Source organism: Mytilus edulis, chromosome 5 (genome assembly GCF_963676685.1).
Source record: "Mytilus edulis chromosome 5, xbMytEdul2.2, whole genome shotgun sequence".
NCBI lineage: Eukaryota > Metazoa > Mollusca > Bivalvia > Mytilida > Mytilidae > Mytilus > Mytilus edulis.
Genome location: NC_092348.1, coordinates 41,774,136 through 41,835,083, shown reverse-complemented (window position 1 = coordinate 41,835,083; position 60,948 = coordinate 41,774,136). Strand labels below are relative to the sequence as shown.

The following is a 60,948-nucleotide window of genomic DNA, read 5'->3' as shown; positions in this document are numbered from 1 at the left end:
TGAAGCAAAAATGTTTTCAACAGCTTGGTAATGTGCTGAATAAATAGGCTAAATTATTTTTTAATCCCATGAGGTTTCAACAACTTTTCCATTTTGAGTCTTGCTCATACAAAGAAGCAATTCATTAAACTTATTCAAATCATGATATATATCTTAAAATATGTATTTTTTGTTAAATAAAGTTATGAAGTGTAAAAAATTAGTACTGTATCAAGAGTGTTTAATTGTGAGCTTTTGAAAATATTGTACTTTTTTTTAATTTAAAAGATCATATTTTAAAGTCAACAATTATTAAATAAGTTTGGAGTTTATATAAATTTAACAAATAAAAAACTAAAATTCTTTGTTTTTTGTTTTTGTTTGAGACTAATATAGTTGTTTTTATGTCTTGTCTGCAACTATGTGAGACACAGGGATTATAAATCAGCAACGTTCTAAACTGTTTATCTTAATTGACTAGGATTGTCAGTTTTTCTTCCAAAGGTCAGTGGTTTACTCGAGCTACTAGGGCTTCCTTCATCATTAAAACCTGACATGCACAAAATAGGGCAATAGTGTTGAAAGTGTAGTCGAACGGAAAAAAAATTATCTAACAAAGTTTCTGTCTGTCATATGTTCATTGTCCTTGACCTCATTTTCATGATTCATGACTGCTTGAGGGAAAAAAATTATGAGTGACAAGATAACCTCATTTCATAGATCAGTAAATAATTTTTAGTTTTCGTGGTCATGTACTTATCACAGATTCTGTAATCGATTGTGCAACTATATTTGTTGTACTGTATGGAATGATTTTAATAAGTGATTGTATCTGACTGGCAGTTTTCTTCTGACCTTTACCTTTTTTACCTTTATTTCATTGTTCATTGGAAAATGTTAATTTTTGTTTATTTCTTAAATACTTATATAGCAATAGAGAAACAATATTTGGTGTCTGGTATTATGTAAGGTATGTATGTCTGGTAGGTTTCATTAGACCTTGACCTTATTTTCATGTATCAACATTGTGTGTCATGTTTTTTGTCAAGCCTATGACTTTTGTCACAGAAATCTCAACATAGGGATATGGATCAAGCTGGGGGCAGCGTTAGCTAAGTTCTCAAAAGCTTTATATTATAGAAGGAAGACCTGGATGCTTCATACTTTGTATATAGATGCCTCATGTTACGAAGTTTCTGTTAGTTAAATGTCCACTGTCCTTGACCTCATTTTCATGGTTCAGTGACTACTTAAAAAAAAAGTTTTTGTATTGTTGAATTCTCCCTTATTATAAGTAAGAGGATAACTATATTTGGTAAACCCGTAAATGTGTACCTTGCAAGGTTCTTATGCCTGTCAGACAGTTTTTGGAAAGATTAGAACTTGTTCTAAATCTTTACTTAGGCACCGGCCTCCCTAACAACAGGACAGGTTAGCTACTGTTGCTAAATGTATTCACACTGAAATATAGTTCCCTATGGTTCTCATGTGTGTGCATTTACTACACATATAAACTGAAAAAAACTGGGTATATTATTGGAGCAGTTCATTCAAAAATGTATGTCATTAAGGTGTGTTGATGTGCAGGCTTTTAAAAAACATTTTGATTAGGTAACTGGGTATTGATTCAACTAGTATGATTGACAACTGTCATTATCAGTAAACAATCAGAGACAAGGTGGACCTTAAATTACAATGCCCCACCTCCTAAACTGCCAATCAAATTGACCACATTACCTATCAACCTCAGTCTTACATAATTATACAGAACACTCAATATACATATAATTCTTAATACACAAGTATTTGACCTCATAATTGAATACACAAATGTGTATATTAGATGTTTGGTATTTATAAGGATGCTAGATTTATTTATTGCCAATTACTTTTGATCTATATTACATAAAGTGATTCTGTAAATTATATCTGAAAGATAAATGATAAATGGATTAACAAGATCTTAAAAAAAATGAAATATGAATATAAATATGAGTAAATGAAAGGTATTTAAGTAAGGCCTAATATAATTTACTTGATAAATTTCCAATAATCACCTGTAATTAATCAACAATTAAATTAGTACAATTTTTTTTATCAGGAATTGGCTTGAAACAGTTTAAAAATTTTTAAACTTTTAATTATAACAAACCCTTGTTTATTAGTTTATTTTCCATCAATCATTAAGTCTATTTTAGAAGTGAATATATATTTTTCCAATCAAGAAAGAATCCACATTTCAATAAGATAAGTTTTTCAAAGCCCTTGTTGAAAAATACTTTAAAAATTGATCAGTAGGCACTCTAAAACTTTTAATCTTCAATGCCATATAACCTCTGTTTCAACTTACAAAATACCCCAAAACAAAATTTTTCAATTTTATTTTGTTGACACTTTAAAGTTTTAAGCTGCTGGTCCAGATTTATGTCTTACAAGGATAGTTGGTAACATTTACTAGAAGAATTTTTGCATTTTTTTGTTTTTTGAAACATCTTCAGAACCGGCAACATAATTTCGATAAGATATAAACTGCAGTTTAAATAAAATAGTGCAAATTAAGAGACCCATAGTATTTAATTTGAGCTCATTTTATCCTCATACTGGAAAAGCAGGTTTCCTTCTAAAGACCTGGTGTAAATGCAATTTTCAGCAATAGTACTTTATAAATGTTCATTTTTCCCCACCATACCTTAATATGAAATAATTCAAACTACTCTTCTAATCTTTCCATGAGTGATATCCATCACTTTGATTTTAATTGACCTCGACCTCATTTCATGGATCGTTGAACAAGGTTATGTTTTGGTGGTCAAGTCCATATCTCGGATACTATAGGCAATAGGTCTAGTATATTCCTTGTATGGAAGGACTGTAAGGTGTACTACATGTCCAACTGGCAGGTGTCATCTGACCTTGATCTCATTTTCATGGTTAAGTGGTTATAGTTATGTTTTTGTGTTTTGGTCTGTTTTTCTTATACTGTATCAAATAGGTCTTCTACGGTATATTTGGTTTATGGAATGATTGAAAGGTGTACATGTCTAGCTGGCAGGTTTCTTCTGACCTTGACCTCATTTTCATGGTTCACTGGTCAAAGTTAAGTTTTTGAGCTTTGGTCTTCTTTTCTAATACTACAATATATATGCAATAGGTCAACTATATTTGATGTATGGAAGATTATTGTTAGCTGTACATGTCTGCCTGGCATGGTTCATCTGACTGACCTTATTTCTCGTGGTTCATTGGTCAATTTTCAGTTTTCTTGGTTAATGATAAGTTTATGTGAAAGTTGCAATAAAGCTTTATATTTAGGACTATCAACATGATATCAATGATTAGTAAAGGTGAGACATTTCAGTGTGTGTACTCGTTGTCTTAGTTAATGTTAATTTTATGTGACCATTGTAATAAAGTTTTATATTTAGGACTATCAACATAATATCAATGATTAGTAAAGGAGGCGAGACATTTCAGCGTATGCACTCTTGTTATTTTTTTGTAGGATTACTGTATCATGAAGTATTCCCAAGCCTTTTATTCATATGCAATGCTAAAATAATAATTTTGGTATTTACTGAAAATAAATTATACGAGGTTTTACGAAGCATTCACTATGGATAAGATTGTAAGAAATACAGATATGAATTTTTATAGTATTTTTTTAAGGATAAACTGGCACCGGCCTTCCAAACCAAACCAAAGTAGCACATATTTATATATCTTTTAAATGATTGACAACTGCCATTACATGTATCACCGGTGCTTCACTTTTGTGCCAATTGGCATTTCATTTGCTGGGACGAAATTAAAAAATAAATATGCAGGATTAGCAATTTTGCAAAAACAATAATGCAGAATGACAATTTATATAGAAAAAGTCGGGATAAACTAATAAAGAAATACAGGACAGAGATTACAAATAAATAAAAATGCAGGACAACATTTCATCCAAGTACCCCCTCATAAAAATCAAATGGTATAGCTCCCTATAGCAATACATTCATATGCAACTTTTAATAATACCTTTAAAACATTTTAATGCATGATAAAACAAATTCATCCGAAATAAGTCATAAACATGATGAAAGCGTTATACATTGACTGAGACTACTATAACAATAGTAGTCTTAGACATTGATTAGTTCTGAAGAAAATGACTTTTCATAACAATGTTTCAATTCAGTTCTGTTACAAATTAACAGATTAACCTAAAAAGCAAGCATGATGTACTAATTAGATAACCTGTAAGTGGTCTTAAAACAAATACAGACGTATTTCCATTAAATAAAAATAAGGAGAGTCAGTATGATTGCTAATGTGACTATCCACTAAAGTACATGGGATGTAAGCAATTAGAGTCAACCGTACGACATTCAACAATGAGAAAATAGAATTAAGAAGATATGGCATGAGACAATGTAAGCAATTAGAGTCAACCGTACGACATTCAACAATGAGAAAATAGAATTAAGAAGATATGGCATAAGACAACTCTCCAACCAAGACACAATTTGTAAAAAGTAAACCATTATAGGTTAAAGTATGGCCTTCAACATGAAGCCTTGGCTCACACCGAACAGCAAGCTATACATTACCAGACATGAAAAATATGATGCAATTCAATGAGAAAATGGCATGTTTTTCTTAGATTTGACAATGTCCATCTTGACAACTGGACCACCAAACAAAAATTAACATTTTAACGCTATTTATAATTTTAAACTTAAGTGACTTAGTTTTAGTTTTATATTCGAAATGAATGAACTCACTTAATCACCCTTGAAAAAAGGGGAGTACTTAAAAAAGAATAGGACGTATTATGGTATACAATTAAGCAAATTTCCAGTGTCTCTGGAGTCCACATGTCACACCATAACTTGAGAACCACATACCCACATGTCATGAAACTTAAGATAGTTGTTTCTTATGATGATCAAACGATCTGTATATTTTTTGGTGAAAATGAGATTTAAACTTTTTGAGTTATGGGACTATATAACTAAAACAGAGTGGAGTTTTTTTACATGTCGCGCTGTATCTCAAAAATGATTAATGAGTATTGCTTAAAACTTTACACACAGTTATATTAATCTTAAGATCTGTATACTTTTTGGTGATTACTCAAAATTTTATTTTTTGAGTTATTGAGATTTTTGTAAAAGAAAAAGGGGGTGTTCACATGCCGCACCGTATCTCAAAAACCATTGATGAGTATTGCTTAAAACTTTACAAACTTCTTAGTAATATTAATCTAAAGATCTGTATATTTTTTGGTGATGATTCATAATTTTATTTTTGAAAATGGTGAAAATGAGATTATTGAGTTTTTTGTAAAAAAGGGGGGTTTTCACATGTCACGCCGTATCTCAGAAACTTTTTATGATCATGATTGTGTGTACATAAAACTTCACACACAGAAGAAGAGCGTATAATGCGCTCATGGCACAGCTGTTTATTATTTTTAGGCGCAAATGAAAGGTTGGATTTTGTAAAAAAAAAAATAGCGTAAATGTAATCACCAAACAATCCGAGACAAGGTGGGATGAATTCAAATGCCACACCTCCTTAAATCAAATTCCGAATCAATTTCAGTCTTATAAAGTTAAAGAGATCTTTCAAATATTCTACGTAAATACGTCACCAAAGTTCTTAATTATTTATAAAAAGATATATTCAATGTATTAGCATTACAAATATTAAAACCCTACATTATTGCATAATTATACTTATTTCACTCCTATCGTGTTTAGCTTGACCCTCCCCTTTTCAAAATCCTGGATCCGCATCTGTGAAATGATTGACAGAAAACAGAATATCTGGGCTTTTTCTCGGCGAAAATATCTTAAAAGATCTTAATAACCGAAACGAGGATTGGGTTAAAAAGTTGGGAAATCTTTGAGAAAATAAATTGGATATACCTTTTACACCTTAACATAGCTGTTTGTAATAGTGTTAAATAATAGCAAATGCTTTCAAGAATTGTATTTCTCAAAATCCCACTCTCACGAACCCATGGTGAGAAGGGAACAGCCACGGTCCGGTGAACGGAATGGGTAGAAAAAAAAACCGAGATAATTTTATGGAAAGTTATTATAACACATCGGAAATTCATATACTAGTATTTTAAAATATAAATATTTTTCACGTTATTTACCTGAATTTGGAAAGATTATCCCACATGTCGACTTTAAAGTGTAGCTTAAAATGTGTTTTGCCATTTCCCAAAACGAAAGAGAGGCAAAATATACCCCTCAAAAAAGTCAATTCAAACTCATAAGTCGAAAACAAACTGACAATGCCATGGTAATAACGAGAAGAAAAAGAAAAAAACGACGAAAAGACAACAGCACACTAAACCAACATAGAAACAAATAAAGACGGAGCCGGAGTGATCTCATGTGCTCCAGTGAACAGATCCTGCTTCACATGTGGCACCCGTCTTGCTGCTCATGAAGTGACAAACCCGATGAATACTATAATTCGGTAGGTCATATTCGAGGAAAACAATTGCTTCTAAAGCCTAAACGTGCACTAATTGAATGTGAATATTAGTCCCTGTCTGTAGATCATAACTGTTATTCAATGTATTTATCGCAAATAGTGTGATCGCTGCCTTTCTTTGAAATATATTCCCGGTTCGTTACTTTCACAGTTCGGAGCTTATACATGTAATATAATAATATATTTTTCTTAATTTTTTTTAATTTCGGCTTATTTAATTTAAACAATGAAGTGAGATATTTGAATCCTGTCTTAATCAACACCATGGCCAACTATAGCTGTATTTCAAATCCTTTAATACAGAACTAAAAAGTTATAAACAGCCCTTTGCTTAACTTCCTGCCAATACTATGTCTTATATTTTGACAAGAGCTGTGTATAAAAAAAATACACTTAATCCGTTCGACTGTTTAAATAAGAAGAAGTGGTTATGGTTGCCAATGAGACAAATCTCCACAAGACCAAATGACACAAAAATTAAATGTTGGTCACCGTACAGCCGTCAACAATGAGCAAACCCATTATGAATCACCATAGTCATCTAAACTGGCCCTAAATGACAAATGTAAAACAATTCAAACGAGAAAAAGCCTTATAAATGTGGATTTACACCCATTTTCAGTAATTACTTTGTGTCTTTTTGTCATTTTTCATTTGTTTTTGTACTTAGTATCGATCTGATGATGAGTCCTTTCCTGATTTGTATGATACATGTATTGGCAGGTTAAACAGTAACTCATGTTTTAACCTATCATTATTTATGTGCCTATCCACCGTCAGATATCTGTATTAAAGTATTTGCTCATTGTTAAAGGTTCTCCGGTGATTGTTGTTCACATTGTTGACAATTGTACTTTAAATCTTGTAACAGTTTCATTGGTAATCTTACCCGGGAATCTTATAACGTATATCTCTATATTTTTTTTCTAAATGTCGCTGATAATAAATAAACTGATTTTAGGATAATCTCATATATTTTTTTTTTATTAAAAAAAATACCATCCTCAAAATTAATATAACCCATATATGTAATTAAATAACAAGTAATATCTGGCTAATGCAACATGACATATTAACTTTCAACTTTTTTCTTCTTTTTTCTTTCTTTCTTTTCTTTTTTTCGCGAAAAATATTCAATAATCTTATCCAGTTTACATGTTGTTTCTTCTAATTTTCTATGTGTTTCTTTTACATTTTTTTCAAGTCCGGTTACACGTTTATCTATGCTTTTAACTTGTTGGTCGAGTTCAATTTTTATATATTCAGCCATCGAGGTTTCGTGTTTTTTCTCGATTGTTTCCATCTCACCATCCACGACTCGGACGTACCACCGCTCGCTTATATTGTCAGAGTTTTCATCACCGAGAGTCTTTTTTTCGAGCCAATTAAAAGGATTGGTAAGCCAAGGGACTGTCTTTTCGAGTTTGATTCCTATATCAACGGCATCTATTCGCCAGATCACTCTCTCCTGAGCTAAAATACTCGAGTATGAATCATTCATCATGGCTATAAGAAGGTTCAAAAGAATGATAGTTGATAATACGATGTAAAACATATAGAGGACCTTGCTATACAAGGTAGATCTGCCTACAGATTCCATTCCAGTTTTGTAACTTTCATCAAACAATTCAGCCATTCCGATCATTAGATTGAAAACCATGAATAATGTATCTCCGGGTGTCGGATAGGTATCTACAATTGTCTGGGATATTTGGAAGACTGCATGAAATGCAAATGAAAACGCAAACAAAACTATTGCGTAGAATACCACGAACCGGAAGATGTCCCTCACTATCATATTTTTAAGCATGCGCCAGAAATAATGAATGCCTTTGATGCCACCTGTGAATGCAACGGTTGACAACCATCCAAAACATAGGACGACAGCAAGCACATAATCGTTGTTTGTATTTCTATAGCCAATGAGAAAGACCCATATGATTGTCAAAATAGAAAAAATAAGAAATGAAATAATCACTTTCCATGACAACGACTTAAGTCTATCTCCACGTTTAATCGTTCTGATAACAGAAATTGCACTGTACAATATAAAAATCAATGGCTCCAGAGGAACCCAAATATAAACAAGAATTAGATCCTTATGCGGTACATCTGTATTATTTCTGAGCATTCCAAGAGCGGTAATGCTGGCGTAACTAAAGACACTCATATAAACGATGTGCAACACCATCATTGTAAGATATGTAACCATACAAATTGTTTTGAACATTTCCTCCATTTTCTTTAGTGGTGGGATATTTAATACTCGGGCACCATTTTGTTTATTAGGATGAGTAACGAGATTCTGTAAAAAAGACGTGGACTTTTGATTCCCACGAGAGAACTTCCTAACCGCGCCTGGCAAAGTTGCAGGGGATTGGTGTACTTGTGATTGTTTACGAAATAAAGGTTTCTTCAGAGAAAGACTTGTCTTTGGTGTGAAATATGTGACATCATACAGGGTAGAATTTTCTTCTCGGAACGAAGTGACACCTTCTATCTGCATCAAGTCTGATAGAATTCCATGAGCTGCTTGATAACAAGCTAATCCAAGGACACACAAATGTTTGTTGTTCTTTACATCATATAGTAAGTGAAAGATAGCATCACGTTTGTATTTCAAATAATTTTCGTCTGCTTGATTCGGTATTTGTCGACCATTACGCATACACCACCACCGGACAACACTGTTAAAAATAGTGTCAAGCATTTCAGTCGGGTTGCAATGACTATTGACTCGGGTCCCCGTAGACTCAAGAACTAAACGGTGAAGAACTGTATTTCCATCAATATCTTGTGCAGCTAAATCACCTCCAAGGAAAATAATTCGACTTACGCTTTGCTGAAATCCCTCTGAAGCTACAAAATGTAAAACCGTTTCCTTTCGACTATTTGGCGTATTGATATCCGCATCACGTTGCATCGATTCAAAAATATCCAACATGGTTTCAAGAACTTCAGGGTGACCTTTTCTTACGGCATCGTGCAATGGTGTGTGACCTTTGTGATCAACATCCTTGAAACGTACAAATCTGAATTCCCAAAGAACGTCTGGCTGAGCATTTTCGGCTGCAAGATGTAGTGCATTATCTCTGTTTTTGTCAATAGAGTTAAGACATTCCCATGCATGCGATTTTATGGTGTATTCAACTAATATTTTTGCAATTTCCGGTGTTGTATTAGAACTCGTTGCAGCCACATGTAAAGCGATTTGACCATCTTTATTTTCTATATCTGCCTTAGCTTTTACATCTATTAGAGTTTGTATAGACTGGACGTGTCCTTTCAAGCAAGCTATATGTAGTGCAGTATTTCCTTTTTTATTGACCATGTTTATGTCAACATATGAATGAAATCCCGCTATTACGTGATGTTGATCGAAACAAGAAGCATAGTGCACGAGAGAATTACTGTCGTCGTCCACCTCTTTAATGTTGAAGCCAGATTGATATAAGACCTTGATTTTGTGATCTTTGCCCAATTTTGCGGCTGTTAAGTGAGGAATTTTGAAGTTTCTTGCATGTTTACACACAATCTGTAAGACTTCATCATTTTCACTTTGTAATGCAAAATGCCAAGAATCGTATCCCATATGGTTTTTTACTGTCGCATCAGCACCTGCTTTCATAAGCAGATCGATACATCTAAGATGATCGTTTGCCGCAGCATTGATAAGTGGAGTGTTTCCGTTGTCATCTTGGCGGTCCACGTCTGCTTTATGATGTAGTAAAACGGCTATAACTGATGGATTGCCTTCTTTGGCGGCAACATGGAGTGGTGTTTCTCCGCTACGTATCATGTGATTGGGATTTGCACCATTCTCTAGTAAAACTTCGGCAATCCTAACATTTCCTAACGCAGCAGCAAGTACTATTGGCACAACCAAACCTTGCAATCTTTCTTTATTTGCATCCGCTTTACCTTTGGTTAAAAGAAAACGTACAACATCAATATGTTCATATCGTACTGCCCAGTGTAGAGCAGTAGAATTTTTATCATTCTCTAGCATACAGTCAGCTTTAAGATCCAATAGATAGCTTACGGTTTCCAAGTGACCCCATCGCGATGCCCACAAAAGAGCTGTATCTCGTTTGGAATTTCTAAAGTTGATATCAATTCCTGTCTCAACGTACAATCTAACGAGACCGGTAAGACCTAAGAATGCGGCCAAATGAAAAGAGGAAAGACTTCTTGGACGTTGACCTACAACCTCAACGGTTGTTTCAGCTTTAATTGCATCAATTTTAGCGTTTTTAGTTCGAAGCTTTTCAAGCAAAAGTTTAGCGAGCCCATATTCATTGATCTCAGTTATTAAATGCAAGGCGGTTTTGTAATCCTTTTCACCTTTGTAGCGCTGTTTTAGAAGATCTACGGTACAGTTTTCAATAATATGTTTTGCCATGGCACTTTGTTTGTTTTCCAAAGCGACATGAAGGATGTTTTTGTCAGTGACTGGCTCCAGAAGGTAGACGTCTGCTACTGACAGGGCAGCAGGAAGTGACGTCAAGGACTGTGAAACGTCACCAACATTTCCGGTAGATACAGAGTGAAACAATTTATTCCTGAAATCTTCATACTGTGGGTCTAAAACAGATGATTTTCGAGTTAAACTCGGAGTTTGAGGAGCATTTTCTGTTGTAGTTTCAGAGTCTTCAATAATCGTAATATCAAAGCTTTGTCTATTTCTTGCCAGAAGCTGGAAATAAATAAAAACGAAACTAATGATAAAAACCAGACTCCATGTTTAAAAACACCTAGTATTTTTCAACTTGCAACAATAATAAGGTGTAGATTCTTTCTTTTTTTTTTTTTTCTTTTTTTTTCCACAGCGGATGACTTTGAGGGCATTCCGATGTATTGCTATCGCCTAGATTTCAATTACGTAACATTCGTTTTGGGGTTTTAACCAATTTATAAACACGATGAATACGTAGACATCATCAAGTGCAAACTAACATACATAATCGATTGTTATAAATTCATTTCTTCAATGCATACTCATCAAAAACTTAAAAAAAAAGATAAATTGATAATATTGAAATGTTTTGTTTTATGTATATACATATAAGTAAAAAATCATTAATATATATGCACACGCATGCGGAAGAATATCACAAGAACGTTTGCAATCTCAAGGAACGATAACTCTGCATGGATGATTAACATTTTTTTTAGGGAAAATACGAATGCCTACTCAAATCCATAGGTGGAATTAACTCATTTCTTCGTGCCCCTGTAACATATTCCTCAAGTAATCCTTGTTTTCCAAATTTGTTCCAAGATGAGGTTAATTGAGAAAAGCTGTTCCACGCACCAACAAAATATAGTTTCATTTTTCCATATATTTGTTTTGCTTATAACTGGCAATACAGTTAATAACATAAACAAATGAATTAAAATGCATTATAATTGACCAGTTTTACTTTAAGAGCAGCAAACTTTGCATGTGTCATCAGTCTCTCTCATTGCTCTGTTATTGTATTGTACTTGTTTTAAAATGAGTATCAAGATTTTTTTTTATCATCAAAGCATGTTTATGCCATTTATATTATTATTCAAAATAAAAGGGCTTTAGGTGCAGTATTGTTTTACCTTTCGCTTTTCATTGAGGGCTTTATAGTCTCCATCTTCCGACGCTGAACCAGCCGATATATTTGATGTTACTTGGCGCCTCGGTTTGAATGCAACAGATGTGTCCTCTAATTCGTCCATGATGGTAATGTATGTTCCTAAACAGTATAGGATATTGATGTCATGTTTCCGAATACTGCATAGTCAGGCGCCTGAAAAAAAATCAAGATAATAAGATACATGTATGTCAGCAATATATCTTGTCAATATGTTTATGCAAATAAAAGTCATTCAAGATCGTGTCATAAAGGTTTGCTGGTCTTTGATAATGAACAACACAACAGCCGAAACTGCTAGTTCAAAACTCGACCCGTTATCCCGATACTCCGAAGGGCGGACATTAAGGTCTTTTGGATTGTGAATTGTACTCAGTTACTGGGTTTGACCTATTTTAGCGTTTTCGATCCCTATCCATAAAATCCTCATTTTTCCAATGGAAGTTTAAATTCCCAGTCTCTTACAAGATTATTCTTGTTCTGAACATGTATGAAATATTTGCCACTGACACTGAAAATCAATGCAGGAAGTAATTATTTATGGTTATATCATGTTCGCACCCCCGATTTATTATAAGTATCTTATAGTATATAAGGCAGCAGTGCTGAACCCTACCTCCTTTTTTTTTTTTTTTTTTTTTTTTATAAAATTGAGAATGGAAATGGGGAATGTGCCAAAGAGATAACAACCCGACCATAGAGCAGACAAGAGCAGAAGGTCACAAACAGGTCTTCAATGCAACGAGAAGGCGTCATGCATCAATACAAGCATACGTACAATTGAATTTTGTCATTTATTTGTATAAAGCTACACTGGCATAGAGTATAATTGTAACGTTATGGTTTAGAAACACACACTTTTATAAATGATAAGTTTTATTAGAACTTCATGAAAATAATACGTTAAGGAAAATGTCTATATAATTATGCACATCGGTAGATAGGTGATCGTTTAGTGTTGTCAATAAACGGTAATGTTTGTACTATAGAGGTTCTGTAATACAGGCACGTGGTGAGGTACTAATGTTTTTAATAATAAGTTAATTGAAAGTTATCAATGTTCTGGATACTACAGTATACATCATCCTTATTTTCCTGGCTTCTTAATTAATATTAATCAAGGACAGTTGGTTTTGTGTATCATCAAGACAAGATTAATGTTCATCTGGTAATTTGGTTTTGTCTGATACCGGAGAGTTAATATATCATAAAGTGCAACAGAGGTATATATAAAACTATGTTACACAATGACATGCGACTTTGTTTATTCCAATATTAAACTCAACATCCCGGAATCGTAAAATATCGAAAGAAAAACCAACACACAACAATGAGCATAAATGAAGTATTTGTACATGACATTTTATGTCAAACAACGCACTAAAAACATATCTTCATGAAAATAAAAGTGGATTCAAAAATCAAATCAGCAGCATTTAAGGAGTAAAACATGTCGCTACATTGAAGACCCATTGGTGGCTATCGGCTGTTGTCTGCTCTAGGGTCGGGTTGTTGTCGCTTTGACACATTCCCCATTTCCTTTCTCAGTTTTACTTAATGAAAGGTTGATATCTTAGTACACACCTATATGACTTTTTACGAGTAAAGGTAAAAATGTTCGTGAATTATGTTGTATGGTAAGTGTGCAGTGGCAAATATCTCGTATCCACAAATAAATGTTCCTAACAGATAGACTGCAACATTGGTAGACCGGTATGAAAGGCGAGAAAGGAGTAGGTCCAGTAAGACCCCTTTTTGGCCCCAAAATATAGCAGTTTTACAAAATTGTTAAAATGTAAACTTTTAGTTATTTATTGGACAGTAGAATACTTCTGCTACATAAATATGGGCTGTTTTTGACAATACAATGCACATATATCGGGTACTAACACCATTAAGGCATGCTAAATTACTGAAATCTTCACAATTTTAGCATTTTAGTTAAAATTTTAGACGGTTTCCGTATAAAACGAAAGTGGTCGCATTCGTGTTCATCCTTAATATTGAAATGTAAGTTATATTTGATGATAATATATAACATATACAGTCCGCAAAAAGTTAAGCACCACCTATTTTTATTGCATCGAAATTCTTTCCAATTCAAATATCAATTATTAGAAAACGTTCATGTAGCAATTTTGCTAACATATACCATAAACACATCACAAATATAATTTTGGTCAGTTATGAACGTTCTATATATGCATTTAGGTTTTACGTGCATAGAAATAGTGTAAATTACAGAAATCAGAAATGGAATTTAAATGCACGGTGATTTTATTTTTTTAAAACAATTAATCACCCAATATCATTAAAATTTCTAGAAATAATCTTTGGTATGTTGTCAACATTTGAGTCAATAGCATGTGTAACAACCTCTCTTACGACGTCTGAGACTCGTTACAAGCATTTAAAACTTTAGTTGAGGAAATCTAAGCCATTAATCAACAATTACCACTTTTAAATCGACAAAATTTTGTGAAGGTTGGTCTCTGCGATTGAGATTTCTGCCAATGACATCCCAGACATGTGCTATAGGGTTTATGTATGGGAACATGGAAGGCCAAAAGATAGTGTAAATGGATATTTGCTCTTTGGACTCGGTTACAATCCTTGCCCTGTGTGGTCTAGCGTTGTCGTCCATGTTCAAGGGTCGTGACCATGCTGACGCAACTGGGGGGATTATCAAAATGAAAGACTACAATGTTTTAGGCACTAAATCTCTGTATGTCTGTCCGTTAATGTGACCCTGCAGGATATGAATACCCGGCTAACAACGGTATAAGAAGCAACCCCGTACTGTAACACCAACAGGACCGAATGAAATCATTGGACAAATGTTGTTTTGGTCATAGGCCGTATTATTGCATCGCGAAATTCGTATTATGGCGTCTACTGGTTGAAACATAAACCGACTCTCATCTGACCAATGAGTGATTTGTCAGCTTCTCATGTTCGAGCACAGATAGTCATTCTCCTATTGAAACATGTCTGTAAAGTGCATGCCTGTTGGGGCATGTCTTTTGACAATCCGACTTGCTCTTCGGTTGCCTCTATGAAGTCGACGGACCAATGGTCGCACACTAACACGACTACCTGAAGAAACAGTGTATTTGTAAACGCGCAGATTCCGTTTAATAAAAAATTGCTTGACTGCTTTATCGGAGTTCAATCTTTTTGGTCTAATGAATTTTATTAGTGTATGTTAAAGGCAATTCAAAACACCAAACATAAATATTTTTTTCGCAATAGTTAGAAAAGTATTGCCAGTTATATATCAGTGGTGCTTAACTTTTAGCGAACTGTACATAACGGTTGGGGATGAACACGAAAGCGGCCATTTTTATTTTTGACAAAAACCATCTGCATGAAAAGTGACATTTTTCGGCATATTAGGTAAATTTTTCATATTTGAGCTTGAATCGGATCGTTTTTAATAACTAAATCAGTTAAAATCTTTCACATAAACTAATTGGTTCAAATGAAATACACACCTAAGTGTTTAAAAAGTGGTCAAATTTTTTCGTCAGATGAACCTGAAATTTGAGGCCAAAATCAGTCCTTACCGGACCTACTCCTTTGCTCTGTCAATTAAACGTGGAGGGCTGTTGATATTTTGCCTTTCGACCGACAAATTTGGTGCAATTGTTTTTTCACTAGCAGAGAACGAAGCTATATCTCCCTGGTCATAGTATTACCATTCCAAATATAGGCGTGGTTGTTTAAATATATACAACCCTCACAGCCAAAGTAGTTCCCGAACCGCAAAACAAAAAGTGGTTGAATTTTTAGAAAATCATAGAGACATTCTACCTTCAATGTAAGTAGTTAAAGAGTCATTATCACTGGGGTAAAGCTGATGACCGTAACTGCATTCACGGTCATCCCAAGATGTCGGATGAAAAATTAGGTCAGTTTCTGTATTGCCTATTAAAGTGTTTCTATATCATTTTCTTTACAAATCATACATTGAAACGACGTAAATTCATAAAAGAATCACTCGGAAATCACAAATTACTACCAAGAAATGTGCATGAAATGGGAAATTCGATTTGAAAAAATCGTTAAGATGACCGTAAATCCTAATCAAAATATTTTCAAGATGACCGTAACATATAACAAAGATAACCGTGATTGGTAAAAAGATGACCGCAACTTGTAAAGGATGACCGTAATTTGTAAAGGCTGACTGTAATTTATAAAGGACGACCGTCAATTCTAAGAAATATCCGTACTAGAATTCAAAGCTTTTTGTTGAGTTTGTCGATTTCAATAGGGGCTCGGTTAGCGGATATAAATATGTTTCATAAATTTCTTTTTTTAAACTATTGGCCGTATTTTGGGTTCATGACAATGATAGTAAATTGCATATTTCTCGTAAACAATGAAATATTTATTGATAACGACGTTAAAATTTTAATACAAATTGACAGCGATACGACGAAAATTTGAAGAAACATGAATGTGTCCCTAGTACACAGATGCCTCATCTACACTATCATTTTCTATGTTTAGTGGACCGTGAAAATGGGATAAAACTGTAATTTGGCATTAGAATTTAAAAGATCATACCATAGGGAAAACGTGTACTAAGTTTCAAGTTGATTTAACCTGAAGCTGGACAAACGGATAAACGAACAGACGAACGGACGAATGCACGGCACAGACCAGAAAAACAAAATGTTCATAAATGAAGCATAAAAAACATTAATAATACATACATCACCATTTCCTTTCTCAATTTTATGCATGAATATTCGGTAATGGTTCCAGAGGAAGCTGATTAAAATCTTAATTTGTCTTGATATATGCAGGCGGAAACCAAGTTGAAACAGAACAAAAGAATCGTAGCTCTTTGTTAGAGAAGGCGATAAATGTTTACTGTAATGTTTAATTACTATAGTAACAAAATTTTTAAAAGTTATTAGAAAAAAATAAAACGACAATTTTCTTCTCAATTACGAAGTGTTTAATTTTAAAAACACCATTTGCATAAGTTTTCAATTTATCTATTACATAGTAATGCACAACAATAAGATATCAAGTCGACGACAAGGGTACTTTAAGTAAGATGTAGAAAATGTAAAACCTCCGATTTTTTTTTACTACGGACGGAGAACATATCAATCTAATAGTTCAGAAATTTTCTTGTCTGCCCTTCCATTATGGGAATCAAGAAAAAATTCCCCAAAACAGGTAACGATTGTACCGAAAAGAGAAAATCGAGTGTACCTTTTTATGTTAGGGCGTGTTTGATTTGTATATTTTGTCTTAAAATAAAAACGTACAAAGCAAGAGTATTTGATATAGCATCTCGCTTCTGATTCTATAATTTTTATATATCAAAGCTAAAGGTTGACTTTATAACGTAAACAAATGACAGTACGAAAAGATGAAATATATGGGTCAAGTGAAATACCTATCTAATGAATCACAAAAACAGAGTAGGTGTGTTCAAATAGCTATTTTTTTCTAAAAGTACTTTACGACAGTCTTTTAATTTGGATGATGAAAATGCATATCTTCGAAAAAATATTTTTTTTGTGTGTGTGATAACTAGGGTTTATAATCTTCAACCACTGAAAATTTTTAGTCTGCCCTTCCATGAAATATATAATCAGATTTGTTTTTAAATGTTGAAGAATTTTCGAAAATTCCACCTGACATCCGATTAGACAACAGTTTTAAGTTGAATCAATGCAGACAAGATCATTTACTGATGCTCATTAGCTAGTACATACATTTATCTTTTAAAATACAACTGACATATAAGGATCGTACGTAATGGTGCTATGTGGATAAATTTATCGGGTTTCAAAAGCAAAATTGGCAGCGCGTCATCCCTACAATGGCTTCCATTTCTACGATTGTGAATGAACTGCCTGGCGTAATGGGGAAATAATTTTGACGAAGTAGAATCCTGACTGTATGAATAACATTTCTGTATATATACAAATTGACAACGTTTCCCCTTGTGATACGCTATTCGTACAAGACTCTTTTAAGGATCTACTTTGCTGCAGATCACCATCACTAGTTTAGTCGTATGATATTTTCAAAATATTTTCTGTTTTTTTTTTTATCTGCACGACAAAATGGAAGACGATATAATATCAATAGGTGTTCATGAATTGGCATTTTAAAAAATGTGTATTTATTATCCCAGAAATAAAAAAAAATCTTTTGTCTTGTAGTTGGAAGCTGTGCACCGCATTTTTTTCATCATACTTGTAAGGTGTAATTTTTTCGCGCTTTTGTTGCATGGTTTCCCCACTTGTTCATCATCATGTGCATGTCTTGTTGCAAATTCATTTTAAAAATAAATTCAACCCTGTACTGTAAAAAAGATACATATGGTGAACTATGCATTTGAAGCACGTCTTAGTTTCTTATAGGATAATACTCTCATAGTAATACGTTTATACCAACACGATTAACTTCATTGGATACAAAAAGGTAGTTATATAAATACGGATATTTCTTAGAAATGACGGTCATCCTTTATAAGTTACGGTCATCATTTACAAATTACGGTCATCTTAAAACCAATTACGGTCACCCTTGTTATGAATCGCTGATTCTGTTACGGTCATCTCGATTGTGATTTACGGTCATCTGAGCGAATTTTTCAAATCGAAATTCCTGTTTCATGCACATTTCTCGGTAGTAATTAGTGATTTCCGTGTGGATCTTTTATGAATTTACATCGTTGAAATGTATGATTTGTAAGGAAAATGCTATAGAAACACCTTAACAGACAATACAGATACTGACCTAATTTTTCATCCGACATCTTGGGATGACCGTGAATGCAGTTACGGTCATCAGCTTTACCCCAGTGATTATAGTTGCTAAATAACAATGCAAATAAAAAATCCTAGACATGATAATCAGTTAATTCACATGCCAGCGATTTCTTAAGAGTTTTCTTTTGTCACTGGTATTTAATTTTGTCGACCAAACATATACCTTTTTATATTCTTTATACAAATTCATTTATACTGTTTTCTATTTCTTATGGGTTATAGAAAATTGGATATAAACCTTTCAACACGTTCAATACTATTTCATTTAAAAGAAAATAATTACATAACACCTTTTAAAAAATTCAGAACAATATAAAAACATAGAATGTACATGTTCTGATCTTATACACCGGTGTTAATCATAAAGTCAAAAATTAATTATTATATTATATACTTGATATTTGAAATCTGATAATCTATAAAAAGCTTTTGAAAGTCGTTAGTATTTATATTGGTAGGAAAAACGAATAATTTGAAAATCTAACCTACTTTGTAAAGGATGTGTATCTATCCAGTTTTTCAACACTAATAAATGAAAAATGTAGAATGTATTCGTATAACCACCGCTGGTCATTTGTCTATGTCAGTTACGTTTGGCTGAATAGTAAGTATGAGGGAGATTGCCAATAAAAATACTTTTATCATTTAACAAGATATTTCTTTTATCAAAAACAGGATGGAATGTAATTCATTTGAGTTATACAGAGATTATTACGATGAGTTCATATTTAATACTTTTAGTTAAATAATTTTTGTAATATAAAAGAAAACGATGATCATAATCAAAAACCATTAAACGGAAAGAGTGGACATTCCCTGCCTCCGAGTCAGGCCTTCAAAAATATTATTTTCTTTGTCAAACTCATGCATAAAAATTACAAAAAAATCCCCCCTTTTTCCACCAAGTAAAAATATTTTAAGCGCGTTTTAGTGAAATATTCTCGTCTGTATCAAAGTGAGTAGAAAGGAAGCTTAAAAATGTCCCTAAATGTTATCATATCGTTTTGAAACTACAGTTTGGTGTGTATTTAAGAAAACTAAGAGAATATACAGACGATAAATGGTATTCTCTTCTTGTGTGTAACGCGCAGATCGTGTTAAAAAGTATAGTATTTTGCCTACCTTGCTTTATTGAAAATAGACGCAACCAGATTAGAGTAAATAGACATGCAATACCGAGATGGGATATGCCAGATCATATATGGGAAACTAAGCAGCAAGCTATAGGCATGTGATACAAGAGTAAATAGATACGGAATATCAACACAAATATATATGGATAAACTGGGAATAACAGCATACATTTAAAAACATTAAACACTAAGACTAAAATCTTAATCGTAAGTTTTTTTGTGAAACTGACTCCAGATATATATCAAGAAAAATATTAAAACAAACACCAAACGTTAAATAACCTCTCTTTAAGTCCTGTACATGTATGTAATGTATAACTCGCAAGGTGAACATTAATTAAATTTTGGATATTGATTTTATTTTGAATTATTGTATATACGCAAACAATGATAGAACACATAAATAATCTACACCTTACCTTTTATGTACTAGGCAGTAAAGACATTACATAATAGTAAACCTCCAAAATAATGAAATATAACAGTCATCTTTATTTGTTGGTCACAATGACTGGATACGTTCATGCATGAATAAATAAACAGGGTAGAAGTATATATAAATATGTATATAGTTATTTATAATGGAGTGGTTGTTAAGGTCAACAAATGTATATAACACGTGACATCAATTCGATGTAGAACATTAGTTTTTTCCCCATGTTATTGATTAGTCTATACAAATTAGCAGAATAACTCTAAAAGAATTTAAAAGGCATGAATATCAAGCAATTGACAAATTATAATTCTGTCAAACTTATTACAGGTAATAAATACAGTAAACTATTTATAATTTGAGTAGACACACTGCACATTTTTTTTTAGATTTCGACATTAATTGAATGGCTTTATATAAATTCAGCTGATATGATATGTATTAATTATTTATAAGAAACGAAAAAAAAAAGAATCACTAACGTATACATATATTTACAACCGAGATTGCTATTTTCATTGTCAAAATACTCCATTTTTATAATAATACATATAATTGACCATTTAGCTGCCTATTTTCAGCTATATAAATATAATGTGTTAACCTTTTTATAGCTATATTAGTACATACTTATGTATTATCTCCTTCTAATCAGTGTTTATTCTTCTTGGTAAGGATGATTAGTGACAATTGGTCGATATACAAACAAACATTAGAAATTGTGCAGAAAGCTTATTTTGAAAACAAATGTAAATAAAGGTATTATATGTATATTAAATTTTTTCCCCCTATGAACTGTGATTTTCTCTGTAAAAATGACCGGTGTAGCTATGAACTAGTTTATGATAATAACATTCATTCATTTAAATTGAAGCTTACGGAAGCCCATTTAGGACCTCCCAAACATATAATTTGAATTCGAAATCACGAATTTAAATCGTTATCATGAATTTTATAATTCGTTATAACAGATTAAAATTGTGATAACGAATTGGTGGAAATCGTTTTATCAGATTTTGTAATTCGTTTTTATACGACCGGAAAATGTTTTTTTTTGCGTCGTATAATGCTATCATGTCGTCGTTGTCGTCGTCTGCGTCGTCGTCGTCCGAAGACGCATTTAGTTTGCGGACAATAACTTTAGTTTTAGTGAATGCATCTCTATATTTTTTTAGCAAAAGGTTCAATACCAGTAAAGGAAGACTGGGATTAATTTTGGGGGTAATGGTCCCAATAGTTAAGTAATAAGGGGCCAAAAAGGGGCCCAAAATGAACACTTTTGCACTTTTTAAACAATAACTTGTGTTTACTTGTATGAATCTCTCTGAAATTATTCCACAAGTTTCAATACCATGAAGGGATGGTTAGTATTGACTTTGGAAAGGGGGGGGGGGGGGGGGGGGTTATGGCTCAAAATGTTTTGGAATTTATTAGGCACAAAAAAGGGGGAAAATAGATTTTTCTGGACAATTAACAATTAAGACATTTTAAAAGCAGTGTAAGGGAGGTAATTCAAAAACTTTTAACTTACAATGTTGGGTATGTTCAGATATACCTCCCTTACACTTCTTGTAAATTATGTATAAAGGAATGTTAGGTTTTGGACTTATTGCAAAAAAAGGGGGTGGTAGTAGTGTTCGATTTTTTTTTCCAAATTTCTCAAATTCCAAATTTTTGCAAAGTTTGAAAAAGAAATCTTTAATTGCACAATATTTCGCAATAGATTTGTAAGATCTTGACATATGTTTTGTGTCAGAAACTCATATTATGTCAAAAATATAATCGCAATATTATCCAAATTCAGGGCTGTATCAAGATTGAATGTTGTGTCCATACTTGCTCTAATTGTTCAGGGTTCGACATCTGCGGTCGTATAAAGCTGCGCCCTGCGGATCACCTGGTTACTAATTAAATTGGTTATCACAATTTTTTGAATTAAAATCGTTATAAATACAATTATTGGTAATAACGGATTACATTCGTGATAACGAATTTGGGGAATTAATTATCCGGCGGAGGACATTTTAGCGAAACAAATCTAACGTTTTAGCGCCAAAGTGGAACCCATTTTAGCACCTGATTTTTAACCCATTTTAGCGAAAGTTAAAATTGTCAAAGCCCATTTTAGCGAAATATTTTTAACCGATTATAATATACTTAGTATAATAAATATTTTTTTTTTAACAGACTCAAGACAGCACAATATTAAACATATGATGTCAATTAAAATACAGCACATAATTTCTAAAAGATTTAATCAAATGTTAAAAGTTCGTTCTAGTTAACTGTAATGGGCTCTGGATATACCCTTTGCACAATACTGTTGATTTGCATTCGGAACTGTTTTTTCTCTTTATCTTGTCTAGATTGTGATGCACAATCGTCTATACTTCGTATTTTTATGCCCCATTTATGCCCCATTTATGGGCATTATGTTTTCTGGTCTGTGCTTCCGTCCGTCCTTTCGTCCGTCCATTCGTCCGTCCGTTCGTCCCGCTTCAGGTTAAGGTTTTTGGTCGAGGTAGTTTTTGGTGAAGTTGAAGTCCAATCAACTTGAAACTTAGTAAATATGATCTTTCTAATTTTAATGCCAAATTAGATATTTTATCCCATTTTCACGGTACACTGAACATAGAAAATGATAGTGTAAAGTTCAGTCTTAAATTTTTTGGTTAAAGTTTTTGGTCAAGGTAGTTTTTGATGAAGTTGAAGTCCAATCAACTTGAAACTTAGTAAACATGTTTCCTATGATATGATCTTTCTAATTTTAATGCCAAATTAGAGATCCCCCCCATTTTCAAGGTCCATTGAACATAGAAAATGATAGTGCGGATGGGGCATCCGTAAATGGGCTATCAAAAATACAGGTGAACGGATTACTCCGGCGCTAAAATGGGCTCTAATGTTGGCGCTCAAATGTCCCCTAGTAGTTTAAAATTTTTCGCTAAAATGCTCTGCGCCCTACTTATCAAAGTTTTTTTTAACTTGTGATTACAATTTAGCACTTAATCTTTGTCCATTTTAAAAAGGGCATAACTCTCGAACTGTAAAAGAGACGCCATTCAATTTTAAATTTGATCTGTGTTTTGCAGTAATAGTGTAAAAGTTAAAGCATAATGTATAAGTTAAATGTATATATATAACATTTGTATGAGGCAAACGGAAACCAGTTCTAGAAACGTACGCGACGGATGGACTGGACTGACGGACATAGGCTAGACTAAATGAAACCATCGCCTAGCGGCGGGGACATAACAATGTGTTTAATATTCATAATTCGTAACCGATAAGTTTTTATTCGTTATCTTTTTTGTAAGGTCTTTTTATCCTTCGTGTGAATCGTCAATGAATATGTTTTACACAGAGTCAACAGAAGTAGTTTCGGCAACATGGTTAATCAAAGTGTAAAACCTATAAAAGTCTAATAGATCAATCACATTGAAGTATTTGGTGTTATGCTTACAATGTAGGAATTATTTGATAATGACGAAAACATATTAGGAGTGCATGTAATTCGAAAAACAAACAACAGATATAAAGAAAAAGAACATAGAATATAATGTGCAAAAATATATAAGGTTAGCCTGGAGTGAGTTGAAGTGAGAAAAATAAATTAGGGTTTCTACTTACAGAATGTGTGCGATGAGTTCTCGGGTTATGTTCTTCTCATATATTTTATGATGGTATAATAATAAACCCCTAACGAGAGGGATTGTGCTTGATATTCATATGATTATGACATTCTCTTTCAATCAGTTTAATTGAGGTCTGGAGCTGGAATGTCAGTTAACTGCTAGTAGTCTGTTGTTATTTATGTATTATTGTCATTTTGTTTATTTTCTTTTGTTATCTATTCTGACATCGGACTCGGACTTCTCTTTAACTGAGTTTTACTGTGCGTATTGTTGTGTGTTTGTTTTTTCGACATTGGCTACAGGTATAGGGGGAGGGTAGAGATATCAAAAAACATGTTTAACCCCGCCGCATTTTTGCGCCTGTCCCAAGTCAGGAGTCTCTGGCCTTTGTTAGTCTTGTATAATTTTTAATTTTAGTTTCTTGTGTATAATTCGGAGTTTAGTATAACGTCCTTTATCACTGAACTAGTAAAATATTTGTTTAGGGGCCAGCTGAAGGACTCCTTCGGTACGGGAGTTTCTGGCTTCATTGAAAAACCCATTGGTGGCATTTGGCTGTTTTCTGCTCTGTGGTCGGGTTGTTGTCTCTTTGACACATTCCCCATTTCCATTCTCATTTTTATTATTCTTCTTGTATGCAGTTATCAATATGGACGGGTAAGAGGTGGGCGACATTTGAGTAAAGCGCTGGATTTAACTGAAGACAAACGGAATATTTAGGAACTCCCTTTTTGCGTGCAATTCAGGAGGATGCGAAGTTCCGGAAGTTACAATCTCAGATTTTAAAATCTTTCCTTTAAGCATGATTAGAAAAGAGGTATATAACTCAGATAAACAATTGTCCCTTCAAGAAAAGGAGTTTTCAAAGGATTTTCAATTAAATATAGATGCTTGATATTGTTTTCGCTATTAGAATTTCCTGAAATGTGTTTATTCTTTATTTTTTAAACAACTTGTAGTAATTTCCAGGCTTTTTGAAAAATAATCAATTTATATATAGTTCTTAAGAATAACAATGAACTAAGTTTCCATAAACCCCCTCGTAAAAACCCTGTGGTAAAAATGCATTATTTTCCGTAACCATAGATCTATTCAACTTGAAGTATAACAATAGAACTCAGGTTTAATCTTTTATATAGTGTTGTCAACAAAGAATTTCAAAAAGACATAGAAACAGAATTTAAAAACATTGAAGATAAAATGTTATATATAAACACCAATGACAAACCTTTTACACTATCAGAGGTTAAAATTGTTATAAATAAACTAAAAACAGGTAAATCGTCAGGACCTGATAAAATTTTAAATGAAATTATTAAATTCAGTAGCCCTGTTTCATTTAAATCTTTTACACAATTTTTCAATGTATACTAAAATCTGGATGCTATCCTAAATTATGGTAAAAATCATATATTATTCCAATTCATAAATTAGGAGACAAATATAATTTAAATAACTATAGAGGAATTGCTTTAATGAGCTGTTTGTCAAAAGTATTTAGTGCATTGTTAAATTATATATAAATATACTAAATAAATAAATGATTTTGAAAATACATTGAAGGTATAAAAAGTCATGAGAATTCCGAATGCAATTGTGTTATATCCGGGCACTCTGGTTCTAAACCTTGGTTCCATCTGGGTTTTCTGGTTCTGAACCTTGGTTCTTTGGTTCGAAACCGTGGTAACTGGTTCAACATCCGGGTTGTTTGGTTAAGGCAACCCAACTTCTTGGTTTCATCTGGGTTCTATTCTAGATCATTCTTATGTTCCCGTTGAACATAACAGAAGATAACCGCAAGTCTCCGAATAAAAAGGTAAAGTAGGTCAAAGACGCTAAAATTATTTTATAACATTAAACATTTTAGCATCGACGGTAAAGGAAGCCATAAGGTATTTATCTTCTCATTTTTATGATTTTGATAAGGAAACTAGATAAAAATAAAGCATCGTATAGATTTTTAAAACAAACCGAAGTATACAGTACACCTAACATCCTTTAATTTAATTCAGTCGTTTTGTTTTCTTTATTTTTTCCTTTACTCATCCCTTATTTACGTAAATATGTCTAGACAGTGGCGGATCCAGAACTTTTCCTAAGGGGGCCCCGCGCCAGTCATGCTTCAATGATTCCCTATATAATCAACCAAATTTTTCCCACGAAAAAGGGGGGGGGGGGGCGCCTCCCCCCTGGATCCGTTTATGCTAGAAGTTTTAAAACCACGCAATTAGGACATGTTGTTTATATGGCTAACGATATGTGCATCTAGCCACTCTTGCATATATATTTGATTGCATATTTATTATCAAGTTCGACTGAATTTTATTTAATGGCTTTTTAATAATGTCAGATTTGAAAGAAATACATGTGGAGTATATGTAACAAATCTTTTTGTTCAAAACAGAATGTTAAAAGACATATAAAGGAAAGTGATGATTAATAAGTTGGTAAGCTTTAATTAGTTGGAAAAAAAGTTATAAAATATAATAAAATGTATAATAATGTACAATAATTTGTCAAATTTGATACTCATTTAGTCATTGTGAAGGGCATGCATATAATCATTCGGCCAAAAATAAAGAAATCAAAATTAAGATTGAATATTTTTATAATAAAATTATGTGTACATGTGTTAATGACAGTGCTAGTGGGATATGTACCACCAGCACAATAGTCAGAACTTCTGTGTTGGCGCCATGATTTAGGGGCATAAAGAGTAACACGAGTCCGTCTGTCCCGAACGTCTCATAAAAAACGGGTTCCGCTCTCCTAACTTTAGTTTGCCTCAACCAAATACTACAAAACTTATACACACTATATAAAAGAAGCTGGTGCATGAGTGCCAATGAGAACTCTCCACAAGAGACTAAATGACACAGAAATTAACAATTATTAAATGTAGCCTAGGTCACCACACGGTCTTCAACAAATGAGCAAGGTTAATACCGCAAAGTCAGCTATTAAAGTCACCGACATGACAATGTAAAACAATTCAAACGAGAAAACAAACGGTCTAATTTATGTACAAAAAATAAACGAAAAACAAGATAGGCACAAGCATATAAAATAAGGCGGGGTTAAACATGTTAGCGGGATCCCAACCCTCCCCCTTATGTGGCATGAGTGCCAATGAAAACTCTCCACAAACGACCAGATGACACAAACACTAACAACTATAGGTCATATTCAGCTTTCAACAATGAGCAAAGTCAATACCGCATATAGTCAGCAATAAAAGGCACTGCAATGACATTGTAAAACAATATTCAAACGAGAAAATAAAAGAACAAATTTATGTGCAAAAAATGAACGAAAAACAAGTGTGTAACACTTAAAAAACGACATTCACTGAATTACAGACTCCTGACTTACCACAGGCACATACATTCCGAATAAGGCGGGGTTGAACATGTAAGCAGGATCCCCACCTCAACACAATATCAAATTTCAAATTTTTAAGTGTCACTTTTACTGTTCAAGAGTTATCATGTCCTTTAAAAACATAAGAAGTGCTGACTCTTTTGTTTCCTTTCTCTTAAATAAGTCTGACTCAATCAAATGTTAGGAACCTTATACGCGATTCACATTACCCCATAACACAGATCTATTAAGTTCGATATTGGGTCCCGATGGCGTCACTGTTCATGAGTTTTTAGATGTAAAAAGTTGTGGTACGAGTACCAATGATACAAATGTCAACCCGGAGCCTTGAGATAGGAAAACTGCTAAATCTATTGTTTCCGTTCTTTAATTTTAATTTGTCTCAACCAAATGTTCTGAAACTTATTCACAATGCTTATGGTCACAAAACGGTCAAAATTACGCGAATCCTGCATCTATATGCGGAAGTTTACTCATGTTTTTCACAAGCAGGGCCATTTGTGGTTAATAGACATATTCTACATTTATTTCAGTAATCAGCTTATTTACTTCCATTGAATTCTTCTTTAAATAGACTGAACTTGCACATTTTTTCAGGATCTCGGTGCAGTTTGGTAACAGACAGTGATATTTCAAGTTAAATGTGACCAACTTAACAAAGTGTTTCACTAGATTGAGCTCTCTGTCTAAGTGTACTTTAAAGGTTCTTAGCATTGAGTTCAGTTTATTGTTATGCGTATACCTTCTGTGTGAATTTTTATGATGTAAAAGCAGACTATCCATACCTACATGTACATGTCCATGAAATGAAATCTAAGGTAAAATGATTGAAACATTTTGCATTATCTATCGCACGATGCTACTGAAGCAGTAAATTGTCTCACTTGATATACACTGAAATTAAAGGATTTAGTTTCATCTGAACCAATTGAAACATTCTTAAAAATTTAGAATGGAAATGTGGAATGTGTAAGAGACAGTAACCATGTCAAAAGAGCAGAAAGCAGTCAAAGGCCACTAATGGGTCCTCATAGCTTACTATGCGGTATGGGCTTTGCTCATTGTTGAAGGCCGTAAGGTGACCTATAGTTGTTAATGTCTGTGTCATTTTGGTCTTTTGTAGATAGTTGTCTCATTGGCAATCATACCACATCTTTTTTTTATATCTTCAACAAAGCTAGAAAATCCCTCGCCCATAGTTCAGATGGCCCTTAACAGTACCAATTCAAACTCCAAATCATAAAATAAACTTACAATTAAAAACATACAAGACAAACAAAAACCAGAGACTCCTGACTTGACGTCAAGGTAATCATAGTACTAAGAGACACATCCAATATGCAAAGGTCAAGAGTCAAAAAGTCATAGTCTGGTCAAGAGATCCTTGTCAAAAAAACAAACACAAAGCGGATTTTGAGAAAAGGGTCATCGTGGTACACAAAACTAACAATATATCTATATATCTATATATCTAATATATCTAAGAAGATGTGGTACGAGTGCCAATCATACCGTTAATTCTCCATTTAATTCAAACAAAATATACAAGTTTTACATTGAGGGCAAAGGTCAAGCTCACATGAAGTTTCTCGTGCCAATAGACTCATCATCTTATGACAATACATCTACATGCCACATATTCAGAAGCAAGGTCAATTGAAAATTATATTTTGAGGTCAAGGTAATATACCGAGGAACACACTGCAACATGATGACACACCCAACGTGCATACATGTAGGTCAGGAGTCAAAGTCTGATCAAATGTTCCATGTAAAAAATTCACACAGCAGTCTTGCACGAAAGCTCATCATGGTACACGTAACAATGTCTTATGTCATGATGCACTACACATGCAAAATATTGAAAACCTAGGACAGAGACAGAAACACAAGACATATAACTAAACTCAATTGAATGGTACTTGTATTGCAGGTCACTACAATTGCATTCAACAAAGAACATAAATTCTCGCAACAATGCAAAGTTAAACCCGTCTTTCACTAAAGTTTGAGCAGGATTCTTTGCAATATACGCTTGCGTTAAACAATGGAAATTAACACTATATTTATATAAACTATCAATCTTGTAATAGACTAAATAAACTTATGGAATCCAAATATAACCACTCACAGTTTGGATTTCAAGAGAATCATAGAACTTCTGATAGCTTATTTATTCTTAAATCTATTATAAATAAATACCTTCATAAAAATAAAAATAAAATATATATTTGCTTCATAGACTTTAAAAAGCCTTTGACTCTCTGCGGCTAGGAATAATGTATAAAATGTGTAAACTAGGAGTTGGTAAACACATCATTAACATCATTAAAGCACAATTCAATCATACTCTTGGTTTTTTCAAACATAAGAATTCAGAGTCTAGACATTTTATTATAGATAAAGGTGTAAGACAAGGAGATTCTTTAAGCTCCACTTTATTCAACATATTAATGACTTAAGTCAGATATTTGAAAAGCAAAACTGTACCCCTGTAAAATTTATAAATTCAGACATAGGAAGTCTCCTATTTGCAGATGATTTAATCATATTATCAGAGAGCGAAAACGGTCTGCAAAATAGCTTAAATAATCTCTCTGAGTATTGTGATAAATGGCAATTAACAGTTAATACAAAAAATATAAAACCATGATACTACAAAATAACCCAAGTAAAATAAATAAACCCTTTTTGAAATTTAAAGGAAAATACCTTGAAAAAGTATATGAATATAAATACCTTGGATGTGTTATAACATCTAACGGCAGTCTAACTAGTTGTAGTTCAGATCTTGCAAAAAAGGCAAGAAAAGTTTTATTTGCTATTAACTCTTACTGGTCAGGCTTTAAACAACTTCCTGTGAGAGTGTCTTGCAACCTTTTTGAAACTTTGGTCAAACCTATTCTAACATATAATAGTGAAATATGTTATATGGACACTTATATTCAATTTTATAGAGCTAAACTCCGAGCTAACAAAAATAGCTCAACACCAGATGCTATTCATTTTATTGATAAAACTATTTTTAGAAAAAACCCAGCTACATTTTATTAAACAAGTACTGGGGACAAAAAGAAGCTCAACAAATCTGTTAGAAATGAACTCAGTGGCGGATCCAGAAATTTTCACAAGTGGGGGCCCACTGTCTGACTTAAGAGGGGGCCCGCTCCAGTCACGCTTCAGTGATTCCCTTTATAAGCAACCACAATTTTTCCCAAAAAGGGGGGGCCCGGGCCCCCTGCCCCCCCCTAAATCCGCCTCTGGAACTAGGACTTCTGCCATTAGCAACTTTCATAAAAACCCAAACTATGATGTACCTATCTAGATTAAATAATGAAAATCTAAACCCACTTCTTAATGAAGCCTTTAAATTAACTAAAAGTTTAGATACTAAGGGAACATACTCTTGGTATACTTTTGCAAAAAATGTGTCACAAGATATAAATATTGACATCAAACTTATTGAGGAAACTAAAACTTTAAAACAGACTAAAATTTTAAAACCCCAATTAAAAAAGGGTTATATTAACTATTATCAAACTCTTATTGATGATAAAATAAATAACTTAAACGAAAATAATAAAATATATCTTTATAAATTTCTTAAATCTAATTTAAATAACAAAATGAAATACTACCTATCGCACCCAAGTAAAGAAACAAGAAAAATGTTAACCAAATTTAGAATAAGCGATCATTGTCTCTTAATAGAAACTGGACGATATACTAAAATACCACGAAATGAAAGAAAATGTAAAATATGTAATATCTTAGACGATGAATTCCATTTTTTCTTTAACTGTAAAATAAATAAAAATAAAAGAGAAATCTTTCTAAAATATTATATACAAAAATATGTAAATCTTAATACACTTAATTTTACTGATAAACTCGTGATTATACTAAATCCATCAACACCAAATGATGTAAAAGCAGTTGTTTCTTTTATTAAAGAGTCATTAGAACTGAGGAAAGGAGAACAATAACTGTTTTTATCATATCTCATATAATATTGTCGAGTTTTCATTATGTTTGATCATGTTTGTTTTGTCAATGTATTTGCCATAACCAAAATTGGTTTTGTCTGTTTGGCAAATTAAGAATTATTATTAATTGGTTGTTTCTACGGGTCGAGGGCCAATACAGCAAACCTTGAATCTATACCTGTACCAATACAGAAACAGCCAGTTCATAACACTTTTATTAAATAATCCAAGTTTTTCAATACAGACTTGTTCTGAATGCTGTATTACATATATCAAATGTGAATATAGGGCCAATATTTCCAATACGGATTGGCAATGATGTAAATATAGGGCCAATATTTCCAATACGGACTGGCAATGAATCCTGAATTATATGCAGAATATATGTTTACATATAGTTCAGGATTCATTGCCATTCCGTATTTGAAATATTGGATTTATATGACCAGGACGACGTCACCAGTATGAAACATGCCGTTTTGGTAGTATTATGGCTGTTTTAACCGTATTATTTAATAATATATGTTATTACTAAGTCTGATAAGAAAAGTCTCTTGAAGAACTACACAGCCGTGCATTTAGTCTGTATACCTAATAAGTGATATACTAGGGACTCGCATGACCTCTTTTTTTTAGCCATGGCGTTGTCAGTTTCGGCAACTATCAATTAAACAATTAAATGTTCAAATGTTCAATATCCATAGATTGTTTTTTGTCGTTTGGTCTTACTGACCCATACCTCATATCATAATTCATATCCGTCTTAGATATATGAGTTTGAAAGTCCCATTCGTACCTTTTGTCTTCCTTATATACACACCATCGACCATGTTTGTTTTATTTCGAAAAGAGTGTTTGAACATATGCGGTTGGACGGATATTTTAGCGTTCTTATAACAAGTCTTTTAAATGTTGGGTTGGCTGCAAAAAAGACTGAAATACTAAGCAGAACATTCCATAACATATTTGCATGTTATCATAATGTATATAATTGTTGTATGTCAACCTGAGTTAGATGCAACTATCAATTAACCAATCAAATTTTAAAATGTTCAAAATCTATATGATGTGTATGTATTTCGTTTGGTCTAATTGACCTATTCCTTATCTTTTAATTCATATCGTCTTAGATGATCTCAGGTGGTCCGGAAGGGTAGAACAGATTCTGCTCCACATGTGACACACGACGTGTTGCTTATGTTATTACACACCCGTAAATAGTTTAAATCGGTAGATCACATTCATAAAAAGGGAAGGGGATTGTAATCACGTCATAAGAAACATATCCGATATCATCTGTAAAACGGTTATCCCATAACGGTCAACCAATTCTTGATGGCGTCCATAAAATTTACGAAGGGATGATTTCAACTTCACCATTTGGAACTCTTGGTTTAATAGCTTTCTTAGAAGCAGCATCAAGGAAATCATGAAGGAAAATATAAGCGCAGAAATATAATATCAAATGGAATAGTTATCAAAGGTACCAGGATTCTAATTTAGTACGCCAGACGCGCAACATATATACTCCGTATGCAGGTGCTGCTGAAATGTTGCTACAGATAAATAAAAAGTTCACAATTGAGAAGCTGAAATCATCTCGTTTGTCGTAAAGTTTTGTTTTCAACCGAACTCTGTTGTCAATTTCTAGTTGTAATTCAAGATATGAAGCAGACTTGACTGTATCTGTTGTATCTTTTATATCTAGTTCGATGGGACAGATGTATTCAACATAGTCATCAAATTTTGAATTATTTAGTGAGAGAACATACAAGAAAAAGGATATTGCTAAATTCTTATTTTTCATCATAAGAAGTTCCTGTATGAAGTCAGCCTCATAATAATAAAGAAACAAGTCGGCAAGAGGAGGAAACATACTTGTTACCATTGGAATGTCGACAATCTTTTGAAAAACACGTCCTCCAAACGTAACAAATATGTTGTCAATAAAAAAACAACAAATCAAAGGCATATGTAAGCTTATTGCTCATTTAACAAAGTATAACGGTAAAAAAATTGTAAACTTTACTTAAAAGAATTCACTGCTCATTTTTAAGAGTTTTTGGCCGAAATGCAACATCTATAAAAACTTCATGTTACATCTGAATCAAGGTAATGCAACAACAGTGAAAGTGTTATAAACATTAAAAAGAATCGATGCCTTGTTGGTCATCTGTACCCAAATCTCGTCATTCACTGCCTTTTGCATGCAAACAGTAAATAGCCACACATAAATAGCTCCATTCTTCCTTAGAGCAGTGTGAGCGGTTACAGTGCCTGACATCATGGTAACAGACACCCAAGTAATTACCAGCCATAGTAACCGTAAATTTTCCATTCTATAATTAGGATCCGGAGCAAGAATTCTGTTGTATTGGATAATTCCATTTGTCGGATATGAATTCGGACCACTAGATAATGTCTGTAAAAAATAAATCAAGGAATTTAAAAAATGTATAATATAAACGTAAACATACACCATTTATAGGTATTGCATGATGAATTTCAATGCTTAATCTCTTGCATAATTTATTCTGCAGTCATCTGTTTTTTGTACTTGTTTATGACCACATACTGTATCTTGATGATATTTATTATATTAAATAAAGGGTGATATTTAAAAAACTGTCTTCTGTTCAGCAATGAGATTGACCAAATTTCCACTTTGTATTAAACGATCAAGATCTAGCATTTTAACGGATAGTGTAATAACACATATGAATAGGTGGTACATAAAGGCAACAGTAGTATACCGCTGTTCAAACTCATAAATCCATGGACAAAAAACAAAATCGGGGTAACAAACTAAAACTGAGGGAAACGCATAAATATAAGAGGAGAACAACAACACAACACTACAATGTAACACACACAGAAACGGACCAAGCATCAGACAAAATCCCACGAGAATAACAAATATAACATCATAGGCAAAAATAAGTTTTTATCCTCGGAAACATGTATGTATAATGGTTATCATAATCTAATATATATTTAACGAGCTGTATACAGTTAATGCATATGCTGCATTACAAAGCCGTTTCATGGAAACTTCTGTAACTTCAGATATATTACCAACTTTGCTTAACAACATTATTAAAAAAAAACCAAGAAGCAAATATTTTTTGATTTCCTCCCCTTCAAAAAAGTAGACTCAAATGTATGTAGAAGTTAAGTTTAATATAAAATGATTGGCGCTTTCTGTAAATGTAAGAGAATAATCCAAATAGAGGGGAAATATACCAAAGGGATATTTAAACTCATAATTCGAAAAAAAAACTGACATCGCCATGGCAATTGTATTATAGATTGTACTTTGAATAGATTCATAAAAGGACCGAATTCATTGTGACAACGTGGATTTCCCATTATAGGCGAGTGATATGAGAGCCAAATTTACATTTTTAATGCACCTACCTAACACACGGCTAAATTATATATCACTAGAAAGCTAAGAATGTGTACTTTCTAAATATCCCGGTCGTCAAAAGAAATTATGGTGCATTTTTTTTTAAATCGAGGTCAAAGGTCATGGGTGCAATTTCAATTCACGGATACTTCCAGTTGTAAAATCGAGTCAAAACAAATGCAAAAACGAAACAATTTTATAGGAATGCTGTATTACTGTTGGGAAAATATATTTCTATCATAATATTAATTAATTTTGGTTGATTTTAACGGTAACGCATGTTACATAACGTTTTCTCTCGGAGTCTTTGAAAATCAACATTTAAGTCACAAAAATGTATCTGTAGTCGCCCTTGCATTATCTAAATCATATAATACCTCTATATCATTTGATTGCACGTATTTGCAAACATATATATCTGCAAATTTGATATAAATAATCCGATACAAAATATTTGAAGCAAGGGGAAAATATAACATATGACGTATTTTTAATTGTTTAGAAAAGTCCCATGATGAGCTGTTTATTAAAATTGAGGAAACGTATGGTCTCCTGTTAGTTTGAAAGCCTGACAACCATAGAACAGATTTTCTTTTATATATGTTGCAATATGTTGATATATAAAAAAGAAGATGTGGTATGATTGCCAATGAGACAACTATCCACAAAAGACCAAAATGACACAGACATTAACAACTCATACATCACTAAATCAGATATGATAAGAGTACTAACAAACATAACTAAAATGAGTAAAGTGCTACTGGTATATTTATATCAACAAATTGACAATTTTAATATAAAACATCACAAGGAAAATATGATCACTCATTGTACGTCAAAATGTGTTTGATTTTACTTCAGTCGGCCGCCGTGTATCTTGAGATATATAATTAATCAAACAACACTTGACAAAGTAGTTTGTACTCTTTTTAAATATTACACTAGTCATGACGGCTACTTTGGCACTAAGTATTACGTTTTTTTTTTTATCTTGTTTCACCGCTTCAAACGGAGGACAAGGCTATCCTAATATTGAACCTTTTATTTGGCTTTCTAATGTTAAAATCCCGTGATCGAAACGTCGGACCAATGGCATGTTGGACCATTTCGGTGTCGGAATATTGCGATATCGGAATATTATAGCTTCATTTTAACTTGTAATCTCATCATTCTTATCGGTCAACATATCCATACAAAGACAACTTCCTTGGCATGGGCATATATCAGTACAGCAGAGGTTTTGCTCAAAGCGGACACAAGATCTACTATATACAGATTGAATTAAAAATTTGGAATAGACATGAGGGATTTGTCAAAGAGACACCAACCCGCTAAAAAGCAGACAACGGCCAAAAACCACCAATGGGTCGTCAATGCAGCAAGAAACTCCCAAACCCGGAGGCGTTCTTCAGCTGGCCCCTAAACAAAAATGTACTACTTTGAAATGAAAATGGACGTCATACTAAGCTTCGAAATACACTCAAGAAGTTAAAATAAAAAATAAGAAAGGCACGATGCTCCTGACTTGGGACAGGCGCAAAATTGCGGCCGTGTTAAACATGTTTTTGGAAATCTCAACCCTCCCCTATACCTATACCAATGCGTGAACAGATCAAATCTTGTAGAAAGTTAGATGACATCATACCGGACCGATGTTGCCTTTTAGCCAACCAAAGTCATACGGAGATCTTTTATTGTTTCTGTAGTTGGGTCGACATTGTCTTGGATCAAATTTTAACCCCCAGAAGAAAAATAATGCCATGTAGAATGTATGCCCCATTTTCATTGTTTCTAACCTCATGATCAGTCAAACTTGTTAATAGTTATCAAAGGTGTGTCTATAAATACGGTGCATTGGTAGTGATAAACCTAAATGAAAAAAAGTAAAACAAATATTTATAGATAATATACATTCTACTAAAGCCATACATCTAAGAACTTTGTCAATAGGAATATCGTACGCTTTATTAACTGCCGCAGATGTGCCATCATCCAAAAGACAACACAGAAATGTTTTTAAAGCAGGTGGCATAATTTCAATTGAATAATCCAGTGAAATGTTTTTAGATAATGGATATTCATCTGATTGGATTACAACTTTACCCTATATCTGCTTCCGTAAAGTAGCTGCACTAAGTGCTTGCAACCAGTTTTGCAGTCACTGCTCAGATCTTTAAATTTTACAGACCGAATATCACAGTCATTTTAAACGGGCAATTTTCCGTCATTACGGCATAAGACAAAATTATAGAGCTACTGTATACAATATTGGATGTACCTTGGCCTTGTTGAAGCTGTATACATGTAACTATAAATTGACCATGGTTTTTTAGTTTTTGTTGAAGCTGATAATATGTTGTGTAGTTTTCTCGGCGGCGATCCTCGGGCAGAAATTAAGCCCGGTTAACTGATCCAGTAATTAAAGTTGTTAACCAGAATACTTCCTTGTGTACAGGCACGTCATCTTTAATCGTCGAAATGTTAGTAAAAGCTGTTTTATGTTAAGAACTAAATAGCTCTTTAGTTTCTGATTTCAAATTTTGTAGCAAATATTTAGCGATGCAAGCTCGATGGTATAAAGATTTAATAGTAAAATTATCATGAGTTATTTTGTAAATCAGATCAATGTAGGAGATATATGTAGTAACACTCAATACAGCTTGAGTTTACTCCTCAGAGGATACCTTATGAAGTTGTGTAACTTGCTTATAGGCTTTATACATTTGCAAAATATACAAACAGACAAATCAGAATGAGTTGTAGATCTACTGTCCTCGTTGATATATGTGAAGATCTACTGGTCGGTAGAATTCGTACATCTAGTACAAAGTCTTTGTACAGACAAAACAGAAGTTGATAGGTTGTGCTTACTTTTGAAATATTTATAGCAACTCTTATGATATTTTGTATTTTCAAATGGGATGTTTTCATTTTTTTCCTATTCATCGACCAGTCTTCTGTAAACTTCATCTTTTCGTTTTCCCACTGCGGCAATACAACTGTATCTTCATTTAAGTGTTAACTACATAGTTTCTATGTAGTAAATATATGACAGACTATGCATCTGTGTCAATAAATGGATAGTTTTTTTGCTTTTTAGCAAAGGAAGGGTTTCATTGTGAACTGGACTGTGAAAATTTGACACGACTCGGAAGATTTTCTACAATTTTCCGATACGATTCCTTATTTAGAAAGGGGTGAATTCTACAGAACTCAAAAACTATGTTTTACTTTGATTTGATCTTTATTTTGGACGATTTTATATCTATTTAAGCTACACTGAAGTTAAAGATGGACATAGAACCGTTTAAATATGATTTATCGTACTCTAATAGCACTATTAAGTACACGGAAATCGACTTATATATTCAGTAAAAAACGATAACGAAATAGATAAGGGATTCCGGAAATTATAGTGATTTTACCCAACATCATAAAATTACAGAAATTCGTGATTTTAAGAAATGTTGAGATAAAGTCTTGATCTTGAATGAAAAAACGATAGCTGGTGAGTAATTTGGTGTGATCTAAAACGGATAGATTGCAAAAACATTTAATAAAAATTTAATTGTAGATCCGAAAAGGTCGGGATTATGAAAATTTTCGTACAAAATGTCAAATATTTAGAAGGAATGCAAAAGCATGCGGACTTACAGTTGTAAATATTGTTTTTCATTATTTTAAGAATCTAATTCACTTAATTATTCTGTCTAAAAGAAGAGATACGACTAATTTCCTTTGCTTGAAAAACATGTCGTAATTATATAATTTTCAACTAATTTCTGAAATAAACGTCAATTTTACAAAAACTGCACCGTACGATTTTGTGACGACCGGGCAAAAATCAAAGTTTAATCATTATTCTTTCATTTAAAAAAAAAATTAGCCGTGTGTTAGGTGGGTGCATTAAAGTCCTTAACTAGACGTCTTTTTCAAATATTACAATCGCCTATTAGGCCTGCCACAATATAAAACCAGATGTCATCTAGTATACACAAGGAAACGTCTGTATTATCAGGAACATGCAGTTGTTATTGATTAGTTTGAATTTTTTTATCTTTTATTTTCTGATTTGGTAGGGGACTTACTGTTTTGATTTTTTCTTTGAGCTCGGTATGTTTGTAATGTTCCTTTTTGAAAACAATTTGCATCAAATACAAAAATATCCGTTTCATGATCTACCTTGTCGGGAATTTAGGTTAAAGAAGCGACACATCCTTTTCATTTTGATGCAAATTTTATCAATCAATTTGGTTGCGAGTAACAATGATTGAAGATGCTCATGACCCGTGTTTTAAGTACAACAGTGTTTAGTGTCTATAAAATTGTTTGAAAAATTCATAAACGTACAAATAATTTGGTATTCCTAATGTTCTCTCTTCACAATTCACTCAAGTCCAAGTAGAGACCAGTGGTGGCTAGGAATGGTTAAATTCAGCAAAAATTAAATGGACACCCAATAAGGCAGCGCTTTAATGCCGTTCTGAAGACATATCATGGGAAGATTATATCTCTTAACCCCATTTAAACCTACGCATATGTATTAAGCAAAATATTTTCCAATGCTAAGTTGGACCTCAATATTCATGTTTTTGTATCATGCAATTTTTTCCTATCTGAAACAATGTCCAGAAAAGGAACATCAGTCATATTAAGTTTTGTTCATATACTGCCTTTATTTCAAAGATAAATAATATGAAATTTTGTCTGGTTAGAGTTACATGAAGTAGGTACCTAGGTTATGTATTGAAGCAATATTTCATATACTAATTGTCATTAAATGTGTCTCGTGAAAGAAGGGATATAGAAAGTTAAAGTTTTGATTTTATGATATTTTTTTTTTTATTTGATTGATGATGACACAATTAACTCCTTAATTAAGTTATGAAGCTATTTATGGTTATACATATACTCAGAAAAGCTTCAATTTCATGGTATAAGAATCCTCGTGGATGACATAATTAGATTATTTCATGGACAATTTTTAACAGTGACAAATTGGCAAGGACAGAATAATATATAATAATGTCAAAATGGAGGTAACAACATTTCATGAACAAGGACACTATTCTATTTGACAGTCTATCCGCAGACAACATTTCAACGAGAACAATTTATTAAGTTTTAAATTAAACGTAAAACTGTAATTGAATTAAGTATCACGAGTACTTTATAACAATATTTTAAATTTGTAGCTCAAAACAATGATTACTTTCACAGTTTCCTAAGGTCTGCCAGAATTCGGTTATTTGGTATTTAATCGCAGGCGTTTGCTACTTTTCAGCTTATAAATACAAACTCCTGTTATGTAATGATGAATAAACCACGTCCTCAACATTAGAATTTGTGATTGATCTGCCAATGAATTCAACTATGTTATGAAAAATTTGCTCTACAGATTTGTTTTTAAACCATAATATCTTAATGCTGACAGAACTATCACAGTGTTTGTTTTAATCACTTATTTAACTGCATTATCAACGTATTCCATTCAGAGGAATTAAAAGAAGCATTAACAATAAAACGTCAGTCAAAGTGAAATACCATAAGTTTATAATCGCATTTCCGTAGTCAACACTTTTTGTGCTGACATGAATTATCATTGATATGGTTATATTTATTAATAAACTGTTTACAAAATTTAATAGGATTTTTGAAATACTAAGGCTTTTCTACCTCAGGAATAGATTACCTTAGCTGTATTTGGCAAAACTTTTAGGAAATTTGGTCCTTAATGCTCTTCAACTTCGTACTTTATTTGGCCTTTTCTTTTCTCGCATTTATTTTAATTCAAGCGTCACTGATGAGTCTTTTGTAGACGAAACGCGCGTCTGGCGTATATACTAAATTTAGTCCTGATATCTATGATGAGTTTATTTCCATTTGAGGTATTACTAACTTTAAAAACATAATTGTAATACGGGTGTTTTTTTTCTTCTAAAATAATAAACAATGTGTGAGAACACTTAAGGTAAAACTGTTATATTTTTTTCTGTCTATGAAGAAATAGCATAAAAAAATGTGGTGCACACTGAATAACCCGCGTAGCTGGTTATTTCAAAGTGTGAACCACATTTTTTATGTTATTTCAAATAAACAGAAAAAGTAGTACAGTCATTTCTTATAATTTGTTTATAAATTCCATTCTAAACCGGTTGAAACCATTCAAAAACGTTGATGACGTCACGGTCACATTACAAAATTATGTCTATGAGCTGAAAACAAAGCAACGTCAGCCAATCAGAAGACGCGTTACATCAAAAGTTAGTCATAAAAAAGTGAGTCTTTAAAGTCTGATGTGTATAAATATTAATCTTTGCATTGCTTATTACATTTGGAGATGACCGTATTTGATCATATGTGACAATCTCCCATACAGACAGAGTTATGGTCCTTTCCTCCTCAGATTGAGGAGGAAAGGACGATAACTCTGTCTGTATGGGAGATTGCATATGTGAGTGTACGGGTCTTGTCTACCCTTTTCTTGTATGTTCACTATTTTCTATCATCACTGGCATGTTGACTAATCATACCATGTTGTGAAAACCACTTACTTAGAATGAATATTCGGACACAATAATATTTTATATATTTTCTGTATTGTGACATAATTCTGATTAGAATAGACTATAATTGTATAAATAATATATACATATTTATCATATGTTTAGTAGTAAATACAGTAGTTTTGCATATGTGATAAATAGCCTGCTGTTTAATCCATATCGCGCAACTTTGATGCGCACCCTTTATCGCATACCCTTTATCACACCCCTACCGTTTATTGCATACCCTTTATCACACCCCTATTTTTTTTTTTTTTTGGTCAGTTTTGGTTTTTTTTTTGCTTAAGAAAAATTTTCCTCAAAATAGGTAAATTTTTTGAATGACGTCATTGTTTGGTATGTGACGTCACGAACGTCGAGATTTCATATTGCATGTGACGTCACGAACGTCAAGTTTTCATATTTGTTGGCACACTAAATGCAACTATGAAAAATACAAAACACACAAATTTTAATACAATAATAAAAAAAATATTTTTAAAACAACAGAACGCAAATTGTAAGGTAACCCAGGTGCTTCGGATAAGTAATTGAGCAGTTCTTTTAAGGCCTTTGAAACAAGACAAAAGTAGAACTGAAGGTAACCCAGTGCTATGGATCAGAAAACAGTTCATATAATTTAATACTCTTCTGTTGAAATATATAATAAAGTGTATAATACATGGCAAAATCCGTATCACATAACGTATCACCCTCGACCAATATCATCCCTCGGGCCTAAAGGCCCTTGGGCTGATATTGATGTCTCGGGATGATACGACATATGATACGGATTTTGCCATGTATTATTCTCTATATAATTAAGGTGTGTCGAATCTCATCTGAAAAGAATAGTCTATCTGACACGACAATCGTGTTTATCATATATATGAATACATATAGATATCTACCGTATATTGCCGTTTTGAATGACGTCGAATGTATATGAAACATATATAAGAACTTTCATAACTGTTGCTATTACTTCTTAAAGGGAAACTTCGCAAAAAAATGAAAATTTTATATTATGTTTATTTGATATAAATAAACATATATTCATTAAAATTATTGTTCAGTTCTTCTAGATAAGTGAATAAAATAAAAATTAAAATCCCACTATCAATTCTCGACTTATAGCCATTTTGACGGCATCTCCGATACAAATTGTCTCGTGATGAGTATATTTGAATAAAACATCTGAATACCACAAAGCCAAAAAACAAGCATGGCATATCGTATATTCAGTATCAAAATGACTTGTCAAGCGTACGGATGTTCAAATCGGAGTTCACATGACATGGGCTTACACACATTTTCCCAGATCCTGCAAATAAGAAAGAATTGTACAAGACGTGTATGATTAACCTTAACCTAACACCAACCAGTTTCACTTACAACAAGTTCAAGAAAGTGTGTGCAGACCATTTTGAAGCATCTTATTTCGATGGAAATTTGAAAGTAATTATGATTTTTTTCTCTTCAATGTTTTTATTGCTATTTCGTTCCAATCCTGGTTGAAAGGAAATTGTCAGATTAATATAGTTCAGTATTTCTGAATTCACGCATTAGTAACAGATTTTGATGTTGACAAGTAGAAGTTTAGTAAACGGATAAAAAGTTACAGACAAAAAGTCACAACAAATTTGTTGATAATCTTTGAATATGTACAGGAAAAAGATCTTCAAATATTATATTATTTATTACATTTATTCAATTTTAAGTTTATGAACTTGTTTATAAGCCTTAAAAATAAAAAGATATTTGATTTCAATCATGCAAAGGGTATACAATTCTTGGGACAATGAAGCCATTTAAGGTACCTAGCCACTTTGGCATTTTGATTTTATAACAATTATTTGATGTCATTGATATTTATTTAATAAATTCTGTTTAAAACTTGCTTTAAAATAATATTTCAAGAACAAACCAAAAAAGAATGAATTAATTTACGTTTTCTCGTTTAAAGTAAAATAAACTCGAAACTGAATTATGACGTTTTGTTCTGTGACTTTCTGTCGTAAATTCACAAGTTCAATGAAGTATATTTTTTTAGGTGCATAAAAAATTTATGTAGACATAAAATATTACGTCAAACATTTAAAGGGTCATTTGTTTAATATAATAATGGTTTAGAATTAAGACTTTATTTACATGTAGTATAATTACAGATGTTGTTTACCCCCTCCTTTTCCATATTGTGCCATATAAAAGGTTGAAGAGGTGATAGGTAGGTGGGAGCGTATGTCTTTTGATATTTTTTTCTTGATCTGGAATATTTCACGACAATCTATGAAGGTTTATAAATTGAGCATATAAAACAATTAATGGCGTAAAGAAGAGCCCGGCTATCTGTCTATCAGAAAAGAACAGAAAAATGAACGAAAACAAATGCTTTCAAAATTTTAGCTTTAGACATTAGTCATAGAAAAAGCTTCTTCGGCATTTTCATAAAATTCGATGAAGGTTCGACAAGTAGTTAATGTAATTGAGAAATAACAAAATGTAAGCCCAAACTGCGACCACTTATTAATTGCAGAAAAAATACATTTTATCCTTAAAATGCGGGAAAATTAAAGATATAATTGCATTATTATATTGCTCTGAATACTGTTTTGATCATACACAGTTTCTGTGTCGATGCGCTTTAAATAGCGTTATCAGATGATTAACGATTAAGATTTAAAATGAGATTATTTCCACTCCCGGCATGCAAGAAGACTCAAACTATGTCATATAAGTCAGGAAGTTCGAAGAAATAAAATTAATAATTCTCAATTTTCTCCTTTATTGCTGTTCATATCCAGATAAAATTTGGTGAATATGTTTTTTATGGTATTATGAACATAATTAGCTGATAAGGAAAAAATCGCGAATTATCCCTTTAATTACATTTGTGCTGGTTCTGTTTACTAGTATATAATTATACATGATCGATACACTCGAAATTTGAACAAAGTTGCTTATCATCGACGGTCAAATGACTTTGAAATCTAAGATATAATAAATAGCACTAATTAACGTTGAGATCATTTTATAACCATACCTGTTTTATTTGTTTATAATTTCATATCTAGATTTCCTCTATCTAGTTACATAAAGCGAACATTGAATAGTTTAGCTATATACTTCTACCTAATCTTTGAATCAGGAGAATCTTATAAGGATTTTGAAAGGTTTGAAATATCTGTAGACTAGTTTTGTTCTTAGGATAAACACAAACATTTGTTTCATTGGTATTCGGTCTTATTATTTTGCCTTAAGAAAGCACATATTATATCAATTACCATAAATACTTTTGAACGATTTCAGATACATCCTGCAAAAACAATACTTTAACAAACAAAAAAATCTCCCATTAAAGCAACTACCCCTCATAAAACAGCGGTCCACGATACCTTAAAGTACATGCAGTGAACCATAAAAGTACCAGTAAAATACTTTTAAGTGTCAATGACTGATCTGAATTTTGTCACGAAATTAAAATAAGAAATTATATATACAGCTGAGATTGTTTAAATGATCACTTGTTCTGTAATACATTTGAGAGTAACAACGTTGATTATTTTTTTTGCAAAATTTGTTAAAGTGTTAAGTACACACTGTCATGAGGCATTACCTGTGAAAGGAGACGAAGTCTGTATGAATTATTTTTTTTTATAAATTCAGACATATTTAAACTTCAAAATCTGTTAAAAAAGAAATGGAAACACCGTAACTTTTCCGATTTTGGTTTCTGTTGTAAGGGATTTTAGTTGTGACGTTATTTAAGGTAGATCACAAGTACATATTTTTTGAGACAGAATTTTTTTACAATTTGCCGAAATGAAGATTTTACTATGCTCTTTTCAAAAATTAAATAAAAAGTATGGGTCACCGTGCCATTTTTCAAGCTATGAGGCGTTGAAAATTGCCAAAATTTGGTAAGTTTGTTCATGAAAAAACACATTAGTGTGCAAAAAAAAAAAATTCTATGAGATAGAATTTTGAAATAAATTGTGAGAAGAAAGGTTTCATAATATGTTTTAAGAAAATAAAAAGAAAACATGGTGTCACCGAACTTGTTTTCTTGCTACAAGTTAAAATAAAAAAATTCTCAATTAGCCCAGTATAAATTTTGTTCTAAAAGAGTTATCTCCCCTTAAATGGCTCATTTGAAAAAACGATTTTAAAACCAAAAAAATTTATATTCGTTAAAATATTTTGAATATTACGATTATTTAACAAGTTTTCTCTAAATAGAAAAAAACAGTCTAACCATTGAATAGCAAATCTGTCTCCAAATTTGCAGATTTAAGCAAATAACTAGATCGATTTTGTACTGTGATTGTACAATCCAAGATGGCGGCATATCATGAATCTACCTTAAGTTATGACGTTATATTCAATGTAAACAAAGAAACGCGACCATCAGGTAACGTTTATTGATATCAAAGACAAAGAAATATTTAAAATGAAATCGGTATTGTGTTCCTTGAGTTCCTATATTTTACTAGACTACTCAAAATCTCACGAGGATTTTGAAGTTAGCCTGCCGAAAAAAGAATATTTCGTAAAGAGATGTGATTCGAAAGCCAATGCAACAAATATCACCAAGCGTACAAATGTCTCTGTATTTTGCTTTTATTTACAACCTCTACCAATACTGTAAAGTACGTTATGGAAAAGCAAGTAAAGTACTTTAAGATCATTGATGTAACTTGCGTTTTGTCATAAGATAAGATAACTATGTACAGCTGGTCTTCTAGACGTCTAAACAGTCGATTTATTCATTTTGTGCAACATATTTGTGAATAATAACATTGATTGTGAATTTGCGTAATATCTACAATTTGTTTGGAAAGTGCAATAAAAGTACATGTATTAATTAATTACACATTGAGTAAATATAAGTCTCAACTTTACTAATTACTTTTTCTAAGCATCTTAATAAATACTTAATACTATATAAAAAGCCGAGAGCCCAGCAACACTGGTGAACCCCTTATTTTATTAATATAGATATTATTGATAAACACAATATATAAAGCTTGAGTAGCAATGCAAAATAAATTAGCCTTCATTAAAGAATTCAATAGAATAATTAATACATTGCGTTCACAAATATTTTCTCTGTCATCAACAATCCCGCCGACCAGAAACAAATAGTCGATCAAACCCCTAGTTTTTTGGTGGGGTTCGTGTTGTTTATTCTTTAGTTTTCTATGTTGTGTCGTGTGTGCTGTTGTTTGTTTGTCTTTTTCATTTTTAGCCATGGCGTTGTCAGTTTATTTTAGATTTATGAGTTTGGCTGTCCCTTTGGTATCTTTCGTCCCTCTTTTAAAAGTGCAGTCGAAAGACCACATTTTGAATAAAGTGTAAACTGTAAAGTGTCGGAAATTTTGCCCAAACCCGATTGCGCGGAAGACCGTCTCGAGAGTTATAATTGTACTGTATATAAAGTAAGTATTGGATATGTTATAAGTAATAACTTAAGTTACTCTTAGGTAACATGTCCACCAAGTAGATATAAGAATAACAATTCGATTGAAAATGAACTTTATTTCACTATTGTCCAGTCTTGGCTAGAAGTGACAAAGGAAAATATTCCCGCTTAATATCAATAACACGTGATATGTATACATCATACGTGTACATTCGAAAAACCTTTGACATTGCGATAAGACGTGTCACGGTACTTGTCTATCCCAAATTCATGTATTTGGTTTTGATGTTATATTTGTTATTCTCGTGGGATTTTGTCTGATGCTTGGTCCATTTCTGTGTGTGTTAGTAACATTGTAGTGTTGTGTCGTTGTTCTCCCCTTATATTTATGCGTTTCCCTCAGTTTTAGTTTGTTACCCCGATTTTGTTTTTTGTCCATGGATTTATGAGTTTGAACAGCGGTATACTACTGTTGCCTTTATTAATCAATAGTATTCACTGGTACCGTTATTACAGTAATTTCCCAATAAACTATCGAACCGTTGGAAATTATAAGTACAAGGGTAATCAAAATGGAAACAAAACTATCAAATTCTAGAATCATTGACTGAATCGCGAACTAGGTTCTCCTGCAACGAGAACTCCCATTGTCAAAAACACAATAGCGGGATGTACATTTACTGTGAGAGTAAACCTTTAATCAGTTGAACCAATAGACAGCATAAGGGTTTAACTCAGGATTAGGGTTAGGGTTATAGACGGCATTAGGGTTATAGACAGCATTAGGGTTAGGGTTATAAACAGCATTAGGGTTAGGGTTATAGACAGCATTATGGTTAAGGTTATAGACAGCATTAGGGTTAGGGTTATAGACAGCATTATGGTTAGGATTATAGACAGCATTAGGGTAAGGGTTATAGACGGCATAAGGGTTTGGGTTAAAGACATCAGTAAGGTTAGGGTTATAGACAGCATTATGGTTAGGGTTATAGACAGTATTATAGTAAGGGTTATAGACAGCATTAAGGTTAGGGTTATAGACGGCATTAGGGTTACGGTTATAAACAGCAACGGGGTTAGGGTTATAGACAGCATTATGGTTAGGGTTATAGACAGCATTAGGGTTAGGGTTATAGATGGCATTAGGGTTAGGATTATAGACGGCAATATGAATAGGGTTAAAGACAGCACTAGGGTAGGGGTTATAGACAGCATTAGGGTTAGTGTTATAGACAGCAATAGGGTTAGGGTTATAGACAGCATTATGGTTATGGTTATAGACAGCATTAGGGTTAGGGTTATAGACAGCATTAGGGTTAGGGTTATAGACAGCAATAGGGTTAGGGTTATAGACAGCATTATTGTTAAAGTTATAGACAGCATTATGGTTAGGGTTATAGACGGCATTAGGGTTAGGGTTATAGATAGCATTAGGGTTAGGGTTATAGACAGCAATAGGGTTAGGGTTATAGACAGCATTATGGTTAGGGTTATAGACAGCATTATGGTTAGGGTTATAGACGGATTAGGGTTAGTGTCATAGACATCATTATGGTAAGGGTTATAGACATCATTAGGGTTAGGGTTATAGACAGCATTAGGGTTAGGGTTATAAACAGCATTAGGGTTAGGGTTATAGACAGCATTAGGATTAGGGTTATAGACAGCATTACGGTTAGGGTTATCGTCAGCATTAGGGTTAGGGTTATAGACAGCATTAGGGTTAGGGTTATAGACAGCATTACGGTTAGGGTTATAGACAGCATTAGGGTTAGGGTTATAAACAGTATTAGGGTTAGGGTTATAGACAGCATTAGCGTTAGGGTTATTTAAACCATTGTGGTGACGTCAGCCTATTCATTTACAGTGGATTCTTTTTCTAGAATCAACGCTTCCTAAATCCGTCGCTGAAATGGACTCACCAGATTATATTCTATTGTTTCCTTTGTGTGCCTAATATCATTAAGTTTGAATTGACTAATTGACTGATTTCTGTTCACTAATGGAATTATTTTTAAAAACTTACCTTTAATTTTTGTAATTTCTATATGCCTTCACTGGGAATCGAACCCGTTCATAAATTGTGTAACTTTTTACTGACATTAACATATCGACGAAACCTCTGAGCTACCAATAGGTTACGATTTAAAAGTGTATTTTATATATATAAATGAATATATGATATACATCGGTACAACGGACACACATGGCTTCTACCTTTATATATACATAATAGGTAATCGTATAATATGAGTTGGTAGCCACGAGGTTTCGTAGTTACGATAAATGAGTTAAAGCTAATGACTTGTCTGTTTAGGTTCGAATCCCTGAATTCTCTTTGTTGTTCCAATAGTCTAGATTTCCAGTTTTTGTTTTTGTTTTGAATTTTATTGTGGATAATTTGTGTAAAAAAAGCGTTTTCGTCGCTTATTATCGGATAATGGTTGGCTATTCCATATGTTTCAAACAAAACAAAACTGGATTGCATAATATTGGTCCATTTTTGTTTTATAAATTAATATTATATGATTTCATCTGTTTTACTACATAATTTTACAAATTTTAATTCGCAAATTCCTATGCTAGAAAATCGTGATATGTCTTGAATTAGGCTTATTGCTAGATATTTCGGAAACACACTTATCATATGCACTATATATAATGTTTTTTGTCGGGTTGTTGTCCCTTTGACACATTCTCCATTTCCATTAAGATCAATTCAAATAGAAATAAGTTCGAATATGTCTTATTTTGTAAAAACAGATAACATTCGGATGCCTGAAGATATGAAGATCTTTCAGGGCAGACGTGTTGTGTTATAATATATTTGTATTTTTTTAACCATTTAATTGTGATATCTTATTTATTGTAATAGATCGTTTGACACGATTACATGGTTATTTCAACTCAATTACAATACCTTCTAATTAAGAATAGGCGTTAATTTTCAAAAGATATTATCAAAATAGTTTAAGTGATAGATACAATGGATAAGCGTTGATTCATGAAAAACAAACCATTCGCCCTGCGGGCTCATGGTTTCTTTTTCAAGAATCAACGTTTATCCATTGTATCTATATCACAGACAGCATGAGAGTAAGGGTTATAGACGGCATTAGAGTTAGGGTTATAGTCAGCATTAGGGTTAGGGTTATAGACAGCATTAGGGTTAGGGTTATATACAGCATTAGGGTTATAGACAGTATTAGGGTTAGGGTTATAGACAGCATAATGGTTATAGACAGCAATAAGGTTAGGGTTATGAACTGCATTAGGGTAATAGACAATATTTTCTGTAAAGACAGCATTAGGGATATAGTATGCACTAGGGTAACAGTTATAGACAGCATTAGTGTTATAGTCAGTAATAGGGTCATGGTTATAGACAGCATTAGTGTCATAATCAGAACTAGGGCTAGGATTATAGACAGTATTTGAGTTGCAGACAGGATCAGGATAAGAGTTATAGTTAGTTTCAGGTTAAAGAAAAAAAAACATTAGGGTGAGGGTTATATACAGCACTAAGGTAATATACAGCATAAGGGTTATAGTCAGAATTGGGGTTAGAGTTACAGAAGACATAAGGGGATATATCAAGCATAAGGGTTAGACCAAAAGACACCATTAGAGTTTAACTCAACATTAAGTTTAAAGTGAGCATTAGGCTGAGGGCTTTGACAGCATTTGGGTAGGGTTGCGATGAATGTTGTTCATCACCCGAAAAGTGAGTTTCAGACAGCATAAGGTTAAGGCTTATGGAATGCATTAGTGTTATAGACGGCATTAGGATTATAGTCAGTACTACTGTTGGGGTTGTAGACAGCACTAGGGTTAGAGTTATAGACAGCATTTGAGGTATAGACAGCTGCAGCTATAGGTAAGGGTTATACACAGCATTACGGTTATAGACAGCACCACGATTAGGATTATAAACAGTATTTTGATTATAGTCAGTACTAAGGTTAGAGTTATAGACAGTAATACTGTTAATGATGTCATTAGGGTTTGAGTTATACACAGAATTAGGGTAAGGATTTAAGACAACATTGGGGTTATAGTCAGCACTTAAGTTAAAGTTTTAGACAGTATTAGGGTTATAGACAGCATACATTTTATAGACAGCACTTGGGTTAAGGTTATAAACAGAATAAGGGTAAGGGTTATGGACTGCATAAGTGTAAAAGAGAGCATTTGGGTTATAGACAGCACTGGGATTAGGTTTATAGAGATTTAAAGAGTTATACCCTGCATAAGTGTTTAGGTTATAGAGAGCATTTGGGTTATTGTCAGCGCTTGGATTAGGGTTATAGACAGCATAAGGGTAAGTGTTATATACAGCATTAGTGCTATCGATAGTATTATGGGTAAAGTCAGCATAAATGTAAGGGTTATATACATCATTAATGTAAGGGTTATATACATAATTATTGTTAGATTTATGGACTGCCTTACTGTTATAGTCAACATAAGGATTAGGATTATAGATAATATTAGGGTTAGAGTTATAGACAGCACTAGGGTTAGGATTATGAATTGCATTAGTGTTATAGTCAGCTTTAAGGTTAGGGTTGTAGACCGAACTGGGGTTATATACAGCATCTGGGTTATAGTCAGCACTAGGGTTAAGGTTATAGACATCATTATGGTTACTTAAAACATTGTTGTGACGTCATTCTATTGTTTTACCTGTTCTTTATTTCAGTGATTGGACTATCATTTACCTGTAAGAAACCATTATGTCACCTTTAGCTGTCCAATATTTTTAAGAATAGCCCTCCTCTTTCTTAAAAATATTGGACAGCTAAAGGTAGCATAACTGATTCTTACAGGTAAATGATAGTTAAATCACTCAAATAAAAAACCTATTAATGCCCCAATTGTTTTCATCTTGTAAACATTAAATACAACCAAAGAACAAATGACAGTTAAATAAAAACATTTTATTAAAGTCACTTTCCAATACAATAACTTTGTCACTCATCAAAACGGTTTCTTGAGGAAAAGAAATCACTTTCAAATTGATTTTTAACACATCCAATACTAATATCACAGCCATTTTCTCGTGTTTTGGGGTTGTCTCTTTTAAGACTAATTCAATAAGTTGATTATGCTCGTTGAAAGTCTTGTTCTTTGGATTTTATGAATTTATTTCTTTTTTCAAAAGAGTTATCCTCATCCGTCTTTAGACTATCAAAATTGACCTCTGGTGTTGCTCTTATTCTTCCTAACATCAGTTTCAACTACAATTAAAAATGAATAAAGCAATGAAGTAATTATTTTTTAATTTGATAGATCATGCTACAATACAAGGGCCATGAACAAACTAAACCTTATCCTGTGTAGAAAGTGCGAATTTTGAACTTCCTTCATGAACTAGGGGACTATAATAGTTTTAATAATATTCAAGTTTCTAATTTGATTAAGAAATATTGTTTTTTTAAGTCTGATATTATTGCTTAAATATAAATATAATGCTACACTTCGCTCATGAACCACGATGAATATGGAAAGTAGAATAAAGGAACACATTACCGCATTTTATCTGTCAAACAAACCAATCGTGTTTCCGATTCGCACTTTTTTGCAGTGATCGTTTTATGAGAGATTTTTTTTTCAAAAGAAGATCGAGACAAGAATATATTTCGGTAACATTTATAAAACACAAAGGACTCAATAAACAAATAAACGAAAAAAAAGAGCGACACGACCTTGCAGAAAGAAAAAAAAAAACAGAAAAGGGGGGGTGTATTCAGGTGGTACCGTTTGGGTACAGTCTCTTGAAAAATCCAATAAAAGAATATAACTGATTGCATGTTGCTATTTCTTCATTTGTTCAGATTAATTAATATGTATTTGTAATAAAATCGACTGCGGTGCACTCGATATGGTTCAACAAGAACCTGTTTTCATATCCTATTCTTTTTCTTTTTTCATTCACTTGGTAAAAATAAAACCCAAGAAGAAACAAGAAACTAAAAGAGGAGGACTACATTTTGAAATATAATATATATAAAACTAACCATTGTTAGCTGCTTTGTCTATATCCTCTTTGTAATCCACACTGAATACTGTATCTGAATAGATTCCAATTACACATTTGATTTTAATCCAAAGTTTGAAACAACACAATCACTAATACATGCAACGACATCTTTTTCTTCGTTTTTGCATTTAAAATATACTTTCATCACTTTATCCATTTTGAAACACAAACCGTATGTAATGGTATCCACGGACACTATGAGCAGAAAATGTGAGTAGTCCTTGCGCACGTAAAAATCACGATACACATACCCTGTGTCTTACTGTTATTCTTCATGTAGCAATACATGTTGTTTACCTTCAGCTGTACTTTCTTTTTGTCTATTTGTATTAAGTTTAGTTATTGTTTAAAGGGGCCAACATGTAGGATATATTTTAATGTAAAGAAAGTTTATTCACAAAACAATTTTCATACTTGATGAAAATAAATCTTTGCTGGCTTTTCTTTTATTTTAACTTTTATCGACGTGTTAAACAATGTTTTAAGTAAGATATAAGCCTCTAACAGTCCATTCTGTAAAATATTGAACAGGTCTTCGGCCTGCGGCCTCAGACCTGTCCAATATTTTACAGAATGGACTGTTATCGGCTTATATCCCTTACATACAGCATAAGGGTTTGTGTTATATACAGCATTAGTGCTATTGATATTATGGGTGAAGTTAGCATAAATGTTAGGGTTATATACATCATTAATGTAAGGGTTCTAGAAATAATTATTGTTAGATTCATGGACTGCATTAGTGTTATAGTCAACATTAGGGTTAGGATTATAGATAACATTAGGGTTAAGGTTTATATATATATAGCATTAGGGTTAAAGTCAGCATAAGGATAAGGGATACAGACAGCAAAATGGTTAGGGTAATAGACAGAACTAGGGTAATATACAGCATTAGGGTTATGCATTAGGGTTAGGGTTATAGAAGGCATAATGGTTATATAAAGCATATTAGGGTTAGACCAATAGGCACCATTTTAACTCAGGATTATGGTTAAAATCAGCATTTGGGTTTAACTGAGATTCTTGTTAAGTCAGCATTACGATATGGTTATACACAACATTAGGGTTAGGGTTGCCCTAACTATATTGCTTTTTATAACCTACTCGGATTATAGACAGCACTAAAGTTATAGTCAATATTCGAGTTATAGACAGCATGCTTTCATGGTTATAGTAGTGGAGTGACAAATCGGGAAAAATCGCTTAATTAAAGAGTTTAATAAACCGAATTACTTCACGGCTGAAAATCCACATGAAGATAGGGTAAACATTATACTTTAACTTTAGCCCTGTCGCAGGGTTTTCCCACGGTGCAGTATTTTGTAAAATTGCGTTAAAGTGTGTTTTTTGATTTTTTTCCTTTCTTGGGTTCAAACACGGGAACCCTTATAAATAATTCCCGAATGAAGACAATAACAATCAAAACCAAGGAGTATACAAAGACTAAAAAACTAAGGCAATTTACATAACAGTTATAAATAATAAATAAGAAACAACACGAACTCTACTAAAAACCGGGAGTGAACTCAGGTGCTCCGGAAGCGTAAGCATTTCCTGCACCGTATGCGTCACCCGTCGTGTTATTTCTTTGTTCAGTTCGGTAATGATGGAAGGTTATTATGACTGTGGAAGAATATCAAATATGATTTCTGACACACTTTTGTCATAATGGCAAATCAGCTCATGATGGCGACCGTACATTTTCTTGAGTGATGACCTTAATTTGATTGATTCATAGCCCTGTCTTAGCAACTGTTGTGAAAGCAGTATTCCTCGTTCAACAAAATCAAAGTACTTTGAGTTAGGTCTAGAGTAACGTATCAATTGAGATACATATAAACATATAATCCATATGATGGTGCCGCTGGGATGTCAAAAGAAAATAATTATCAGATAAAAGAGTAATGTATCCGCTTTTATTTCACATCGAACTTTAATAGCATATGAACATATAAATTCAGTAAATTGGACGAATTTCAAATGTATATTACATTTTTTTTCAATCTTACCGTCAGTGAAAGTATATTACATTCCTTAATTATATCACGAATAGTAAATTTTTGCAAAATATAGTGGGACTACCAATACTTGAGCAGTATTGATATATACAAGTTTGATGGAACAAACAAATCATCTTTCACAAGCCTTTTTATAAAACTCATCACATTGCAGTATAACTACTCAATTTTCACCTCAATAAGTCATTTATCGCTCCCTTTTCCTATTCCCCCTGTTATATGAAATGCAAGGAATTTAATACGCATTTTCTTAAGTTTTGTAAATAAAAATATATTTTTTATTAATAGTTGAGTCTATGTGCTTGAATAAGTACAGATCCTTAGGTAATACATTTTGAGGTGCTTTTATTCTTGATTTTCGAAATGACTATTTTAACCCACATTGGAACATATACAAAAAAATCCAAAAAATATTTTCAGTGCTAATTCCATTAAATAATAAAGAGTAAAGTAGCTTAGGTGTTTTAGCCATATCCAAGAAAAAATCATTTTGATGTATTTCAAATTTGGGGACAAACCCATGTGTGTACCGCTGAACCAACTTTCGTTTAACACGTTCCATTGCATTACCATGACTGGTAAAAACGTCTTTTCTAGTGACAAAAGTCATACAAGAAGCTAAGCAAGTAAGGCATATCGAGGCATTTGAGTGTGCCAGTGCCGATATTGTTTTCAATGACGCAAATCATCAGGCAGGTCATCCAGTGGTGATGGTACTTTTCATGAATAACTTCAAGGACAAGTCGCTTCAACATTCATCATACATTGTTAACTAATAAAAATAATTTGGTTCTGATGCTTCAAATTAATCGGGGTATGATGTTGCTTTTCATATACTAATAGAAAGTCTACATGATGATCTCTTTGTGAAAGAAAGAGAAAAACATTTTTCTTGTCGTATAGTTTGCCAGTTACATTTGTATACAGATATTTCATTTTGCGAAAAAAATTGTGAAAAGCTGTTTACGATCGTTCGAAATTTCAATTTTTTTCTTTCTTTACAATGTATTCCAACCTCTCTGATAAATATTTTGCCTGGTAAGTAGATGCCACTTATTTTTATATGTATAATGACTACAATGCATTCTCATTTGATACTGAACGGAAGTGTTTACTTTAGCTGAGTGTGTGATATTCCTTTATGAAAAACCAGTACACCCCTGATCAGATAGATGGTATTGGTATTGTCCCAAGTCTTTATAAAAAAAAACAGTTATAGAGATTTGGCCTATGACTGCTCAAAAAGCATAATCCAAAAAAATATGTGGCAAGATTGCCAATTAGACAAATCTCCATAAGAGACCAAAATGTACACATACGTTTACAATTATGAGTCACCGTACGGCCTTCAATAATAAGCAAAGCCCTAACCGTAAGAAAGCAATATAGGGCCAAAAATGACAAATGTAAAACAATTCAAACGAGAAAAACAACGGCCTTATTAATGTACTTAATACTAAACGAACAACAAACATGTAACACAGCAACAAATGACAACCACTGAATAACAGGCTCCTGACTTGGAACAGCCACATACAGAATGTGGCAAGGTTAAACATGTCAGCGGACACCCAACCTTCCCCTTACATCGGATATTGGTGTTTATAAAAAGAAGATGTCGTATGATTGCCAATGGCACAAATCTTCACAAATGACCCATTGACACAGTAACTTACAACTATAGGTTACCGTACGACCTTCAACAAGGATGAAATCCCATACTACAAAGTAAGCTATAAAAGGCGTCAAAGTGACAATAAGGTTTATTTCAAATGATGGTATATCTAAATTGTCCTTCAAGTCATTGAATGCATATCAATGCACATGAAAATAAACATGGGTTTATAAGATTTGTAGGTACATTGTTACTATGCACTACCGCAATACAATGATTTTGATTTGCAAGAACATGACGAAATATTTTTAGCTGGATCTTTTTAAAATCTATGAACTGAAAAGCAATTGTGTGCAGGATATTGAAAAGTTATTACAGGGATTGCATCATATTAAAATCAAGACAGTAATGTTGTATTTCTAATAAGGTCTTTTCCTCAGAAGTCAAATCTGATTAATTGTGATTTCAGACTGAAGTCGTTTCTTCAACCAATGCAAAGCCACACGACAGTTTTTACCTTTTCACGACGTATGCAACTTTTTAAAAACTTACTGGACTCTGATGCCCGGCACACCAGCAGCAGCTCGCGCTTTGAAAAGGATGCGACACGTAGTCTCTAATTGAAATTGGCAAATGGAAGATAAATAAAGGGACGGGAAAAAACCCATGCATGTGCCACAATTTGTCATTCTAGCTGGTTCTTATATTGACACATATGTTCACCGCGGATCAAAATGACCCTAGAAGCAATGGTCTCCAGTACATGGTGAACTGAATAAACTCATGAGTATTGTCGACGCCATACAATGACATCCATATTCCGTTACCTTTTCAAATTAATGTGAATATTGAAGTCTAGTGTTAGTGTATTATAATTATACATAGTCAGCAACTTTTGAAGCGTAATATCTCTGTGACTATTTGTTCACATATATATATCGGGCTTTCGAGTTACATTATTTATAGATATAAGAAGATGTAGTATGAGTTCCAATGAGATAACTCTCCATCCAGGTCATAATTTGTAAAAGTTAAACAATATAGGTCAAACTACGAAATTCAACACGGAGCTTTGGCTCACACCGAACATTAAGGGCCCCCAAAATAAATTATTATAAAACCATTTAAACGGGAAAACCATCGCAACGGTCTAATCTATATAAAAAAAAAAAGAAACGTGAAACATTTATGAACCACATCAACAAACGACATGTCTGTCGTTGTGTTTTTTTTTTTTTTTATAAAATAGGGGTACACATCTACTCAATATTCTATTGCTCTAGTAGTGGGAGATATTATGGACATAATTGTGCAAATCGTGATACAAGCATGAAATTTGGTATAAAGGTTAACTAAATGATACTTATAAAAAATCCGCTGCTGGCCAGAAAAAATAATCATTTTTTCAAGATGGCCACCACACATTTTGAAAATGGCGTCATAACAAATTAGCCATTAATGGTTAATCCTTTGAAAGGTGTGTTATTTGTAAAATCCATTGTTAGATTTGATAAAAAGAAAATGACAGTTCATAAATAACGACTAGACAATACATTAATGAAACTTAAGGTGACTTCCGGTTTCAAAATGTCGGCTAACGAGTCAAAAATTTCGATTTATTTACTTTCAAGCAATTTTACAAGGGATTTTAATCCTTGAAAGATGTGTTATGTATAATTCAATGTAAGATATGATAAAACGTTAAAAACAGCTCCTTAGTACGACAAAACAACACATAACTGAAGAAAAATAGTGGTTTCCGGTTCCCAATTAGATGCAAATACGTAAAAAATATTTTTCATCAACTTAACAATTATAACACATGCATGAAAAACAAGCATGAAATTTGGTATACAGGTGGACTGAACGATAATTAAAAGAAATCAGGTGCTGGCCATAAAAAATTTCCATTTTTTCAAGATGGCCACCGATCATTTTGCAAATGGCGTCATATCCACTTGTAAATCTCTGAAAGTTGTGTTATAGGTATAATCCAATGTAAGGTTTTATTAAGCGTAAATTACAGTTCCTAAAGTACGGAAAAACAACACACAAATGACAAAAAAGAGTTATTTCCGGTTTCAAAATGGCGGCAAAATTTTTGAAAATGTATTTTTTTATAATTTTCATCATCTTAACAAGTGATATCACATTCTTTGTAAAGATTTAATGTCTAGTTTTATAAGAAAGACAGGTTCGTTATCTTAAAATTATCGGTCAGTAGCCAATAACAAAACTCGTACTCGGAAAGAACGGTAGCATTTACAGTCACCAACACAACTGGATGTTTCGCCTCGTCATTTCAAAAGTTCCCGACAGGAGGATGCAATTTTAACGGTAGCCGAAGGAGTCCTCGATTTTTTTCTTTCATCCAACCCTAGTGTTCATGAATTGGTACATAAATCAGGCTGAGCCCAAACTTATCATCCTTGATACGCTGCTCTTTCGATGTGCTCCGGAAAAAAAAAACTCTTGTAGGCGGAACTACATCACAATGCCGCTGCTTCCTGGGTAAAAATTTACATCGTGCCTCGTTAACAGCAAATAGTGATGTTGTTTTGTCATACATGATGCAAACACATGGTTCTTTTATGTCCTTGTATGTGTCTTTATACTTCAGCAAAGAAATAAGTACGTCCCTTACATTTTGAAATACTTCCTATGTCATCCAAACTGACCTATTCCCTTAGTGTCACATGCACTGAATGTATGAATAAAACTAAGAGTAGCTACACGAGGACCAAACACATTTGATATATCACGTACAGGAAGCCATCAAAAGTCTTCATTCCTGCCAAAACCTATCCACACTTTGTTCCAACATAGTTTTGGAGTGCTGCAATTCTTAATACTACTACATCTGTGTCGGTGCTACCTTGAATTACCGTCCTACAACAATTTTCATAATCAGGCCGAACATGGACAAACATTCGTATATCTGCTTCTCCATGCCTACAAGGGGTAGCTGGAAAGTATCATTAATAGTCTCTACAGAAGCATTTCTGTCGGCAAGACACTTGAAAAATTTCGTTTCGTTGTCATCTTCATAGAGAAAACTACTCCAGAACCCAAGTTTTGTCTTCTCACATCTAGCCTTTCAATGATTCATTTAGTAAATCTAAAACAATATCTACTCTTGAATACTTATCGATGCAAGATTTTATTTAAGGCCGTATAACACAATTGCAAAATCATCCAATATTGATTCCCTACAAGGTGGTCTGGAATTAACCATTGCTGATCTATCAACGATAAATGCGTAAGAATTTGGATCTTCAAATTACAAAATGTTTTAAGTTTATCCATTTTCACCGATTTAATACCACTGTTTAAAATGACATCCGAAGACAAAAACGGAGGAGCAGTTTGTCTTTATGGATTAAGAAATATTCCAAATCAATTTGTCCACTGCGACAAAAAATAAAGACTAGAAAAGATATCTAAGAGCTCTAGCTTTGTTTTTTACAAAAACGTTTACAGTTTTATATAATAAGAGTTGTTCTTTTTAATCTGGTTATAAGAAACCGGTTCTCCTTCGTTTTGTATTTACTTCAAAGGATCTTCAAATTATTTGCCTTTGATCTTTTTAAAGAAACCCTTGTGTGTTCATTAAGTCGTTCATCTATTATAGAATGCCTCAAACCACTAGATCTTGCAAATTTATCTCATAGTCTACTGACTTCTGGTCTAGCTACCATCAATACGTCTAAATGAGGTCTTCGGTTAAACCTATGACAACACATCGCCCTTTACAATTGCATTATTCTGTTTTTGTCTGATCAATTGTGTTATAAGAAAAATATTTTTTGGTCTTACGTACAGTAAAATTATCATTTTCAAAATCAATTGCCACCTGTGGGTGACTTAAGAGAAGGGAAGCCATATCTCGGAGAAGGTCGGTCGCGATCGAGAATATTTTACACGATCAAGACCTAAATAAATACAGTATCATGCTTTATATGGACTGTTGGTACAAAATCTGACTCATGAAATAAGCATACTACCAAATTCACAAGAAGTTCTTATTTTATAATTGAACGCCAGGAATTGAACTGTGGTAGAGATGACTATATTTTCTTACGCCAGTCTATCAAGTCATTGAACGTCACAGAGTCATGACATGATTATAATTTCTCTGTTTAGCTTTCTTAAGCCGATATATATCTTTCAAGCTAAAACACATAGAGTTATCCGATGCGCGTGACTAGTCCTAGGTATATTGGAACATACATACAAGAATATGCCGTTCTAGTTGTTGCAATAATGGTTTTAGTGAGGAAACATGAAACATGTGTCCATCTACCTTCACGTAATATATCACCACGAACTTTAAAACAAGTCATTTCAATGTGAAATCCACCTAACATGACGATAAACTTATCTTCAATGTACAAATCAGGCAATTCCCA

General features: G+C 32.9%; 1 protein-coding gene and 1 long non-coding RNA gene across 2 annotated transcripts; both read right to left on the bottom strand.

The window, feature by feature from the left end:
* Positions 1-7,435: 7,435 nt before the first annotated feature.
* On the bottom strand, positions 7,436-20,597 carry LOC139523695 (uncharacterized). Its single transcript, XM_071317904.1, has 3 exons — positions 20,466-20,597; positions 12,073-12,263; positions 7,436-11,176 (listed from the first exon to the last, which is right to left on the bottom strand). The coding sequence occupies exons 2-3, from the start codon at positions 12,190-12,192 to the stop codon at positions 7,553-7,555; spliced, it is 3,744 nt and encodes a 1,247-aa protein (XP_071174005.1). The 5' UTR covers positions 12,193-12,263; positions 20,466-20,597; the 3' UTR covers positions 7,436-7,552.
* Positions 20,598-51,785: 31,188 nt separating this feature from the next.
* On the bottom strand, positions 51,786-53,490 carry LOC139523694 (uncharacterized). The gene is made up of 2 exons (XR_011664668.1): positions 52,881-53,490; positions 51,786-52,100 (listed from the first exon to the last, which is right to left on the bottom strand). It is a non-coding gene; the product is annotated as an uncharacterized lncRNA (long non-coding RNA).
* Between the last annotated feature and the right edge of the window lie 7,458 nt (positions 53,491-60,948).

Coding starts and splice junctions, on each gene's coding strand:
- LOC139523695 (XM_071317904.1), bottom strand. CDS start 12,192: ATGGACGAATTAGAGGACACATCTGTTGCATTCAAACCGAGGCGCCAA. Junction 11,177..12,072: donor CCCTCAATGAAAAGCGAAAG/GTAAAACAATAC, acceptor ATTTATTTCCAG/CTTCTGGCAAGAAATAGACA.